The following is a 72,089-nucleotide window of genomic DNA, read 5'->3' on the forward strand; positions in this document are numbered from 1 at the left end:
AGCTACTCATTCTTGAGATAGCCCACATTCTCCCTTGGATGTATCTCTCCTAAATAAACCTTTGTGTCTCTGATGGGTTACAAGCTAAAATTCTTTTTTGTTACATATGCCAAACACCCTGCTTTCCTCAGTTGAGGTCTCTGGGAAATCCTTGGACCTCCTGTGACAATAGTAAAATGTGAGAAGATAAAAAGTTAAAGATGGAATTTATGATTAAAAGAGAAGCCGAATTTAAAGATCTGGAAAATTCTTAGCTTGGTCGAATTGTAAAAGCCTGCTTAAGACAGAATACCAAGGGTTTGGTCCCAACAACCATTTGATAAGGAGATTAGTATGGCTAGAATGAGGCCAAATGCTATTCATCGGGACAAAGGAAGAATGACTCTGAGGCATTTCAGAGATTTCTGAGGCTGCCAGTGGCATCACAGGCAGAGTGCTAGGGCCTTGAGGGCAGAATGTGTTCAAAGGAGAGGCCTGTAGGCCAAAGGGGGCCTAGAGGCTCCGCCCCCTGCATTCCACCGCAGCACTCCTTGACCATTCGTGGTTCCAGCTGGCCCAGGTATGCTTCATGCTGCCCTTTAGAAAGCTGAGTGATAAACTTTGGCAGTGTCCTTGTTGGGCCCACTCTGTATGTATGCAGGGTCTAAGAGCTGCAGAGGTTGCTGCTTCCACCTAGACATCAAAGGCTGTCAGACAGCCTTGAGGCTTAGGCAGAGAACTGAGTCAAAGCATGGCAGCCACAGAGAGCCCCCACCAGGGCAATGCCCAGCAGAGCAGTAGGGTCAGGGCCACTGCTGAGAGCCCCTATAAAACAATGTCTAGAGGAGTCACAGGAGACTCAAAAACTAAGACTCAAAAACTATAGAACCGTATGATACAGCACCAGCCGAGAGAGGCACAGCCATCCAACTCTTACTCCTAGGATCTGCAGCATGGGCTGAACCCAGAGAAGTAGTGGAGGTTTGGCTGCCTAAGGCCTGAGGAGCCCAATCTCTGCTCCAGTGTGTCCAGAAAGTGGGACACAGAGTCAAAGAAGGTTGTTATCCAGCCTCAAGATTTAATGTTGTTTAATGTGGGTTTTGGACTTCCTTGGGACCTGTTACCCCTTCTTCTTGACTGTTACTATTTTCGGGAATGGGAATGTCTATCTTATGCCTATCTTTTGGAAGCACGTAACTTGCTTGACTTCATGCTCACAGCTGGAGAAGAATTTGCCTTAGGATTAATCATACCTTGAGTCTCATGTGATTTGGAAGATATTTGGATGAGACTTTGAACTTAGACCTTAAGTTAAGACTTTTGGGATTACTAGGATGGAATGAATATTTCATATGTGAGAAGGACATCAATTTTTGGAGGATGAGGGATGGAATGCTATGGTTTGAATGTTTGTGCCTCCTCCAAAATTCATGTTGAAACTTAATTCCCACTGCAACAGTATTCCGAGGTGGAGCCTTAAGAGGTGATTAGGCCATGATTCACTAATCATGAATGTATCGGTGCCTTATAAAAGGGCTTGAGAGGGCAAGTTTGTACCTTTGGTCCCTTCTTGTCTCCTCCAGAAGATGCAGCAATAAGGTGCTGTCTTGGAAGCAGAGAGCTGCCCTTACCAGATACCAAAACTTTTGCACCTTGATCATGGACTTCTCAATTTCCAGAACTGTGAGAAATAAATTTATATTATTTGGAAATTACCCAGGCTCAGATATTTTGTTTTAGCAGCACAAATGAATTAAAAAACTCAGTAACCATGATGACTCAGACTCTACCTGGAAACGGAACCAAACAGAACATGTAATCTCAGAGGTTGTTGACAGGGAAAAGGGTTAGAGGGAGCACAATAATTTATACTTCCTCAGCTTGAAAAATGATACATGTTACTTCCTTCACAGGTCATTAGCCAGCTGTAATCACACTAACTGCAAGAAAGGCTGGGTAAAGCAAGGAACAGTGGAATATTTGGTGAGTACTGTCTATGGTATAGTAGTCCTTGAATTACCTCCTGGAGGGCAAAAATCTGTGTTACTTATTGCGATTTCCATAAATCTAGAAAAAGTGCCTGAGGTGGTGCTTGCCAATAATTGTTGAATCAAAAATCAATGAATAGAGGCTGGGATTGTGACTCAGTGGTAGAGCACTTATCTAGCAAGTGTGAGGCAGCGAGTTCAATACTCAGCACCACATAAAAAATATAGATAAATAGGGCTGGGGTTGTGGCTCAGTGGTAGAGTGCTCGCCTAGTACAAGTGACGCACTGGGTTTGATCCTCAGCGCCACATAAAAATAAATGAAGATATTGTGTCCACCTACAACTAAAAAATGAATATTAAAAAATATACATAAATAAAAGGTATTGTACCCATCAATAGCTAAAAAAAAAAAATCAATGAATGGCATATAAAGTTGGTTTTCTAGAAGTACTCTGAATAGTTTCTAGATAGAATTAAATACTCAAGTTCAGTTAATGTTTCAACTAGAGTTAACAAAAAGAAAGTATTTTGTTAAGAATTTATTTGAGGGGCGGGGGTTGTGGCTCAGTGGTAGAGTACTTGCATCAAATGTGTGAAGCACTGGTTTTGATTCTCAGCACCAAATATAAATAAAAAAAGTTGTATCAGCAACTAAAGATTAAAAAAAAAAAAGAATTTATTTGAAGCTGGGTGTGGTGGTACATGCCTGTAATCCTAGCAATTTGGGAGGCTGAGGCAGGAGGATTGTAAATTCTAGGCCAGCCTCAGCAACTTATTTGAAGTTGTTGAATTCATTCTCAAATGTAGTTACGGATTACATGAAATCTTTTTTATGGGAGGCTAGTGGCTTTTAATTTTTACTTTATTCTTTCTTTCTTTCTTTCTCTTTTTTTTTTTTTTTTTTTTGAGATAGAATCTATGTCACTGAGGTTGGCTTTGAACTTGTGATTCTCCTGCTTCAGTCTCCCAAGCAGTTGGGATTACAAGCACACACCACTACACCTAGCCCTTGATTTTTAATAGGGAATGTAGGCATGAACAATATTGTAATAATTCATATGGCATTGGTTACACAGAAGTAAGTACCAAGTGATATGGAATGACAAACTGTGGGACTATCCTGGTTTGAGCAATAGGAAAGTAGGGTCAAAAAGATCTCTCCCTGATAGACCCAACCTGATCTTTTCTTAAAATTGGGAGCCATCTCGCCACAAAGCCATGAAAAGATAATTTCAGCTTTACTATAAATTACTGCAAATTCTGAACCTGCTTGGAATGCCTGCCCATGCCTTGAACTCACCATGCCTGGCTCTCTAACCAGATAGCAGCCTCTCTAAAACTTTAGTGAGGCCTCACAAATCTTGGCCTTCTCTGGCCAGATAACTACCCTCTCTGAGGCTCTAATGACCTTCATAAATTCTGATGTCGGGGCCAGCAAAAAGTCAGAGTTCTGTTATCTGTAACCCCCCTTTGTGTAACTTTCTGGGCTATAAAGCTGGGCTGCAGGAAAGCTGCGGGGGCTGTCTTGTTCCCGTGGTTTTGGATGGGAGAGGCAGCCCGCCCGGCCTGTCGAAATAATAAGCTTGCTTTAATTTGATTTCAAATGGAGTCAGTGGTCTTTTCTTGCGTCCTGGTCTAACACCCAAATTTAATGTTTCAATTTAAACCAAAAGAAAAAGGAGGATTTGGCAATGGAAAAGTGAAGAGAGAAGAATTCCACAATGAGGGACTAGCACGTTCTCCTAGTTCGACGATGAATACCCACAGGATTACATGCTTAGTTATATAGCAGGAGAAGTTGTAGAAAAAAACAACTTGTTCAAGGGACACTGTTTAACAAACAACTTAATTAGGACTATAGGTCATATTCTTAACCTTTCAGGACAGAGCACACAATTTTCTCTTAAGGTAGACTTTCCTGACTCAAATAGTAGCTGAGCCAGTTATTTCTGTAGCCCATCAGGAATACCAACCAACCATGAGCTAGACTGATGTAAGAGATACCAATTTACAGCCTGTTTCAGAGCAAGCAGGATGAGAACTAAAGAGCCCTAAATGGCTCTCATGAAGGAAGAGGGTGGGGCATAGTGGTAGAGGGGGAAGATTCTTCGGTGAAAGCCAAGCGCTAAAAGCAGCTGCCTGTGACATTTCCGTCAGCAGCCTTTCCTCCCTCCCTCATTGTGTATGAGACACACATCAGATGTTCTGGTTTATGATTTCAGTTTCAGAGCACATACGCTCTGAGATCCAAGCTCACATACTTCTCATTGTGGCCTGCTCATTAACTGGGTTCTACAGCCCGTCCAAGCCTGACAACAGTATTGGGACCCCTTTCTCCTACTCCTAAGGAAATGTGGAAACTTGTGGATTGGTTGAGCCTCAGATCTCAGGTGCCTAGTCTCTCTCTTTGCTAGAAAGTGATGACGTACAGCCTACCAAACAGACACTGCACAGATGTCAGAACCATTTAAGAACACAAGGTCATGTACAGCTATTGCCTTCCCCCTTTGATATCAACACTAAAGATAATCTGTTCTCTTTCCTTTAGAAGACACAGCAGAAGCTAACCCTTGGAGGTCTGAGGTAAGCACCACTGTCTCTGTTAGGTGGAGCAGACTAGGGAGGGTCAACTCTTTACTTTTTAGTGTTGTGTTTACTTCCCAAGCAAATAAAAGTAGAAAAATCTATTATTTATGGAGAAGATAATAAAAGAATGCTCTTAAAAAAGCTTTTGCTTCTTTGATTAAAAGCACAGATCCTGATTTGACTGAGATATCAGTAAGTGAAAAGACATGGTCACACACCGATGAATCTTTAAAACTTTAAAAGTTCCTAATATTCTGATCATTTAAAATATGTTAAAGATTTCTGTTAAGTGTTGGTATTTGGAAGCTTCCAAAACATATTATTTCTCAGATTACTTCCACATATTATCTCATGTGATTATAAAAACTATTGTAAAATTAACATCAACAAATTTTAAGACCAAATTACAATGATGTTAACAACAATCTGTTTGTTTTTTTTTTTAATATTTTATTTACATTTCAGTTGTTGGCAGAAACAACATCTTTGTTTGTATGTGGTACTGAGGATCGAACCCGGGCCGCACGCATGCCAGGCAAGCGCGCCACCACTTGAGCCTCATCCCCAGCCCCAACAATCTAGTTTTTAAACAATATTTATTTTTAGTTATAAGTGGGCACATTATCTTTATTTTATTATTATGTGGTGCTGAGGATCGAACCCAGTGCCTCACGCAGGCTAGGGGAGTGCTCTATCACTGAGCCATGGCCCCAGCCCAACAATCTGTTTTAATCTAATTGGTAGCAGTGCCTGAGCACAAGAGTGCTTTCTTTATAATTGAACAGCCACATTAAATGAGTTTTGTGTCAGAATTCTTTTTTTTTTTTTTTAATCCTCTATTGGTTCTTTCTTTATTCATTTTTATGTGGTAATGAGGATAGAATCCAGTGCCTTACATGTGCTAGGCAAGCGCTCTATCACTGAGCTACAACCCCCACCCTCAGAATTCTTTTCTTTTTCATTTTTTATATGTTATTTTTAGATACACCCGACAGTATTTTGCCATATTATACATATGTGGAGTATAATTTCCCATTCTTATGGCTGTATATGATGTGGAGTTATACCTGTTGTGCCTTTATATATAACCATAGGAAAGTTATATCTGATTCATTCTACTGTCTTTCCTATTCCCATCCTCCCTTCCCTTCATTCCCCTTTCTCTAATCAATGAGCTTCTATCCACCCCCCTTATTGTGTTAGCATTTGCATATCAGAGAGAACCAGAATTCTTTTTATAACCAAGTATTAGATCCAATTTTGGATGATTTGAATGATGGGTAGGCTTTGGAAGGAGCATGTTAAAAGTTCATATCATAGTTTCTTAGTCCACATTATTTCTCAAGCCACATAAGTGTATGTCTGAGGTAGTAACTACATTTTTTTTTCATGCATGCTATGCAAGTGCTCTACCACTGAGCTTCATCCTCCACCCCATAACTGTTTAGTTTTATTTTTTGCATTTTTTTGGTATTAGGTATTTGACCCACTGAGCCACATCCCAGCCAGTGTTTTATTCTTTTTGAGACAGGGTCTTGCTGAGCTGCTTAGGCCCTTGCTGAGTTGCTGAGGCTGGCTTTGAACTCATGATTCTTCTGCTTCAGCCTCCCAAGCTGCTGGGATCACAGGCATGTGTCACCATGCCTGGCTATATGTAGCTTCTTTATTTTTTAGCTTTTGGCAAATGCTAATTCAAAAACTGGAAGAAAAGCTATGTTCCTATATTATCTAAATTACTTCTTTTCAGGGTGGGGATGTAGATCAATGGCAGTGTGCTTGAGGCCCAGAGTTCAATCCCAAACACTGCAATAAAAAACAAAACAACAACAACAACAACAAAACAATCAACAAAAGAACCCCCCAAACTTCTTTTCTCTTTTAGAGTTGGAACACTGTTGCCAGCTGCTACATTATACATAAGTAGGAAGGAAGAAATATGAGCCGAGGGTCTTGGGAATTAGAAAATTCAACACTGTTGGATTTTAAACACTATCTACATGACAGTGGATATATCTGGACTTTTTCTTCTGTAAAATAAAGGAGTTGGATTAAATTATTTCTAACCCATTCTTTAGTTTGAATATTCTGATTCATCTGACAAGCAAACTCTCCTCTTTTTTTGTCCTTCTTGTATGTAGAACGCTCAATCATTTTCAGTTTAAAAAAAAAAATCACCACAGATGCTTAAAATAAAATAGCTCTCTCCCTCTCTATAGAATGTCTGCCCCTCTCCCCAGGTAGTTATGATACCACTTAAAAATTATTTTAAAACATCCAAATAAAAATACAAAGAAGAAAATAAATGCTATCCTATGGGTATAACTCCACTACTGAGGGACGGACCTCCTTAACATTTGAAGTTACAATCTTCTGTTATTACAGGGTATGTGTGTGTGTGTGTGTGTGTGTGTGTGTGTTGTGTGTGAGTTTCTGGGAATTTAATCCAGGAGTGCTCAACCACTGAGCTATATCCTTAGTCCTTTTTTTTTTTTTTTTTTTTTTTAAGAGAGAGAGAGAGAGAGAGAGAGGGAGAGAATTTTTTAATATTTATTTTTTAGTTTTTCGGCAGAGACAACATCTTTGTTTGTATGTGGTGCTGAGGATCGAACCCAGGCCGCACTCATGCCAGAGACCTTGCTGCCACTTGAGCCACATCCCCAGCCCTCCTTAGTCCGTTTTTTAGTTGGTGATAGTGTCTCACTAAATTGCTGAGGCTGGCCTTGAATTAGCGATTCTCAGGGCTCAGCCTCTCAAATTATTGGGATTACAGGCCTGTGCCACCACACCAGGCATATTAGCATTTTAAAAAAATGTTAAAAATGGTTCATTAGAATTGTATGTGGGGCTGGGGATGTGGCTCAAGCAGTAGCGCACTCGCCTGGCATGCGTCTGGCCCGGGTTCGATCCTCAGCACCACATACAAATAAAGATGTTGTGTCCGCCAATAACTAAAAAATAAATATTAAAAAATTCTCTCTCTCTCTCCCTCCCTCTCTCTCTTAAAAAAACAAAACAAAACAAAACAAAACAAAACAAAACAAAAAAAAAACAAAGATGTTGTGTCCGCCGAAAACTAAAAAATAAATATTAAAATTCTCTCTCTCTCTCTTAAAAAAAAAAAAAAAAAAGAATTGTATGTAATAGCAGAATTTGTTGTTGGATCAAACCCAGGGTCTCCCACATAGTAGGCAGGTGCTCTACCACTGAGCTACATCCTAGGCCCCTAATATTACTTTTTTTTTTTTTTTTTAATACCTGGGATTGAACCCAGGGGTGCTTAACCACTGAGCCACATTTTCAGCCCTTTCTATTTTTTATTTTGAGACAGGGTCTCACTAAATAGCTTTGGGCCTTGCTAAATTGCTCAGATTGGCTTTGAATGTATGGGACAGCCTCAATCTCCTGAGCTGCTGGGAATCCAAGTGTGCACCACCGCATCTATCTCTCATATTATATCTGTGGTCATAACTTTATGCATATTTTCTTTAAAAAACAAAATTGTTGACTGGGCATGGTGGCACATACCTATAATCCCAGCAATTTGGGAGGCTCAGGCAAGAGGATTATGAGTTTGAAGCCAGCTGGGCAATTTAGCAAGACCCTATCTCAAAACGAAAAAATATTGGGGATCTGGGGATATAGTTCAGTGGTAGAGTGCCCTGGGTTCAGGATGGTGCCACAAAAAAAAAAAAAAAAAAAAGTCATCACTTCGCATTTAGTGTTTTAAAACCTGAATTACAACACATCATAAACATTTTCTTTATACTCTTTTAAAGCATGATTACTTTTTTTTTTTTTTTTTTTTTTGGTACCAAGGAAAATTGACCTAAAGACACTTTACCGTTGAGTTACATCCCCAGGTCCTTTTTAAAAAAATATCTTTATTTTATTTATTTATTTTTATGTGGTGCTGAGGATTGAATCCAGTGCCTCATGCATGAGAGGCAAGCGCTCTACCACTGAGCTACAACCCCAGCACCCCCAGTCCTTTTTATTTTTATTTTGAAATAGGGTCTAAATTGCATAGGTCCTCCCTAAATTTAGAAGGTTGACTTTGAACTTGATATCTTTCTGATTTAGCCATTTAGTCTCCTGAGTAGCTGGGATTAAAGGTGTGTACCACCTTGCTGGGATATTTTGGTTTTCAAATCCAAAACCTATCAGTTTTAAGGCTCTATTTTGGTGTACTTTTCCCATCAATATTTAGGTAAAAACTGAATTGGGGAGCTGATTGCAATATAGATTCTCAGGAGTTTCCCAGAAAAACAAATAAAAACAACCAGATAAAAGTGGTTTTACATTGAGCAACTCTATGTAAAGTGTTACAACAGTGTCTGGCACAGAGGACATGCCTTATTAGTGCTATTTATCATCATCATTATTATCCTGACACCTACCACTTTGAAATAATCAACAAGTTATTTATTAGTCATATGCATATATCTATACAAATCAGGTTGTAAGAAATATAGTGATGCTTTAAGATGTGTGTGTGTGTGTGTGTGTGTGTGTATGTGTATTTTTTTTTTTTTTTTTTTTGTACAAGTTATTTGACCCAGCGGTACTTTATCACTGATCCATATCCCCAGCCCCTTTATTTCTTTTTTAAAAAATATTTATTTTTTAGAAGTAGTTGGACACAATACCTTTATTTTGTATATTTATTTTTATGTGGTACTGAAGATTGAACCCAGGGCCTCACATGTGCTAGACAAGAGCTCTACCACTGAGCCACAATCCCAGCCCTCCCTCCCTTTCTTTCTTTCTTTCTTTCTTTCTTTTTCTTTTCTTTTTTTCTTTTTTTTTTTGAGACAAAAATCTTTTTAAGTTGCTAAGGGTCTCACTAAATTGCTGAGGCTGGCCTCAAACTTGTGATCCTCCTGCCTCAGCCCTCTGAAGTCTCTAGGATTACAGGTGTGCACCAAGGCACAATGATACATTTTGATGAAGAAAAAATAGAAAATCAAAATTTTACAGAAAAAAAAATTCAGTTTCCTATCATAATGTCCTTTGTCAGTTCAACCAGAGCCCTGCATCAAAGGTTGAGAAAAGTGCATAGCACATTGTTTTCCAAATAAATTAAAAACAGAAACCACTAATATGTAAGATAGTAAATGAAATTAATTACACAGTAATATAATGTATTGCTTTTCAACAATTCTGGTGTCTCATTAACTGGACCAAACTCCACATTTTTGTTTTTGTTTGTTTGTTTGTGAAAAAGAAAAAAGAAGTTTCACTGCTTTGCTAGCAAAGGAGAAACACAGGACTCTTGTCCCAGGGGCTATGTCCACAGGTATTTTGAATGTAAGAATCAAGGTTCGCAGGGAAATCGGACATTTGAATGAGAACCTATCCTATGGAGGAACCAATCTCCTTTATAAATTTTTTTCCCACCAAAGAGAATAGAATGCCAACAGGGAGAGGCCAGGAGAAAGACTGAAAAACTAGCTGCTTAGAGACTAGCTTCATGGGAATGTCTTTAGCTCAGCCTTTACCTATGAGTGCTTCCATCCCTGAATGCCTTTGTTTTGGTATATCTTCTAATCTACAAAACAAAGGGAGGAGGAGTAAAAGGAATTAAACTACAATTGTACAGCATATTCAATAAGTGGAAAATAGTCTTTGGCAGAATTAAAATTGTCTTGCAATCACTTTGAAAAGGAGTGAGTAAAAATCTTGAAAAGAAAACAAACTCCTAGTAGAGATTATCTCAGAAAGGTTAGTGTCCCAAATTGGCAGGAAGTCATACCAAGCATTAACACAAAATTTAAATTTCCTGCCAAGGGACTGGGGTTGTAGCTCAGTGGTGGAGCACTTGCCTAGTATGTGTGAGGCACTGGGTTGAATCCTCAGCCCCACATAAAAATAAATAAAAATGAAGGTATTGTGTTCATATACAACTAAAAATAAATTTTAAAAAATTCCTGCCTAATATAGACAGAAAAATCCATTTTGTGGACATTAAGCCTTTTTCTTTCTTTTTTTAACAAGGGAAAAGAATACATGAAATTTATTCTGTTCCTAGGGTATGGTTGTAGTAGACTTTTATACTACCTTAAAATACATAATTTTCTCCCTCACCCCAACTTTCTCTTCAATGAAGAAAAAAGGAGAAATTTGCTTTGCTAATCTGAGGAAAAGTTTTTCATATAAAGAATGTGCAAGATCACAGAATGTTTATATGATTATCTTATACTCAATGTGTAATTTCTAAATTCTGTGGCTTTTGCTTTTTATTTTTATTTTTTGGTACTGGGGATTGAATCCAGGGGTGCTTAACCACTGAGCAAAATGAAGACCTTTCTATACTTCATTTTGAAATGGGGTCTTGCTAAGCTGCTTAGGGCCTCAGTAAATTTCTGAGATTGGCCTTGAACTTACAATCTTCCTGCCTTACCCCTAGGAATTCCTAGGATTACAGGTGTGCACCACCATGCCCAACTTGGCTTCTTTTTTTTTTTTTTTTTTTTTAAGATAGATAGAGAGAAAGAGAGAATTTTAATATTTATTTTTTAGTTTTTGGCAGACATAACATCTTTGTTGGTATGTGGTGCTGAGGATTGAACCCGGGCTGCGCACATGCCAGGCGAGTGATCCTGGTAGTCATTACAGCCTGAATCATGTACTCCTATGTTATGGTGAAAGCACATTTGGGCAGTTAAGGCCTGTGGTCTCACCTGGGCTGATCAAACAAGTGACTAGTGAAACAGAGAGGTTCTGCATGATAGAGTTAGAAGGCTCCCAGATTGACTAATCTTTTAATTGAAAATAGGAGTAAAAACCTATTATCCAGCCTGCCTGGGCCTGATGGAGCATGAGATGAAGGCCAAACCTAGTCCTCTATTTGGTTGCCCATCTGTAATTTACGGTTTTATGCCTCCCATTGGCCTCTTGAATGGCATGTAATTTCTCCAGATTCTAGTTCCTGCTGTGGCTAGTTTATATGAGACAAAAGTAATGAAATCTATGTACATGAGGGATTTAGGGGGTGATGAAAACAGTCACTCTAGGAGAATGTATTCTGAGCATGGTGACTATACTTTTGGCTTTGGGATAACTCAGTAGACCGGCTATCCTGGGGGTAAGTAGCAAAGGGTATTCCATTAGGACAAGATTTCCCAGTTTCTTTCTTGCTATTAAATTAGATGTGGTAAGACAGTGGGAGGTATGTGTACATCAATCTGTAAGACTTTAAAAATTCCTCAGCCTGAGACTATGATTTCTAATACACTGGAGAAAAAAGAACTTGCCCATTTGGCTGTGGAGTCTGGGGCTGAAGATTGTAAGTGGGCTCAGAGTGGTAGAAATGCCCGTAATCCCATTACCCTAAGGAGGCTGAAGCAGGAGGATGGCGAGTTGGGGGCCAACCTGGGCAACTTAAAGAAAATAAAAAATAAAAAGGGTAGCTCAATGGTAGAACGCTTGCCTAACGAGTGCAAGACCCTGTGTTCAATTCCTAGTACTGAAGAAAAAAGAGAAAGATAAAGTTGGCCAGTTCAGTCACTGTGGCCATGGTGACCACAATGAACTCATGGATCTAGGATCTGGAAAAATTATGAATGAAGCTGCAAGGAAATTGTCCTTAAACTTGAACCCTAATTTGTGAAAGGTGACAACGGCAGGCAAGTCTCCACATAGGAACAGGATTGCCAACTCTTATGAGTATGACCCTGGTTCTGAGATTAACTTTTCCTTAGAGACCTTTCATAAATCATCAAGGGCACCATGAGAACTTGGGGAAGCATCTGTTCTTTTTCCCCCTTCTCAGTACTGGGGACTTCCCAGCACCCAGGGCTGCTCTACCACAGAGTTACATCCCTAAATCTTTTTTTAAAATTATGAGACAGGATCTCACTAAATATCCTAGGCTGGCCTTGTACTTGCCATCCTTCTGCCTCAGGCTCTGGGGTAGCTGGTATTATAGGCATGAGCCACCATGCCTGGTTTTGCCTAGTTCATAAAGACTGGGAGTGACCTTACCAGAAGAGACTTCCCACCTACCTACCTGTTCATTCCTCATTTCTAACCCTCACACAATTTCTTATTATTGTTAGTTCTTCTTTTACATTAATTAAAAACAGTGTTAGTTTTATGGATTTTAGTTTCTTTTCAATCCCTGAATAATGCATTATATAGAAATGTCAAGCAAACTTGAACTATAGATTGTGCTGTATGGGGAAGTGTTTCATGCAGAACTTCTCAGCCTTTGAATGTGGATGTCTATAAGGGTATGGATTCTCCTTCTCACACTGCTTACCATTCCTTATTATATTATACTGGGCTCATTAATTTTTTCCTAGTCCTTGAAGGTTTTTCAGTTTGAATCTTGGTTTAGATTAAGTTCAGGAATAAGTAGATACTCAGATGAAAAGACTTATAAAACATGAATGTTTACCTTCATTCTTAGTTCTCCAGGAATAGATTACTAATTGTGGCAGGGGCCATTTCCCTGTATGGGTGAGGAGGGTCCTCAACAGTACTTAACTTCTCTAAATACACACCTTTTTTAGGGTGAGCCACCTTTCAACTGTTCCACATTCCAAGTTTTTCTGTGTGAGCATTCTCTTCTTTGAGCAATAATGAGAACATCTACCTTATTTAGGGAAAATGTTATAACATATCCACAGTGGTATGTCTTTATTAAATGACCACCCCCCGCAAGCACACACACAAAAAACCCATGTTAGAGTACAACATGCATAACATCTGAATTCAACACTTGTTCAAAAGGTAGGGTAGGGAAGTCTTTATTTATATATAGCTCAGAAGTAGGTTTGATAACCCCTAGACTTGTAATGTGTAGTGCAGGCCTCCCGGCAGATTTGGGACTCTTAGAAGTAATCTCAAATTGAGTTCTATACTTTATGCTGAGTGACCTGAAATAAAGGTGTTGAAAAAAACATGTCCTAATATCCTTACCCACAGCTTAGTTTCCTAGACACATAACTGCTCCAAATTCAGATATGTATTGGTTAATTTCCCATAGTGCACCTTCTGATTTCAAAGGCAGCTTTCATAATCATTGTTTAGTTCATTTTCTTTATTTCTTCTTCTTTTTTTTTTTTGTCCTAGGGGTTGAACCCAGGGGCACTTTACCATTGGGTTGTATCCCCAGCCCTTTTTATTTCCAATGTTGAGACAGGGTGGCCTATAGGTAACAATCCTGGTTGTTTGTTGAGTGCTACCTGCACTGAGCACATTCAGGTTTTCAATATTTTGAGTTTACAATAACAGTAGATACATCTCTGCTGCCGCATTATAAAGTTGCTTTATAACTGATGGGAAGGAAAGATAAGAACCCTAGCACCTGTGAGGCTCTGGATTCCATCCCCCCCATTTTCCACATCCAAAGTGAGGAGAAATGCAATTTGGCTATTTTGGCCTTTTGTGTTTGGGAGCTTGTGGTTTCAGAGATCTCAGCACACAGCCAGCCAGCTCCATTCCTTGGGGCTCAAGGTGAGGAACCCGGCCCTTTTAAAAATATTTTTTATTTAGAAACAGGACTCACTAAGTTGCTTCAGGCCTCAATAAATTGCTGATTCTGGCTTTGAACTCATGAGATTCTCCTGCCTCTGCCTCTTGAGCCGCTGGGATTACAGACATGCATCACCATGATGATTCTTTTTTTGTAGGAGGTGTGTCATAGATTGAACTCAGGAGCACTCAACCACTGAGACATACCCCAGCCCTATTTTGTATTTTATTTAGAGACAGGGTCTCACTGAGTTGCTTAGCACCTCGCTTTTGCTGAGGCTGGCTTTGAACTTGCAATCCTCCTGCTTCAGCCCCCTGAGCTGCTGGGATTTCAGGTTTGCACCACCATGCCCGGCTATGATGACTATTTCTTAATGATTCCAGATAATACTGACAATACTATATGATCTTGGGAAGATACTTAATTTCTCTGTATCTGTTTATAAAATGGGATTATAGCAGTCTAGTTTACAGCATCTTTGTAAGGAGTTAATGAGTCAATACATACCAAGTACTTAGAATGAAGCCTGGTATGCAGGCATATGTGTATATGTATGTATGTATGTATGGGTAGATTAGATAGAGATATACATATTTGAACCAGGGGTACCTTGCCTTTGAGTACATCCCCATTCCTTTTTTTTTTTTTTTTTTTTTAGATATACATAACAGTAGAGTATGTTTTGATGTATTATACATACATGGCCCATTTCCTTTTTATTTTTTGAGACAGGATCTTGCTAACCTGCTGAGGCTCTAAGTTATTGAGGCTGACCTTGAACTTGCAATCCTTCTGCCTCAGATTCCTGAGTCATGGGGATTACAGGTGTGTGCCACTGCATTGAACTAATGCTGGCAAATATTAAGTATTCCATAAATCTTAGCTGTCATCAAATTATTATTTTTATTAATCTGCACTCATTACATCTGCCTAAAAATACTTTACTATAGGCAGGAAGGAAGAGAAGGAGGAAGGGAGGAAGGAAAAAAGATGCTCAGGGTTAGGACTTCATTAGTCAGAGTAAAGGAAGGAAAAGGTTTAGTAAAGAGGTAGGAACACATATAGAAGGAATGCTTGCAAGGGAAGATCCTAAACAGTGGCGTAGGTAACCAAAAGCATAGGCCAACTCTGCCTTGTGCTGCCTGAGACAAGGAGTGGGAGAAAAGCCATAGGAAATCATAGAACAGAGTGAAGTGATGGGAACTGAAACGCAATAAAGAGGGGATTGGGTGATCTGGGTGAAAAAAAAACTGAATTAGAGGATAAATAGGTCAAAAAGGAATATTCTCTTGGGCTGGGGTTGTGGCTCGGCCCTGGGTTTGATCTGTAGCACCACAGAAAAAGAAATAAAATGTATTGTGTTTAACCACAACCAAAAAATATTAAAAACAAAATTTAAAAAAGAAATATTCCCAAGTACTTGTTTTCTATATAGAATGTCTTGCTGTCCTTAAAGTCTTAATCATTCATTACACTTTATTATAATTTTTTAAAATTTTGTTCTTAAATCTAAATTAATTTTAGAAAATTATAAGGAAACAATGTAAATGTCCCATACTATCAATATTTTAAAATATAGGCTATAGTTCAGAGGTATAGTATTTGTCTAGCATGTATGAGGCCCTGAGCACCATACACACACACACACAAACACACACACACATACACTAGAAAATAGTATTATAAATCCCTGAAAAACTTGCTTATATGTATGTGTATAAAAAAAATCCTCAAAGATCTAAAGAAGCAGGAAAACAAATCCTTGGCCACCAAAATTACCAAACATACAAAAAAACAGTGGTCAGAAATAATAATTTTGGATTAATTTGTCAGGGTGAAAAAATTTTTCTTGTAAGCAATTTGTTTTCTATCAAACTGTTTTAACCAAGTTATCTCATGCTAGCAGGAAGCCAGAGAAGTAACTGATTAGGATGCCGGACTGGTGGAGGCTAGAGATAAGTGAAATGTCAAAAAAGGAGTAAGAAGAGCTGAGGAGAAATGGGGAGAAGTCAGAGAGGCTTGGAGCACATCTTACCAACTGAGTTATTCTTCAAAAAATGGCAAATTCTTCACAGATCCAGACTTAGTCCTTGGTAAATAGCAGGACTACACTTGACATCTAACAGAAAATTAAATGAAGATGCTCTGAACGAATGGGTTCACACTTTAAAGAATGTTTTTAGGACTGGCATTATCTCATTTTTTCTAGGTGTCTTGCAACAGCATACACTTTTCCATACATGGTTCAAAACCAAATTAGATGTTGCCTATTAAATTGTTACAAATTATGATGTGGTATTCTTTTATTATTTATTTGTTTGTTTATAGTTGTAAATGGACACAATGCCTTTATTTTATTTGTTTATTTTTATGTGGTGCTGAGGATCAAACTCAGTGCCTCACTCACACTAGGCAAGTGCTCTGCCACTGACCTACAAACCTAGCCCTGATGGGGTATTCTTTTTTTTTTTTTTTATTGGTTGTTCAAAACATTACAAAGCTCTTGACATATCATATTTCATACATTAGATTCAAGTGGGTTATGAACTCCCATTTTTACCCCAAATACAGATCTGATGGGGTATTCTTAATTGATTAAATATTGTATCAAAAAGAATCCTTTCCTGTACTGTTTTTCTTTTTCTTTTTGTTTTGGACTGGGGATTGAACCCAGGGGTACTTAACCACTGAGCCACATCCCAACCCTTTATTACATTATTTATTTATTAAAAAAAATTTTTTTTAGTTGTAGATGGACACTATACCTTTATTTTTTTTATTCATTTTTAACATGGTGCTGAGGATCAAAACCAGAGGCTCACACGTTAGACAATCGCTCTACCATTGAGCTACAACCCCAGTCTCTGTATTTTTTATTTTGAGACAAATATAAAATGTAAAAATATTTATAAAAATGTAAAATATAACAATATATTTTATTTGCTGAGTTACTTAGGGCCTTGCTAAACTGCTGAGGCTGGCTTTGCACTTAATATCCTCCTGCCTCAACCTCCTAAGCCTCTGGGACTACAGGCATGCGCCACCACGTGGGCCTTGCTCCTGTATTATTTTTTTTATTAGTGAAATGGGACTAGCAATCTTCTCCTTCCTACATCACAAGGGATAGAATCGAGGGTATGCAAATTAAGTAGTTCCAGATTTCCAGAGAAAACACAATGTAGTTTTATTTTTCCTTTCCAGATGAAGCAACTAAGCAACTTACTTAGCTTGAAGAACACCTATATTGATAGTTTTCACGTCTTGCCATTTGCATTTCTCACACAGGCAATAATTTTTTAAGTTATATAACTCCTATTTTGAAATCTTTTCTTTTTTGTAAACTCACCCAGTCTATCACCTTAACACAGACTGTCCTGGGAATTTTGCTATAAACCTAGAAGCCACTAGAAAGCACCATGCCTTCTGTTTTTTATGGGCATTTTTCTTCAATTGTTTACTTTAACATCTTCTCTGGATTCAATGCAATTATTTATACGGTGTAATGTGTTGGTCTTTTGGGTGGTTTTAAAAATTGAGAATTTAACCCAGGGGCCACTACTGAGCTACATACCAGGTTCTTTGTATTTTTGAGACAGGGTCTCACTAAGTTGCTCAGGAGTGGCCTTGAATTTGCGATCCTCCTGTCTCAACCTCCAAAACTGCTGGGATTACAGGTGTGCAACACTAGGCCCTGCTCACATAATGCTTTTATCTTAAATACTGTACTTGGTACACTAAGAAAAACCTGGAACTTGGCAATCTATTTGGTTCTTCTGATCATGCCATTCATTAGATGGCAAGCTTTGGAAAGGTCTTTTAGACCTTTATTAGACGTTAATTTCCATTTCTGTAAAATGGCAGTAGGGATGGGAGATGATCTTTTTAAAAAAAAAAAAAATATTTATTTTTTGGTTAGACACAATACCTTTATTTTGTTTATGTAATTTTATGTGGTGTTGAGGATCGAACCCAGGGCCTCACACATGCTAGTTGAGCGCTCTACCGCTGAGCCACAACCTCAGCCTGGGAGATGATCTTTATCGTCTTCTCAGACTTAAATTTCTGATGCTATACTTCCTAGTTTATTTCTTCAATGTCTCATGGCTTAACTCAGGAAGAAAATCTTCCTGAAGAGCAAGGATTTACCTACATTATTTTATCATTTTTGCTAACTTGTGCCACCCATTTACTATTTTTCAGTTCCCTTTTATGCACTTTATAATATTAATACATAAATATAATATTAATTCATAAACTATAATAATGTTAATTCATAAATACTTGTAGAACACTTTCCAAGGATTACCAATCACTTTTGCAAATACTATCTCATTATCATAACAGTTCAGACTCATAGGTATTACCTTCAGTTTACTTTGGGGAATGAAGCCTAGAAGAGCCCAGTGAATTAATTGTATAGATAGTAGTTATGGAATCAGGTCTTCTGGTTCCAAAGTCTACACTCTTTTCACACACCAAGTCTTGAAGATCCAGATTTGATAGGGTGTGAGGTGTCAACAATTTTTGTGGTTATTTCTTTTTTAGAGAGAGAGAGAGAGAGAATTTTTTAATATTTATTTATTTATTTTTTAGTTCTTGGAGGACACAACATCTTTGTTTGTATGTGGTGCTGAGGATTGAACCCGGGCCGCACGCATGCCAGGCGAGCTTACTACCACTTGAGCCACAGCCCCAGCCCTTTTGTGGTTATTTCAAAAGCAGGAATATAAATTTATAGTATAAAGCAGTATGATTCTGTGAGCACATTGTTAGGGCCCTTCTCAGAGCCTTGGAAAGAGTTCATTCAAGTGAGGGCCTTTAGGGTTAATCTCTAGGATTAAGTTAAATGGAAATCTGCTTTTTTTTTTTTTTTTTGCAATGCAGGGGATGGGAACTCAGGGCCTCACTTGCTAGGCAAGCATCTCACCAGATTTTCAAGATGAAAAGAAAAAACAAGGGCTGGAGATGTGGCTGAGTGGTAGGGTACTTGTCTAGCATGCTCGCACTTGATTCCCAGCACCACTGAAAATAAATTAAAAAGGTTGAAATAAATATTAACTTTATTATCATAAAACCTTTTGAGGTAGGAATTATTCTTGTTGTATGGAGTGGAAAATGAGTGGCAGGAAGATAAAATGACTTGCCTAAGGGTACAGAGCTGGGATCCGGCAAGTATCAAAGCTGGAATTCAAAAGGAGATGTGGCTCCCAGGTCCTTGCTGTGCATCTATCACACTATGCTGTGATACATTTCCTGGGAATAATTTTATCACTTCTCATTATATTCCATAGTGGGAATAAATTCACAGTTGAATCAATCTCCTGTTGTGTCTACCTAACCATCTGAATGCTTGCTGCCACCCTAACAATCTTAAAAACACTGCTGTTCTAGCCAGGTTTCCCAATGACCTGAAGTGCCTTATCTTCTCTGCATTTATCAAATGTAAAAAGCAAAATAGCTCACAATCAGTACTCGGCATGGATTCCATACTGTCTTCGAGTAACATGTTGAAGTCTTAGTGAAAACTTTTCTGCTGTAGAAAGAGGCAAGAGTGGGTGAAAAAAAAAAAACAAAGGGGACCTCGTGAACCAATCTCCACTTCTCTTCAGTCTCAGGTTCTTCATTTACAAAACAAAAACTGCAATACCTACCTCAAAGGGTCTTGAAAATTGAGTGGGGGTGGGGAGAAGAGGGAAGAAAACATGAGATGGGCAGGGTTCTGCTCTGAAGCAAGTGCCAAACAAAAGTTGGTTGATTTGTGTCCCAAACCTTGAAAACTTTCTCCTGGCAGAGGCCTCTTCTCATACTTTTTTTTGGTGTTTTCCAAGGGTCCTAGAAATCTAGGCACTTATTACTTTACTTGATCACTTCAATGGACACTTTGGTTTCTGGACTTGGTCAAGAATCTAAAATGGCACTTATAACAAAACTAAGGTCTGTCGTCTGACTCCACATTCTGGATACTTCCTAGCTCTGTGACTTCCGGAAAGTTACTTAACCTCTCTGAGTTTCAGGTCCCTTATTTATAAAATGTTCGTAGCTGCACCCACCCCATAGGGTTGCGAGGATTACTCAAATAATTCAGGTAAATTGCTTAACAGATAATCTGCCCCTCAATACGGTGAGCTGTAATTCTATCCAGTCCCAAACATCATGTTCATAAAAATGTGCTCCTCTCCGCTTCCGAGGGACACGCCCTAGCCCACTGGCCAGTCTCCCCACCCTCTGACCGCCCTCTTAACCGACTGGTAACGCCCACCGTTCGCCAAATGCCACAGCCCGGGCAACGTGGTCAGGGAGATTCCTAAATTCTCTCACCCAAACTTCCTACGAGCCTAGGAAGTCGGTTCTCTGTTGCCATTAGAGAGAGGAAACAGGCCCAGGGAGGCTGACTTCCCCGAGGTCACCGCACTCAAGTGCCAGGCCCGCAGGGAGCCCGGCGCACGCGGTCCACAGCCCCGGCGTCTTCCCGGGTCCGAGCTGCAGCGCGTCCATTCAAACGCTGCCCAGTCCTCCTCTTCCCGTCCCCATCACGCGCCCATCGCCCCTCACGCTCAGGGTCGGGCCCCCAGGAGGCTTTTCCCCTCTTCTCAGGCAGAAATCGACAGAGAGGCCGGGCTGGGGTCCCGGACCTGCGGAGGTGCGCGCCAGCCCCTCGAGTCGCGGAAGGAGCGCCGCGCCGCAGAGCGGGGGCGCAGCGCGCGGGTCTTGCCGGGCCGCGAGTCACGTGGCGGGGAGGGGGCGCCGGCGCGCGGGCGGGCGAGCGGGCACGCGCGGCCGTGAGCGTTGGAGGCGCGAGTTACAGTTCGGAGTATGTATGGCGGGGAGGGGGCGGCGGCCGCGCAGGCCGACTCCGCCCCCTGTGCGCATGCTCCGGCCCCCGCGGGTTATAAGGCAGCAGCGCCAACCCGGCCAGACAAAGTGGCGAGCTGCGACGTGACTATCGTGCCGCGTGGGTGCTAGGGCGAGAGAACCGGGCGGCGGGAGAGCGACGCGAGCTGGACCTGGGGCCCGGAGGAACTCCAGCTCGAGCCGCCGCGTCACGCACAGCTCGGCGCCGCGAGCCCGGCACATAACGGTTAGTTAGGTCACAGCGAGCGGCGCTTGGCGCGTCCCCCGCGGTGCCCTGGCTGTGGGGTTGGGGTCGGGGTGCCCTCCGGCGTCGGAAACCTTCCTCGGGGCGGGGGGAGGAAGGTGGCGTGACGGAGGGCATCGTACCTGCGTGGTCTTGGTGAAGGGGACCTTGAGGCGCTGGGGACTGCGTCTTCCAGCCGATCATCGGGCCCCGTGGTCAGGTGTCGGCCACTGACCTGACCGAAGAGTCGAGTCATGGTGCCCGGTGACCTTGGGGAGTCGCTTCCCCTCTGGCCCTCTGTAGGCTCCCGGAGAGATGCTTTGATTTAGAAAAGGGGCGACCTGGGGCCGATTCACGTGGTCCCTCCGGACTCTCCCGCCGCCTTCTGGTCCCAGGGAAGGGACTCGGGGCGGGAGTTATTTTGGACTCGTGGCATGCCCGCCCCAACCTTCTCAGCCTGCCAGCCCTTGTCCCACCTGATGACTTGAGATTGGTGTGAGGAGCTGCATTGCCCACAGCCAAGGCTGGACTGCAGGGTTCGAATGGAGCGCAGAGGGCTGGCCAGCCCGCCACCTTCGGGACTGCTGCTGGCTGGGGCTCTTTGTCGTTCAACCTGTGGCTTCCGAGAGGCGCCCTCTATAGTACCCTCCGCCCTGGGGACTTTTGGCGGCCCAGTGGAGATGACTCTCAAGGTTAGCGTTATCTTTGGGACGGATGCACACTTTTTGTTTCTTCAACTACATCCTTTTTTTTTTTTTTCCGCATTCATTTTAACATTGCATTTCTTTGTCGTGACATATTTGGTGGAACAAGAAGCAGTTGCAAAAACTACTTTGTAATCACGGTAAAGCAGGAAACACGTGTTATTACTCCAGTTTTTTTCCCCCGGGTTTCCAGTGGCTGATTGCATACTGGTTGTCGCTTAATAGTAAAACCTTTACAAGCCTCTTTATTTGCCAAAACTAGTTTCGAAATCTTTTTTTGAAAATTCTGCTTTCGAAATAAAACGTGTACAGTTCAGCTCCCTGATAAGAGCGTGGGACTGGTAACTACTGGCATTTCGCGATAGCATGAACTCTGAATTGTGTGAATGTAAATAGGAATTAAGCCATTTGTAATTTCTATCTCAGTTGCCAGCCCCGCGAGGTTGAAACAGACTGTGTCTTCAGTTTTAGTTGTTAAATAAACCCATAAATCCAAATCTTATACCCTGGGGTACAGCTTTGCCTTCAGGATACCATAGAAAATGATGAAGAATTCAAGGCATCTAACAGGTAATGAAAGATTTTTTTTTATTTAAGCCAAAAATTGAATAGTAATTCATTCTCTGTTTAAATAGAGGCTGTTGCATCAGATTGCTGTAACCCTTACTAAATCTGCCCATTAATAGTCTGAGGAGCATTCTGTGACTAAAGATTTGGCTGTAAGCTTAACATAATAGGCTGTAACGTCACTAAACAGTTATTAATAAGGTAAAAAAGATCACACCACCTTAGGATGAAACCAACTGATCAGTGTTTGATAGTTTACATGTCTTTTCACCTTTTAAATATTAGAGCATATAATATTAGCTCCAAAAAGGGTCCGATTTCCTTTATTTTATACATACGGAAACTAAAGCTGGAGAGGTTAAGAGACCTAACATTTTGTGTCTGAAAACTTGTCAATGGATGGGAGAAAACTGTCTTTGACTCTTGTTTTGTCAGTTTAGCACTCCTGAATTTTCTCTAAAATTGTAAATATGGATACTTACTATCTTAAGCTAAAACTATTTTTAGAGTAATAACTTATCTACTTCTTTTTTGAAAAAGTTTCAAGTTGTAGATGGACACAATACCTTTATTTTAATGCAATGCTGAGGACTGAACCTAGTGCTTCACCTAGTCTTAGGCAAGCGCTCTAATCACTGAGCCACAACCCCCCAGCTCCATAATTTATCTCCTTTTTTAGGTTCTGCATACCCATTCTGTTTCCAGTTTTCTGCATAATATAGGTTCCTGTGCAGATTCAGATCCCTGTGTAAATGCATAAATGGATGACTGTTTTTGTTGCAGATGAGGATTAGGAAGATGGAACTTGGAAAATAGAAACTTGTGAATTTTATAATTCAGCAATTTGTTATTGTCTCTCAGGCATAAGGAGAGACTTATAAATCTCAGCACTTGCCCTCCTGGAGTTTATAATCTAGCTGGGAAAACAGATAAATATATAAATTACCACATCTAGTATTCTGAACACATATTGTTATGATAGGGGAAGTGCAGGTTTCTATGGGAGCTAGTACTGTGTTGTGTAGCTGTGAGAAAGCATCCAACTTAGTAGAGAAGCAATCTGAAACTTGAAATATGAATAGGAGCAAGGCAGGAAAGGGAGTTGAGGATAAGCAAAAAGAGCATTTCAGATATGAGTGGTGCAGCTATAGAATACAAGTGTAGTGCAAGAGCTCACCAAAGCTAAAGCATAAAGAGGGGTCAGAGAACATGAGAAGATAATGGAGAGCCTTAAATTATTTAAAGGAATTGGTTAAAATTCCTTTAAATGATTTAAAGGAATCATTTAAAGAAATTTTAAATTATTAAAAAAAAGTTTGAGGGGCTGGGATTGTGGCTCAGCGGGGGAGTGCTCGCCTAGCACGGGCAGGACCTGGGTTCGATCCTCAGTACCAAATAAAAATAAAAGGCATTGTGTTGTCCATCTACACCTAAAAAATTAAAAAAAAAAAAAAAAAGTTTGAAGGAGCACTCTGTGTGAAGATGATGGAAAGCAGTTTTTAAGGATTTTAGGGGATGTGGGGATAGCCTGATCATATTTTGCATTATAGGGGCATTTTTCTGGATCCAGTGTGGAAAGCAGGTTAAAGGAGGCCCTTGGAATGGTGGGAGACCACGGTGATGAAGTAGATGGACAGTAGTGGGAGGATGGAAGAAAAAGGTAAACAGGATTTGGTGGTGGACCAGTTGTAGAGACTGGGGAAACCAAAGGAGTTAAGTCACCCAGGTTTCTAACTTGAGCAAATAAATGAGTTCATTGTCTTCGTCTAACCTTTGGGGCGCTAAGTGGTTGTATGACCCCGAAGGCTGCTCAGTTTTATAAAACTTGGGGACAAAATTTAAAGCCATTCCTATCCTCTGCATTTGTTGATGACACTGAGAGTGGAGTTTTTCTTTTGTATCTTCAAAACACAAACAATTGAGCCATTAATGTTTCATCTCCACTACATCTACTTTCCTCATCCCCTTCATATTGTGAAGCAAATCTATGTAAGTATTTCATCTAAATGTTTCAGAGTATCTCTCTGAAAGAGGATTTATTTTTTGGTAGAACTGGGTATTGAACTGGGGTGCTTTACCATTGAGCTACATCCTTAGCCTTTTTTGCTCTTTATTTTGAGAAAGGGCCTCATTAAATTGCCCAGGCAAGTCTTAAACTCTGTCTTCCTGCCTCAGCCTCCCAAGTTGCTATGATTAAAGGTGTGTACCACTGCTCCCATCAAAAGATAATTCTTGTTTTTTGGTTTTTGTTTTGTTTTGGTTCTGGGAATTGAACCCAGTGTGCTGACTACTGAGCTACATCCTTCGCCTTTTTTCTCTTGTGTTTTGAGACAGGGTCTTGCAAAGTTGCTTAGGGCTTCACTAAATTACTGGGGCTGGCCTCAGATTTGTGATCTTTCTGCCTCAGCCTCTTGAGTACCTGGAATTACAGGTGTAAACCACTGTGCCTGGCTCCCCATCCCTTTTTTAATTCTGAGATAGTGTCTTACTAAATTGTTGAAGCAGACCTAAAACTTGTGATCCTCCTGCCTCAGCCTCCTGAGTCACTGAGGTTTCAGACATGTGTCAGTGTGCCTGGCTGTTTTTTTCCCCCCTCCCTATTCTTAAGTTGTTTAAGTTGTTTTCAGATAATTTGCTGGCTTAATTTGGGATCCAAACAAGGTCTCACATTACCCTGGTTTGGCATGTCTCTTTAAGACTTAACCTGTAGATTCTTCCTCATTTACCTTATAATTTATTTGTTGAAGGAAATAGGTCATTTTTCCTCTAGTTTCCCTCGTTCTGGATTTTGATGATCATGTCCCTCTGGTACAGTTTTAACCTGTCCTAGTTTAGCATGTCCCTTTATTTTATCCCTTGTATTTTCTACAAATTGGTAGCTAGATTGAAAACTTGGAGCAAATTTAGATTGCTTCAGGTTTGATTTCTGGTTGAGGGTCTGGGAAGGAGAGGGTAAATACAATTCATAGGTAGTGGTGGATACTTCAGGGAGGCATAGGATATTTGATTGTTCCTCTTTCTGCTTTATTAAACCTATTTCATAACTTTGCTAGTGGTTTGCAAATGTAAGTAATTTGACCATTTTTTTAATATTTATTTTTTAGTTGTAGCTAGACACAATATCTTTATTTGTTTATCTTTATGTGGTACTGAGGATCAAACCCAGGGCCTTGCACATGCTAGGCAAGCACTCTACCACTGAGCCACAACCCTAGCCTGCATTTCTTAATTTATTAATCAGAATACTCACATAAAAGAGAAACTACAGTTTAAATAGGAAGGGCAAGTTTTTGTGTTTTAATACTATGTGGTTAAAAAAAATACTATATGGTATATGATTGAAACACTATCTTTGGGGACAATGTATTTAATTTCTTTCTTTTTGTAGATAGACAGTATACTTTTATGTATTTATTTTTATGTGGTGCTGAAGTTCAAACCCAGTACCTCACACATGCTAGGCAAGCGCTCTGCAACTGAGCTACAGCCCAGCCCCCGGACAATGTATTTAAATGTAATAAGGTACATCTTTAAAAAGCTACTGCTTTAAGTTGGTAAAATGTTTTTAGTGCATTTGAAACAGAGTTTCAAATGACCTTCTTTGGAATTTTTGCGGGGAGGTACCAGGAATTTACAACTCAGGGGTACTGGGCCACTGAGCCACATCCCCAGCCCTATTTTGTATTTTATTTAGAGACAGGGTCTTACTAAGTTGCTTAGCGCCTCACTGTTGCTGAGACTGTCTTTGAACTTTCCATCCTCCTGTCTCAGCCTCCTGAGCTGCTAGGATTACAGGCATGTGCCACTGCATCCAACTGGAATGTTTTAAAATTATGCTCTTGCTAGGTCTGGTGGTACATGCCTGTAATCCCAGCAATCTGGAGGCTGAGTCAGGAGGGTTTACATGTTTGAGGCCAGCTTCAGCAGTTTAGTGAGGCTCTAAGCAGTTTAGTGAGACCTTGTCTCAAAATAAAAAAATAAATAAATAAAAGGACTGAGGATGTAGCTCAGTGGTAAAGGGCCCTGAGTTCAATCCCTAGGAACAAAAAGAAAAAATCAGCTCGTAAATTGATAGTGTTTCTATTGTTCATCTCTGCCCTTTCTTGGAGTTTATCTGTTTCCCAAGCTTTAGGGCTTTTGTTGGGAAATACCTGGTGGAAGTATTACCAAATCTAAGTCATAGGCTTTAACCAGATTCCAGATTTTAAGTTCCCTGAGAACAGAGGTTAGCGACTCTTTTGATCTGCTTTTTAAGTTAACCTGGGCATTTCAAACTCAGTGTGTCACTTAAAAGCCCATCATCTTTGTTCTCAATTTCCCTTTATTCCCCAAAGCTAGTTTTCTGGTAACCAGAATTAAAACCTTTGAATCTTCTTATTATTTCCCCCAGTGGGCCCTCTGCACTATTGTATGCAGGCAGGTGCCAGTCATTTCCTCTCTAGCTTAGCTCTTGCTTCCATTCCTCTCCCCTTTATTCATATCACCACTACATAGTTTGGGCTGTTGCTATGACTTTTTAGCTTCTATCATTGTCATCCTCCTTCGCTACTATGTCTTACTTGCTGCCAGTTCTTGTTCATGCCATTTCTCTAATTTCTCATGGCTTTCAGTGCCTACCCAAGTAGTATTTGCTTGGATAGTCTTCTTTAGTATATTTCTATAGGTATCATTCGTGTTCTACAGAACACACGTTACTATTTATTTCTGATACTAGAGATTGAACCCAAGGGTCCTTAACTACTTAGCCACATTCCCAGCCCTTTTTAAATTTTTTATGCTGAGACAGGGTCTTGCTAGGTTGCTTCCAGCCTTGCTAAGTTGTTGAGGCTGGCTTTGAACCTACGTTACTGCTGCCTCAGCCTCCTTAGTTGGGATTACAGGCATGGTCACCACACCCAGTATTCTTTCTTTAATTTGCCCAGACACTCTGGTATTTTCCTTTGTACTTTCTTCCCTGTGATTTTTTTTCTTTGTTTGGAAATTTTACAGTGGATCCATATAGTAGAAAAATTGAGTATGGGTAACATGTTTGAGCTCTAGTGCCAGCCACAGCAGTCATCTTATGGAAATGGTGTTTAGAGTACATGCAATGATGGGATAAATTCACATGTACCACATCAGTGAAAATGGTGGCAAGGCCTGAGCCATTGACCATTTATGCTGCAACAGGATTCAGCTCTTTTGTTTGTCCACACTACCCTGTTGCTAATCACAACTCATAATATTGTTGAATTTGATTTTGTTATAGTGATTTAGCTTTTGTGTAAAGAAGAAATTTCTCAAAATGTACTGGTATTATAAATTGCTTATTTGATCATGGGTTGAAAATGTGTTCCCTGTGATTTTGCTCTTCCTGTGTAAATCCTCAAGTACTTTTTTTTTTGTATCAGGGATTGAATCCCAGGGCACTTTACCACTGAGCTACATCCCCAGTCCTTTTTGTTTTTATTTTATTTTATTTTTTGTGGTGCATGTGGATTGAACCCAGGGGCTTGTGCATGCAAAGCAAGCACTCTACCAACTGAGCTATATCCCCAGCCCCCCCCCCCCAGTCCTTTTTATTTTGAGATAGGGTTCTGCTAAGTCCCTGAAGCTAGCCTCAAATTTGCGATCCTCCTGTTTCAGCCTCCTACCACATGTGGCTCAAAGTACTTTTCTGTTTAGTTTCTTCCCTCCATTCCCTGCCCCTCGCCCTCATCTTGTTGGGGATTGAACCGAGGGCCTTGTGTAGCCCACATCTTCTGAAGATTATTGAATAAATAAAAGCCTAATGAGCTGGACACTGGTGCACACCTGTAATCCCAGCAGCGCAGGAGGCTGAGGCAAGTTCATACAATTATAGCTGTCTTGAAATTGTTTAAGCTTCTCCCTACTTCAGAAATACTGTGGAGCTGGGCACAGTATAAATAAAATAAATAAAATAAAATATAAATAAATAAATATAAATAAATAAATAAAAATAATAAGGGCTTGAGAGTGTGGCTCAGTGGTGGAGAGTCACTGGAGTGTATTGGATTCAATCCTAGTGCTGAAGAAACAACAACAAACCAACCATCAACTAAACACTGGTTATAACCATTACTGCTAGGTCTTAGTTGTTATTTTATTTTTTGGTACTGAGGATTGAACTCAGGGACACTTGACCACTGAGATAGGTTCCCCAGCCCTATTTTGCATTTTATTTAGAGACAGGGTCTCACTGAGTTGCTTAGTGCCTTGCTAAATTGCTGAGTCTGGCTTTGTACTCAATCCTCCTGCCTTCGCCTCCTGAGCCACTGGGATTACAGGCGTGCACCACCGTGCCCAGCTTACTTGTTATTTTTTTACAAGCGCCTTATTACATCCAATTAAATATTTTTACAGTTCTACCTTACATTTTATTTTATGCATTTAGAACATTATTCTGACAAGAATTCCATGGGCTTTTGAAAACCACCAAAGGAATCTGGCACTAAAGATGCTAAGGACCTCTGCTCCTAACTCCTTTATTTTTTTTCCCATGTGAGTGAAATTAACCAACTACAACATAGACTATAGATCATAATGTTGCAGGGTTGTAGAATGATGATGTTATAGGTTAGGTAAATTCTTGGGCCATTGACTTACTCTCCTTTATTATAAATACTGGCTTCACAAATTAGGAAACAAAATGCTTATGTATATGTTAAGGTAGAGCAAAAGATGTGTTTTTTGGGGGGAGGCGGGGGGAGTACTGAGCCACATCCCCAGCTTTTTTATTTTTTATTTTGAGTCAGTGTCTCGCTAAGTTGATGAGACTGGCTTTGAACTTGTCAATTCTCAGCCTCCCCAGTCAGTGAGATTAACAGACATGCACCACTGTGCTGGACTAGACTAAAATAATTTTCCTTCACAAATTCAGGCAGAATAATTTTGCTTTGAATTCAGGAAGTTTGTGTTTTCAAAGGAGTTTTATTTTAAGGGCTATGTTAAATGGAACAGTGGATGCCTTCATTTATTTGGCATTTTCTTACCTTTGTTTTGAGTACCTTGAAATCAGCAAATGTACTTGAAACTTTGTCTTTAACAACAGCTTAGTATATGACTGTATGCATTTACTTTGCTCAATTGGAAGAACCCTGAAAAGGTTGATAAACCTCAGATTTGAAATACCTGCCTCTGCAGATTACAATTGTACATCCTTACTTCAACGTATGCAATTATATAACAGTATTATTAATTACCCACAGAAATCTGTTGGATGGAATAGAGGAAAGGAGAGTGGTTTACCAATTACTATAGTTTCCAGGAAAATAAAATGCTTATTTGGAAATTGTATATTTCTGATTACTGATATTATCTTAATGACAACGTAGCCTGGCCTTATATTGTCAGCAATTAAAAGGGCTTTTTTAAGTTTAGTATATTTTGAGTTAATAACACTAATTTCCTTTTGATTATATCTGTAATGACTATATAAATAGACATTTTTTTTGCTCTAAAAATGCTATGCAAATAAAAATTTTTAAATGATGAATGTTTTAATTGCCCAATAGTACTCGGTTTTAATACTCTGGTGGTTTGTCTGGCACTAGTGAAACAAACAAGAAAAAACAACTTAGTTCTGTATGGTCAAAGGTACTATCATAGTGAAATCTGTACTCGTTCAAAAGGTTTTTATTATGTGATTACTGAATGTACAAGAAATTATTAGAAAGGTATGGAGGCTTTATTTTTTTCTTTTCTGATATTTGGGACTGAACCCAAGGGCTTTCGTCCACTGAGCTACATCCTCAGCCCATTTTTTAATTTTATTTTGAGACGGGGTCTCACTCAGTTGACCAGGATGGCCTTAAACATGTGGTCCTTTTGCCTCAGCCTCTTGTGCAGCTGGAATTACATGTGTGCGCCAGTGTACCTTGCTGAAAAAAATATCTTGGAATATGGTTTGAAGGCTTTTAGAATGAGAATAAAGCTTTTAAATGAACTGTTATTACTCTATTTCTAGTCCTTAAAGATAGATTTTATTTTAAATTAAGTGTAATGTTAATTCTATAATTCAGCTCAGTTTTTTGCAAGAAAATGCCTTCTGTTTATCTTTCAGTGAATTTTAATCCACTTATGCTCCTTATTAGCCTTCAGAATTCTTCAAGTGAAGTAGATTCTAGCAGAAATATTAGAATCTACTAAATAAAATATTTTTTAAAAATGTTCATTTACATTCAGAGTAATAAATGATGTAACTCTGACAATATGCTGCTTTTAATTTTAATCTAGCCATAATATTTATTTTTCAGATTCTGGAACAAGGTAGCTCATATATTAGTAAGTTGAATTGGCCCACTTAGATCTTGATAGGTATTTATTCCAGAATATAATCTGGAATTCTGCCAAGCAAAATCCAGCATTGATGGACACAACATATGTCTACCCTTTCTTCGGTATTATTTCATTTTTATGGTTTATAAAACATGAAATGTGTCCATTTTGGGGAAGAAGTAAACACATGAAAGGGACATAAGACTCAGAACATAAACAGTAGTTACTTTCTAGTCTGTGAAAAGGCAAAAATGAATCACTAAAGAAGGTAAGTTTTTGTTGGGTATGGCTAAGTGGTAGAGCAGCCCAGCGTGGCAAGAGAAAAGGAGTGGGAGGGAACCTGCACAGGAACAGAAACTTCCCTGCCTCTCTGTAGAGGGCACTATATCCAGAGAGCATAGGACAACTAAAGAGTTTTTTTTTCTTGTTTCAGTTTTTTCTATTTCTCAAAAACTGGTAAAAACAAATTTCCTTGAAGCTTACCGTTTGGTCATATGTATGTGTTGAATTTTTAAAACTAGAAAAATAGCCTCTGTCCTTCATGATCTAAAAAGCACACAACAGTTCAATTAGGGGAATATTGCTTACAAAGGAAGAAATAGACATACAACTTGTCATGTAGAGTTTTTAAAGTACCCAAGAAACATTGATAAGGTGTCATACAGGAAACTAACTCCATGGGGTGAGATGTATTCAGAAAAGCAAGTAATTATACCTTAGTGTTAGGTAAAATTAGGTAAACTATTAATTCATGAAAAGTCTTTTTACTTTTGCAAATTACTGAGTATTTCTTGTATCTCGTTAATTTGTGAATATGGAACAAAATTACACTTTTTGCCTTTATTTGACTTGGTCTTTAGGACAAAGGTGTCCTAAAGTAGTGGTGTCCCTTAATGGTCATTATGTGCCTTTCTCCCAAGGGAGGCATAAGGTTGTCTAAAGTCCCTTACTTATCTTCCTCTTCTTCTGCCTCTTTTACAGTGATGCTTATCAGAATATCTTTTTCCCCCTTTCCTTCTTTCCATTGGTTTTATGAGACAAAAAGCGTCAATCTTTACTAGTAAGTATGAGAAGCACTAATGACACAGCAGTGTCAAAGAGAAAGAAACTTGAAAATATACTTTTTAATTGTGACTGATATAATGAAGAATTGGTTCTACTAACTTAAAACTTTGAAATATCTTTTAGAAGTTATTTTCTAATCTCTGGACATCCTTATTTACTATCTTATGCCTATGTGCACTAATCCATTAACTCCAATCCTAAAGAGAAATGAGCTAACTTGATTCTGTAGCTTTTGTTTTAGTTAATTGTGCTTATATTTTCTACAATATATTAATAGATATACAGGCTTCTCTGTGTGCCTTTTGAGAAGTAGCCTAGATTTCTGAAATGGTAAAATGCTCTGGAAGTCAGGTGTTTGCACTGTAAAGTAAAAATGAATTCACTACTTTTGACCAGGTGTCCAGCTTTTACTCAAGAATCTTAGTGCTTAGGTCTAAATAACCTATGGTTCTATTATATTGCATGGTTTTGCCAGTTTTTTGTTCATCTGATATAAAATACTCAGCAAACTTTTAATGTAGAAAAGATGTAGGTGTTTCTTTTTTCTTTTTTTCTTTTTTCTTCTTTTTTTTTTTTTTTTTTGTGGGGGGAGAGGGTCCTGGGGATAGAGCCCAGGGCCTTGTGCTTGGTAGGCACACACTCGACCACTGAGCCATATTTCCATCTCTACCCTTAGATTTCTTAACATTGGTGTATTTTTTAATTGAAAATAGGCTGTTTCATTACACAGTGGTGAAGAGTACAAATTGATGTAATTTTAAGAGTAAGTTGGTAGTATATACCTTAGAATTTTTATAGGAATTCTAAAAATTTATCCCAAATCTCTAATTTACCACAGTAGTGTTTTATGGGATGTTTATAGAAGGAGGAAAATAAAAGAGATACCTAAGCATGCAACAGTGTTACAGTATTGTTTTTTCTCTAATGCTGGGGCTTCCACACACTGGGCAAGTGCCCTACCACTGAGCTACATCTTCCGTCTTTTTTATTTATGTATTTATTTTTGAGATATGGTTTCTGAGGTCATGTGTGGTTGCACACAGCTATAGTCCCAGCAACTCAGAAGGCTGAGGTGAGGATTGCATGTTTGGTCCCAGCCTCAGGAACTTAGCTGAACTCTGTATCAGAGTTGAAAATGAAAAGGGCTGAGGATGAATCTCAGTGGAAGAACAGTCTTGGGTTCAGTCTCCACTACCAAAAAACCAAACAGAAGTTTATGATAATAAGTAGAAAAAGTAGACTCTGAAGCAGAATGTAATATGAGCCCCTATTTGATGTTTATGCTTCTCCATGACTATCCTAAAAGGAAGTCAAGAGAATTGACATAAAAATGTTAATAACAGGTAAGTTTTTCTATTCACACATGTATATCTTCCAATTTTTCTATAATGAATATGTGTGTGTATGTGTGTGTGTGTGTGTGTGTGTGTGTGTGTGTGTGTTATGGGGAATTGAACTCAGTGGCACTCTAATTTTATCTCCCTTTCAGCCTCCAGCAATGTAACATTTTATGTATGCTTACCCCAGAATAGTTATATAGTTTCCTCCTTCCTTCCTTCCTTCCTTCCTTCTTTCCTTCCATTCATCACTGAGCTACATCCCCAGTTCTTTTACATATTTTATTTAGAGACAGAGTCTCATTGAGTTGATCAGGCCCTCACTTTTTGCTGAGGCTGGCTTTGAACTGAAGATCCTCCTGCCTCAGCCTCCTAAGCTGCTGGGATTGCAGGCATGCATCACCACATCCAGCTCAAGCCCCATTCTTTATTGCATTAAAAAAACCTAACCCTTGATCTGTGGAGTTGTAAGGCTCATAAAGAAACTTAGTATGTACTTAAATAGTAGAAAGGCACAGAAAAATGGCCAAGGAATCCAGGCTGCCACTTTAGGAGGTTGTTATTGAGATTAGAGAATTAATATGCTATTGTAAAACTTACTTTCACCTTGGATGATGTATTTTAAGTGCTAGTAGCTTTTATTGTTTTTGAAGTAGCAATGTGTTTTTGAAGTAGCACTGGTAGCAATGTGAAATTGTATTTCATGCCATGTTCCCTTAAATTTACTTGTTCCTAGAATAGGGGCCATACTCCTGGTAATAAAAAATGTCAATTTAAAAAAAGTCATTAAAAAATAAAACATTACTGTATTTTGTTCTCATTTATTTCTAATTGTCAATTGAAGTAAAAATAGTTACTAGTTTCATGAACCCTTTTAATAATATTAAAAAAATTTAAGTTGTAGATGGACACAAAATCTTTCTTTATTTTTACATGGTGCTGAGGATCAAACCTAGTGCCTCACATTTGCCAGGCATGCACTCAGTTACCACTGACTGGTAGCCCCAGCCCCTTAACTATAAACCTTTTAACAGCTGTTTCACAATTTTTCATGCAGGCTTGAGCTTCAAGTTGAATTGTTACAGGGACAAATATTTTTTATTGGAATTTATACTCAAAGTTTACTAATCAGACTCTAAGTAGAAGTTTCTCTGCCTTATTTTGAAAATTGTTCTCAATCCAAAATGCCATTATTCTTATATACTTAGCAAGTCTACAAATGGATCACTTATGAAAGAAATTGTATTAATGTAGGGAGGGTAAATAAAATATTAAAACTAATTCAACAGAGGAATCAACTCACAATTGAGAATTTCTTTTTTTTTTTTTTTGGCAGTGCTGGGGATAGAACCCAGGGCCTTGTGCATGCAAGGCAAGCACTCTACCAACTGAGCTATATCCCCAGCCCCCCACAATTGAGAATTTCTATGTCACTGCACTACCTTTAAATTTTCCTGTTCACTCACCTGTAAGTATGGTCAACTTCGTTGGTTCTCTGTATTACTTTACTCTTCCTCATTGCTAAAAAACTACCAGAAAATTATAGTTGACATAATAATAGCATCATGAGACTACTATTGAGTATTAAAGTTAAGGTAAATTAATTAGAATTGTACATCAACATAGACCCAGTAGAATGGAAATATAAGTGAAAATTGAATCTTATTTGGGCATATTTTCTTAATGAAATTTAGAAAGTTGAGAATAGAAAGGCACTATTTTTTTATTTATCATTCATTGAAGTAGGTTGCGTAGCTTTGTTCATGAAACAGCACAAGGAACTCTTTAACTGCTGGTAAAGTAAAATATTGATTATCAGAAAGCTCTGTGAAAAAAACTTATGTTAAATCACTTCATCAAACAAGCCAGGAATACGTATTTTGCATGTCATTTGGCGATGGCACTAAATTCCATTTCCTGGGATTTATTCTTGAGGCTGGGTCTTTATATCTGCAGGCCTCCATGATAAGTGCAACTTTGTTTCTGCCCTTTTTAAGAATTTCAGTCTTGAGCCTTTGCTCAACTAAGAAAATCCAACTGAACTCATTCAGCAAAGATTCGTCACAAAAAATCATCCACAAGAGGAAGTGTCATACTTGAACAATTTACATAAAACTACACTTAAGAGAGATGCCAGAAAGGTTGGTAATTAAGGGGTATTAACGGCCTTATGCTGGAGAAACCCTATTCTCAACCTCCAGCACCACCTTCTGTCTTATTTTAGGTAGTGAAAGGGCTAAGCAATCTGATAAACACTCTACTACTCCATCACATGATACATTCAGTCAAAAGACAGCAGGCCTTTTCCAGATCACAGTATAAATTAGGATAGTTACAAATGTTAGGTTTTATCTGTTTTATGGTGCTCTTACTTCTAACAAGCATTTATTATAAGCTTTCCAGTTGGGGAAAACTTTGAACAAATTCCTGATTTGGGGTAGAGAATACTGTTCAAGCTGGGCATGGTGACACACACCCTAATCCTAACTACTTGGGAGGCCAAGGCAGGAGGATTGCAAGTTCAAAGCCAGCCTCACAATTTAGTGAGGCCCTATTTCTAAATAAAATACAAAAAAGGACTGGGGATGTGGTTCAATGGTTATGTGCCCCTGAGTTCAATCCCCACTACCAAAACAAAAAAACACTACAGGGCTGGACAGTGGAGTGAATATGACATATCTTTCTTATATACATGTATAAATATACCACAGTGTATCTTACCATTGTGTACATCCATAATTCTAGGGTCCTAATTAGAATAAGATATATTCTGTGCTTGTATAGAATGGTTCAACTATCATTTCACATATAACTAAAAAGAACCACTTTTTAAAAAAAGGTAAACAACAACAACAAAAACTATAGGGCTGGAGATATAGCTATGTTGTAGTGTTTGCCCTCATGCTTGAGGCCCTGGATTCAATTCCCAGCATTACAGGGGTCCAGATTATAGAGCCATGTGTGCTGTTTGCCTATAATTAGAGGCTGAGGCAAGTCCTGCCTGGGCAACTTTCTCAAAATAAAATTTAAAAAGGACTGGGGTTATAGCTCTATGGTAGGGACTCTTGCCCAAATGTGTGAAGCCCTGGGTTCAATCCCCAGTACCACAAAAACACAACATAAGGCTATATCGTTTGCCAAACTTTAGTGTGGTTATCAAAGAACATTCACAATTATCTGAAAAAGCTATTTACTCCCCTTTTCAACTATATATCTGCTTAAGGTTGCTTTAGTTTGTTTGTTCAGGGGGCAGGTGTTGGGTATGAGAGTGAAGAATTTCTGTTGTTGGTGTGGCTGTTTTTTTGTGTGTGGTGCTGAATATGGAATCCAAAGCCTCAAGTATACTGGACAACTCAGCCCTGAAAGTGAATTTTTACTTAGAACAATAAACCCAGGAAAATAAGATAGCTTTATGAATTTCATGACACATCTTTAATATCTTGCTCCCTGGATCTGCCCTCCCTTCCCTTTCTAATGCTTTAATGATGTATGATGACATACAGAAAGCTGTAGCTATTTAATGTGTACAACTTGAGCTGTTCAGAGATAAGTCTACACTTTTGTAACCATCATCACTGTCTATGCCTTGTGCTTATCACCTCCAAGTTTCCTCCCAATTTGTTTTTTTCCTTTTGTGTTAAAAAAAAAAAAGTTATATAGATATACACTCTTAGCAAATTAAGTATTTAGTATAATGTTGCCTGATAGTAGGCTGTGTGTTGTACAGTGTGTGCCCTTTGACTGTTACCTTCCTATTTCCCCCTCCATCCAGCTCCTGGCAATTACCATTTTACTCTCTGCTTCTTTGACTAATTTAGATTCACATATAAGTAAGATCATGCAGTATTTGTCTTTCTTGGTCTGGTTTATTTTACTTAGCAAGTGTCCTTTGGATTTATCCATGTTGTCACAAATGGCAGGGTTTCCTTTCTTAAGGCTCAATAATATTCCACTGTATGTATATGCCACTTTTTCTTTATCCATTTCTCCATTGATGGACATTTAAGTTGCTTTCATTCTTGCCTTTTACTGACTAATGCTGCAAAGAACATGGAAGTGCAGATCTTTGAGATCCAGATTTCAGTTCTTTGGTGTATATATATCTGGAAGGTATGGTTTACTGACAATTTTTTTTTTTTTTTTTTTCAGGAATCTCCATGTTTTCCATAGTGGCCACATGTCTTTTTTACTGTTTTTTGTTTTTACTTTTTTCCTGTTTTTGTTACCAGGAATTGAACCCAGTGGCGCTTAACTATTGAGTCACATCTCCAGCCCTCTTAATTTTTTCTTTTGAAACAGGTTCTCACTAAGTTGCCTAGGGCCTGAGGCTTGGGATCTTTCTGCCTCCTGAATTGCTGAAATTACAGGTGCGCACCACTGTACCTGGCTGAGATCTGCTGTCTTAAAAAAAATTTTTTTTTCCTAGTTTATTAGTACAAAGGTCGGATCACATAAAAAACTGAGATTATTAATTAAAATATTGATTTTTTTTTTAGAGAGATAAAAATGGGTTAAAAGCAAGAATTTATTTACACATATTCTGGAAGATAGACTTGAAATGCTTCTTAAAGCATTCTAGTTAGCAATTTGTTGATTTCTCTTGGAATGAGGAGAGTGTATTTTACTTGTAATATAGGTAGGTTTTCCCCAAATGACACAGATAGTTGGAGGTTTGCGGAGACAGGTTTATACTTTTTAAATGTTCTTCATATGCAGTTTGATCAAAACAATGCATTGCTTGGGTGTTAGGCTTAGTGGTTGTATTTTTACTGTGATGGGTGCTTTTTGTTTGATTTGAGGGAATAAACTTGGGGACCTGTGCTTGCTAAGCACACATTTACCATTGAGCTATACACCCCAGCCTATTTATTTATTTTTCCTTCCTTTTTCACTGTAATCAGTTTAATAGTGGAAAATAAGGCAAAAGAAGGTGAGATTTACTAGTTCTTGAATCTTGGAGATTAATTTGGGGCAGGTGGTTCTGTAAGCTATGAAGCTGGATTAGGGCCAGTTGTAAAGAGCAGAAGGTTAGCTTCTTTAGCAGTAATAGCTTCAGTAAATCAGCCTTCTGGATTTGAATGTTTCCATGTGTAGCTGAAACTTAAAACTAGTTTAAACTTAGTAATAAATTCTTTTAGGATTATTGATTTTTAGATACGTTCTGCCTCTTTTTCGATCACAAACTGCCATTGTCATTTTAGGAAATGACAATGGCTCCGTTTTATGTGTTGATGGGAAAAGTATGGGTAGTATAATATAAATAATATAAACATAATGATTACTGTTTTTAAGGGCTTTTGTAGCTCTTCTAGAGTGGACCCAAGACTTGGCGGGTGTGGAGCATAACTTTGGCTTTTCATATTGGTTTACTAAGCATAATTCCAAAGACACATGAGAAAAAGGAGAGACTTTTGAAACTCCGAAAGGGGGTTCTTGCTACCGTTATCTTTGCTAAGAAAAATTAGGGTTATTATTTCATATCATCCTGTCTGAGGCAATTTGAGCTTTTCTCATCACCCTATCATTTTTTTCTTAACCCCCCACCCCCATCACTTATAGGCAACAATAGCTAAGCTGATAGGGAGGCTACTGTGTACATTGTAAGGATTAAAGTCTTAAAGTCCCCTTTAGCCTCTGAACATCTATATATAAAAAACGTATGTGCTCCCTTTCCTTAATAGAGCTCCACATACTGGGCCAGGAGTCCTGCTTGTACCTTATTTCTTTAATGAGCCTTTTTCTTTATAGCTGAGTTTTTTGCCAGTTTAAAAGGAATAATATGCTTAAATGATATTTCTGACTTCTTTTTTCCTATTATGTACAATAAGAATTTTTAAGTTAACAGGAGAAGCCTTTTGTTAGATGGTAGTAGAACTATATTGAATCAGTTTGGGGGTTTTATAAATGTTCTTTTTTTTCCCAAAATTATTTTGCATACCCTTTATTTCTTACACTTCATGTTTATTTTTGAATCATCTTAAAGCTTTATCCTGAAGTGCTAAATCTAATTTTGACATTATAGAATGAGGTATTATTAACATGATGAGGCGAGTCTTAGTGACTAAAAATTAGAACTGCTTAATTGGGACAAATCATAGCTGGCAGCTAAGCCCAAAGTTTAATCACGTCCAGCACGTATTAGCTGTTCCAGTCAGGACTTGATGTGTTAAACAGCTCTACTGTCTCTGTGTGGGTGTTATTCTATGTAAATATTCTGAGAGGAATTAATCTTTTTAGTAGTTCTTTGAAAAATTTCAAGTGTTCTCTTTTTTTCATGTTTATATGTATAAGAAAAAACTCATAAAATTGCTGCCCAGAGGAATTCTGTTTAACATAATCTTAGAATCTAGGCTGCCTCTGTTAGTGGAATTGAAATGTTAAATAATATTTTTTATATTCAGTAGAAATTTTAGGAAACCTTGTAAATACTAGCTAAGTGAAATGCTTTTTTTTTTTAATTTTTATTTTTTTTAGTTGTAGATGGACACAATGCCATTATTTTATTTATTTATTTTTATATGGTGGTGAGGATTGAACCCAGTGCCTCACACATGCAAAGTAAGCACTCCACCACTGAGCTACATACAACCCCAGCCCTAGAATAAGCATCTTTAATCTTTAAACTAGGTGATATTTTTAAGGGAATTCTTTCCCAGATAATTAGATTTAGATGGAATCTTAGCTGAAAATCATTTTTTTCTAAAAATGGATGCCTGAGGTCTTCTGCTTTTCTGCCTTGCCTTATCCGAAGGTCCTTCCCCGAATATAAAATAAAAATATATATCTCTTACTCATCCCATATCTTACTGTGTTTCACTGCCCCATGCAATAAAAATCTCTAGGGCCCTAAAGGAAGGAAAAATTATAGAAGGCATTGTTTTAGAGAGTCCTATGACAGAAATCCAAAAAGATTAGGTCAGAAATATTGAAGGGAGCATGAACTTATTTTGCATGGGCAAAAAATTCCTGCCCTCCCTGTTCTAAGTTCAAATTAGTTCTAGAAAAATGAGATGGTTATCACAGTGATGTGTAATTTAACACATTTATTTTAATTAAAATGAAATGTGATTTTTTTTTGGGGGGGTACTAGTGAATTCAGGGACACTCAACCACTGAGCCACATACCCAGCCCAATTTTATATTTTATCAAGAGACAGTCTCACTGAATTGCTTGGCACCACCCCGTGGCTGAGGCTGGTTTTGAACTTGCGATCCTACTGCCTTTGCTTCCTGAGCTGCTGGGATTACAGGCGTGCGCCATTGTACCCAGCAAACATGATTTTGTTTGACAGAAATCTGTTCTACTTGGTTCAAGTTTGTCGTTGTTGTTATTACTGGGATTGAACCAGGTGCACTTTACCACTGAGCCACATCCTTAGTCTTCTGAGATAAGGTCTCACTAAGTTGTTGAGGCTTGCCTCAAACTTACAGTATTCCTGTTTTGCCTCCTGAGTTACGCAGATTACAGGTGTGTGCTACCACACACAGGGCTCTATTCCAGGTACCAGGAGTGAAACACATATTATTGCTGCACAGAAGGGTTTTTTTTTTTTTTTTAGGATACTTTATTATTGACATACTATTTTAATTTTATATTCTTCAGATATTTGGATTTGAGCTGCATTTTGGAATTCATCTATACCTAAAATGCCACCAGCAGTTGGAGGACCAGTTGGATATACCCCCCCAGATGGAGGCTGGGGGTGGGCAGTGGTAATTGGAGCTTTCATTTCTATCGGCTTCTCTTATGCATTTCCAAAATCCATTACAGTCTTCTTTAAAGAAATTGAAAATATATTCAATGCCACCACTAGTGAAGTATCGTGGATATCTTCCATCATGTTGGCCGTCATGTATGCCGGAGGTAAGTATGCATAAAAACTTGTTTTTTATAATTTTCATTAAGCAACCAGTTTCTAAAGTGTCTCAAGATGTTTTGAAATCTTATTTCTTGAAGTTTTGTGTTTAGAGTCATGTTTTTCATTTCTGATAACATGTCAAATCTTACTCCATTTGTTTCACTATGGTTTTCTGAAATAGAAATAAGAAATTGTGAAAAAAAAAAAAAAAAGAAATTGTGTGGGCTGGGGATGTGGCTCAAGTGGTAGCGCGCGCGCGCCTGGCATGCGTGCGGCCCGGGTTCGATTCTCAGCACCACGTACAAACAAATATGTTGTGTCCGCCGATAACTAAAAAAAAATAAATATTAAAAAAAATTCTCTCTCTCTCTCTCACTCTCTCTCTAAAAAAAAAAGAAAAAAGAAAAGAAATTGTGAACAGCTGTGATCTGCCCCAATTCAAGTATCATTGAGCTTAAAAGGTTTCATAAAAATGATATGTACACAGCTGTTTTTTTTAGACTATTGAAATGTAAGCATATTTTTTAAAGGTGATATTGGAAGAATTAAACTAAAATAACCTGGTTAGAATAATTCAGTCTCGGTTAAAATCTCTTTTAATGATGTTAAAAAATCAAAAAACTAATAGAACTTTCCCTTGTTCCTTGTGATTTGCATCCCAAAAGCATTTTATTTGTACTTTAAACTTGAGTTTTTATCATTTCTTTCCCTTCTGTTTTCTTTGGCATATTATGAAAGCTATGTAGAGAGTAAATTGCTTACTTAATATTTAAAATACTGTTTGCTTGACTATGAGACATCAAATCACAGTTAAACATGTAAAAAAGTTAAACCTACCATAATAAAATATGTAGTTGCTTAGTTAGCAAGAATTCTAGAGCCAAGTGCTTTTGTTTATTGGGATTGACAGTGTGTCGTTTCTTTGTTTAGACAAAATTCTGTTATATCTTGTCATTGTTAGCAATTTATTGCCTCCAATTAAACTCACATCTAAATCTTTAATAGCCATTATAAAGATTCTAGGAGCTGGGAATGTGTCTCAGTGGTAGAGTGCTTGCCTAGCATGTGAAAAGATTCTATACTTAACCTGCAAATAATTTAGCCTTTGGCTGCTAAACTGGTAGCAGATTGGACTAGTACTTACTGGACTCCATGAGTATACTCAGCACTGAGCTATTTGTTATAATAAAGAACACTGGTCCTGATTGGAGATAATAATATAAGCTTATGAAGCAAGAATATGTAGTAGAAATCATAATTAAATTACGCATTATTAAATTTTCACAGAAGAAATAGATAAAATGGTTGCCTTGGAAGAAGATAACCTGGGTGTCTAGGAACAAGAGTGGGAATACCTATTTTTTTCACCATGTAGCTTTTTCTGCTTTTTACAATTTTAAGATAGGCCTGTTAAGTCTTTCGCATACATTTTAAAAGAAATTAAGGGCTAAATTGTAGTACTTTTTTTTTTTTTTTTTTTTAAGTTCAGAAACTTTGGAATTTGGACATTTGTAGTTTCTGAGCGCCTATAATTTACAGGCTTTGAACTCCAATCTGCCAGAGTTTCTAACCAGATTTTGAGTATGATGACTTGAAGAAATTGGCATAAGTATTATCCAGAGGCATTCCAGGTATTCATTGTATCTTTAAGCTGATTACAAATCAGAGGTTCACATGTTGCAATTCTAAACTACCAAAGAGCTTGGGAGCCACTTGTATTTTGCATCAAAAGTAAGTGATGTCACTTGTGCTAATTGCATGTGACACTTTCCTTTAGGGGAAACAGTTCCTTCTTTGTCCTCACCCAGTTAGTGAGATAACTAGCACATTTCTTCTCTGAGTTTGTCTTATAGGCCTATAAACCACCGGTTTCTATTTTTAATTATAGCTAATTAGGGCCATCATTCCTTAAATAACTCTGAAGGACAAATTGCCTATCATGTGGCAGAAGTTTTATTAAATGGTTTGTTGTTGTTTCTCTAAGTGATATGTCCCCTAAGAATTTTCATCTCACAGCTGTCATAATCCCTTTTTTTTTTTTTTTTAGTTGTTGATGGACCTTTTTTAAATTTATTTATTTATATGTGGTGCTGAGAATTGAACCCAGTGCCTCTCACATGAGAGGCAAGTGCTTTACCACTGAGCTACAACCCCAGCCCTGTCATAATCCTTTATCTTGTGCACTAAGACTACACTCTAAATGGTAGTATGATTTCAGCTGTGAGTGATACTCTTGTTTTTAGTGCTTTGGGTAAGAGATAGGTACCGATAGTTATTAAGAATATAAGTGTATTATTAGGAGATTATCTTGGTTGCCTACTTTTTGTTCTTCCTTTTTTTAATATGAAAGCTTCAATTTACATATTTTCAGTACCACAATAAATTTCTTTTTGTGGGGGAATTGAACTCAGGAACACTCGACCATTGAGCCACATTTTCAGCTGTATTTTATTTTATTTAGAGACAGGGTTTCACTGAGTTGCTTAGCACCTCGCTTTTGCTGAGGCTGGTTTTGAACTTAATCCTCCTGTCTCAACCTCCCAAGCTGCTGGAATTACAGGCACCACCTCACCTGTCTCACAATGAATATCTTAATACTCTGGTTTGGAATTTTGAATGCAAAATTTACAGTATTAACTTATACCTCATAGACTCAACAGTATAGCAATATTAATCTTTGTAATTCTGACTATACAAAGATCTCATTACTGATTTATATGGAACCATTTTGCAAATATTCTTTCAGTGTTCAGTTTTTCAGTCTCACGCAAACTATAACTTCAGATTATTTTCAAATTACCTGGGACCTGATATTTTCATTAAGTGACTGTTAGTCTTTTCAGGTATCTGTTAAGAGTCTGTTCCTCATGGATGGTTACCTCTAACTGCATGTTCCCATGACAAAAGGGAAGACAAGCACCCTCAGGCCTCTTTTACAAGGACACTGGTTCCATTCATAAGGCTCTGCCCTCATGACCTAATTATTTCTTAAAGGCCCTATATCTTAATATAGGAGTTAGGTTTCCTTAGGTTTGAGGGGACACCAACATTCAGACTATAGCAGTGACTTAGAAGGTATCAGTGGAAACTGTTTTGTGCACACTCTGGGTGGAGCCTTTTGGGCAGCTAGTCCTTGACTCAGCCACTTACTTAGACTTGGTCCTCTGAGACACAAGGATAATCAAAAGTTTTGATTCCCTCTCATATTATTATGCATACATATGTCTGTATCAGATGATTAGAGAGTACGTGCAAACAAGTGCACAAAAGCATAAGCATGTGCGCTAATGCTATCATTATTACTACCAATGTTTGTTGAAGAAGACCTACTAAACACTTCATGTGAATTCGTTTTTATTCTTTTCAACAACCCTAAAAGGTAAATTCATAATAACCTCAAGTTGTGAGGCCCGGGGTTCAATCTCCAGTACTGCAAATAATTAATAATAAAAACAACTACCACCACTACCTCTGGGGAACAAAGAGAAGAAAGTGATGGAGCCATAATTTGAATTAGGATTCCCTTGGATCAGAGCCTGTCCTTTTAATGTTAGTATACCATGTGGCAACTCTGAATAATAATACTAGCATATATTATCAGTGTATATTCTGAATATGTAGAGTCAGTTTATGATTTTTAAAATAAACATATTGTCCTCTAGGGGAGCTAAGTATAGAAAGAAACACAGTAAGGTCAGAATGTGCTGTGCTAATAGAAATGTGGTTTGTGTCTTCTGCAGTATAACTTTGTTCCAGAACTACAGAGTACTGTAGTAGGATAGTGGGGATAGGTTAGATGTGAAACTCAGCTCTCACTAGCTTTGTGACTTTGCAAGTTCTAGTATCTGTTCTTTTCTTGTTTCTTCTTTCCTACTGAGGCATTGCATTGAGCCTTTTCCATTTGCAGTCATCTACCTTAACCAGATAGACTGATGTGTCCTGTAAACCTAGTTATCATTTCCATAATCCATATGCATGTCATATGACACAAGTAGTTTTATAAGTATGAATAAATGAAATTCAATGTATGTTACTCCATTTTGTAAAAAAAAAAAATCTGCTAATGTTGTTAGTTTTTTCCTCCCCTTTTTTGTTTTCCCTCTACATCAGACAAGTACTGTGCCAACATCATGACCGATGAAAGAGGCATATCTCACACAATGGTGTGAAAATCCAATCATCATGATAATGAATCTCAAAAGGATAAAACTATATTTATTTAGTAAAACTAAAGGCTGAGGCAAAGAGGATTTTGAGTTCAAAGCCAGCCTCAGCAACTTTAGTGAGTCCCTAAGCAACCTATCTCTAAATAAAATGCAAAAAAGGGTCAGTGATATGGCTCAGTGGTTGAGTGCCTCTGAGTTCGATCCCCAGAACCACCAAAGAAAGGAAAAAGTTGGGGGGCAAATTGTACTTGCTCATAGCAAGTGAGAGGCCATGTTTTCTGTATTTGAAAATTTATACATAAAATTCTTTTTCTGATTATTTTTCATATGGTTCTTTCCCAATCAAGTAAAACTAACCGTCTTCATACGTTTAGCTAAGAATTTAATCTGGTTACCCAAATAACCTTTCATTTCATACCCTGCCTTTTTTTGGTACTGAGGAGTGAATCCAGGGGTGGGTGCTTTCTTACTGAACTGCTTAGGGCCTCCATAAGTTGCTGAGGTTGGCTTTGAAGTCGACATTCTCCTGCCTTAGCCTTCTGAGCTGCAGTATTATAGGTGCATAACACCACACCTGGCCCTTTTTTGTTTTGGAGTCTCGTTACAACTACTTTTATAAAATTGATTATTATCTAACTTGATCTTCTGCAAGCTTTTTTTCACAGTATTGAAACATAGTAATTGAAAAATAAAAGATGTATTCAGTTCAATACCTGAGACATCTAGATGTAACTGAGAATTTTTTTTTTTTAATGACCTACTTGGAAAACTTAAACTTAAAAAAAATTATTATGTATTATTGTCTGTTTTTTTTCTTTGTGTCACAAGCCACATTGGTTGTAATGTATATATAATGCACTAAAATTAGAAACCTACTCAGATGTGTTCTTACATCTCATCATATCAGAATGCCTGTCCAAAAATTGAAACTAGAGCAAACTTACTATGCATAGGTTGATCATCCTGCATGCATCAAGTTCCCTGTGAACATTCGTTAACAAGGTATTCCCAATGCCTTAAAAGAAAAAAAATTAATGATGGACTGGGATCTTTTGTATTTTAGTAAATCTTGAAATGTCTTTATTTTCTAGCACACATATATATGACTCGCAGATAATAATAGAAAGATTCTTATCATTGCCATTTTAGAGGACTTGTTCTTTATTGTTATTCATGCCTTATGTAGATATGAGGGAATATGGTTCCTATATATTAAATTTTTTGTTCTTTCCCAGGTCCCATCAGCAGTATCCTGGTGAATAAATACGGCAGTCGTCCAGTCATGATTATTGGTGGCTGCTTGTCTGGCTGTGGCTTGATTGCAGCTTCTTTCTGTAACACTGTATCGGAACTTTACTTGTGTATTGGTGTCATTGGAGGTGAAGTATTATTCATTTTTTTGAGTGTTAATTTTTTGCTGGTTGTTTAGTACTCATTTGCATTCAACTTTCAGATCTCTTGAATGACAGTTTCTTTCCTTAGAGAAATGATTCATGTTGTACTAGAAAAGCAAACATTTTAAATAAATTGCTTGCATATAATAGGCGTTTATTCTTTGTCCATTGACTTGAGTGGTGATTCCATCCCTTCTTAAAATTACACAGTGGTTAGGGTTAGGGTTATGTGCCCTTGCATATTCTGTTGAAGGGTGGTCATTGGTTAATCTCTCTCCTTACCTCTTCTTCCCAAGGAGAATAGACCCTTATTGGAATAGAACAGTATTTTAGACAAAAAGCAGGAATTATAACAATGTTCACGTAATACTTCGGAAGAGTAAGAGAAACAATAATTCCCCCCTCCTTTTTATTAGTCACCAAAGTAAGTTTATGAACCACTGAGTATAGTGAATAAAGATTGCACATTATGTCTCAATCCAAAAAATATTACTATTAGCATTTTGTTTGTGCTTCCATACTTTTATGTGTACAAACCCAACCTCTTTTTAATACCAAAAAATTAAATTTTGTAGGTTTCATCACCAGTTTGGATTTCTTTTTTTGTTTGTTTTGTTTTTTGTTTTTAGTTGAAGTAGGACACAATACCTTTCTTTTCTTTTTTTACGTGGTGCTAAGGGTCGAACCCAGCGTCTCACGAGTGCTAGGCGAGCGCTCTACCACTGAGCCACAACCCCATCCCCATACCCAGTTCTTTTTCACTTAGCAATGTATCATGAATATTTTGTCCTGTCAATAAGTATTCTGATACGTAACAAATTTAATGTATTATTCCATTGAATAGACATAATTTTATTTAACTAATCTCTTCGTTGTTGATTATTAAAGGATTGGTTTTTTGTTTGTTTGTTACTGGGGATTGAACCCCCAGAAGTGCTTAACCACTGAGCCACATCCCCAGGCGCGCGTGTGCGCGCGCACACACACACACACACACACACCCCGTCCCCACTTTTTTAAAAATTTTGAAGCAGTGTCTCACTAAATTGCTTAGGGCCCCATTAAGTTGCTGAAACTGGCCTTGAACTTCATGAGCCTCCTGCCTCAAGCCTTCCAGAATGCTGGGATCACAGGCGTGTGTCACCATGCCTTCCTATTAAGGATTTTTAAGGGAAACTGCAGTGTGTCTTTTACTTTCTCTTTTATTTTGTCTTTTTGTTTTCTTTTGCTGGGTATCTTGTGCATGCTGGGCAAACATTTTACCACTGAGCTACATTCCCTTCCTTCTTTGTGTGTTATTTAAATACATATTTAAATAAATATGCTAAATTGTCCTCCAGAAAAGGGTGAATAAGAGTCCTGCCACAATATGAGAAAGGATGTACTTGCCAACAATGGGGTATCCTTTTTTGTTGTTGTTTGTTTGTTTCATCATTTCTAATTCAATAGGTAATGAGTACCTTCAGATTGTAATTTGTCTGTGCATATTAGGAAAGTAAGGGGTAATCTGGAAAATGTTTTTTCATTTTGTGTCTAGGTCTTTTGAGTATAATTTTTTAACATGTTTTTTGACAACTGTTATAAATTCATTTTCTTACTGATATAAGAATAATGGGACTGGGAATGTAGCTCAGTAGTTGAGTGCTTTCCTGAAGTACTGGGTATTGAGCTACATTCCTAGCCATTTTTATTTTTTGTACTGGATATTGAACTCGGGGCACTCAACCACTGAGTCACATCCCCATCCCTAATTTGTATTTTATTTAGAGGCAGGATCTCCCTTAGTTGCTTAGCACCTTGCTTTTGCTGAGCCTGGCTTTGAAATCACAATTCTCCTGCCTCAGCCTCCCAGCCACTAGGATTACAGGTGTGCACCACCATGCCCCGCTTATTTTTTATTTTGAAATAGTATTACTCGTTGTTCGGGCTGTTGCACAGCCAGTAAGTAGTGATGCTGAGATTTGAATTCTGTAGTTTACTTTTGAATTCACACTTTAAACCACTATAGAGTGTAGCCAATAATGAGACTCTTTTGTCCCTTTCTATTATACCTCCTATTTTAGTTTCTTTGTCTGGTTAAGTAATATTGGAGATATTTCTGATATTTATAAAAGTTAATTTTGCCCCTTTCCCTTAGGTCTTGGGCTTGCTTTCAACTTGAATCCTGCTTTGACCATGATTGGCAAGTATTTCTACAAGAAGAGACCATTGGCAAATGGACTGGCTATGGCCGGCAGCCCTGTGTTCCTCTCTACTCTGGCCCCCCTCAATCAGGCTTTCTTTGGTATCTTTGGCTGGAGAGGAAGCTTCCTAATTCTTGGGGGCCTCCTATTAAATTGCTGTGTAGCTGGATCCTTGATGCGACCCATAGGGCCAAAGCCAACAAAGAAAGAAAATGTTAGATCCAAAGAATCCCTTCAAGAAGCTGGAAAATCTGATGCAAAGAATGTAGGCGATGCAAATACAGATCTTATTGGAGGAAACCGCAAAAAGGAAAAACGTTCACATATTCAAAAAATTAACCAATTCCTGGACTTGTCCCTATTCACACACAGAGGCTTTTTGCTGTATCTCTCTGGAAATGTGATCATGTTTTTTGGACTCTTTACACCTTTGGTTTTTCTTAGTAATTATGGCAAGAGTAAGCACTATTCTAGTGAGAAGTCAGCCTTCCTTCTTTCCATTCTGGCTTTTGTTGACATGGTAGCCAGACCTTCCATGGGACTGGTAGCCAACACAAAGTGGATAAGACCGCGAGTCCAATATTTCTTTGCTGCTTCTGTTATTGCAAATGGAGCATGTCATTTGTTAGCACCTTTATCCGCCAGCACCTACGTTGGGTTCTGTATCTATGCGGGATTCTTTGGATTTGCCTTTGGGTGGCTCAGCTCTGTATTGTTTGAAACACTGATGGACCTCGTTGGACCGCAGAGGTTCTCCAGCGCTGTGGGATTGGTGACCATTGTGGAATGCTGTCCTGTCCTCCTGGGGCCACCAATGTTAGGTATAGTATGTTTTCCTACCTCTATGATTCTGCTATCCAAAAACAACAACATGTGAGGCACTGGGTTAAATCCTCAGCACCACATAAAAATAAATAAAGTTATCATGTCCATTTACAACTGAAAAAGAAATTCAAAATATAGGTGTACAGTATTGGGACAGTGATAGAAAACATTAGTGAGCTGTTTGACAAAGAGCAGGTGTTTCTTATTTCTGTGCTCTCAGTGCTGGCACACAACTTGACAAAGCATGATTGCTGATATACAGAGTCAAATAAAATGGAACCATCAGCTGTACAAGAAGATCAGGGTTTTTTTTTGTTGTTGTTGTTTTACAGTTTTTATCCACATTGACTAGATTTTTGAACAAGGTAATAGGGACGTGGGTTACCAGAGTATCGAGCTTGTTTGGTGAATCTTCGTCCTCATTATGTTTTCTGGATGATTGCACTTGAATGTGATATGGGACATTCCTTGTTCCTCTAGCCCAGGCAGCTTTGAGCCTAGTATCAGTGCGCGTATCTGGAGTTCCCATTTCCTTCATCATGGCAGATTTCCAGATGTTGTGAATGTGGGTGGTGTATTCCCAGGTCACGACCTCATTGATAGCAGAACAGCCCCTCCTCTTGCTACCCTTCTTTGTGGGAGCCATTCTGCCAGGCCCAAGATGGAAAGGAAGGGCATGAAGGATTGTGGGAGCAGGATCAGATATCTTAAAAGACAATATTTTAAAAATTTTCTATCACTAAAACTAACAACACATTCTTTGTAGGAGAACGATTCCACCTTTAAAAGTACTTTGGAGATTTTTGTTGTTGTTTTGTGTTTTGTACTTGGGATTGAACCCAGGGGTGCTCAGTTACATCTCTACCCCTTTTTATTTGAGACAGGATCTAAGTTGCCAAGGGTGGGCTTGAATTTGTAATCCTCCTGCTTTAGCTGGAGTTATAGGCATGCACCACCATTCTCGGCTCCAGGAATTTTACTTATTTACTTACTTACTTATTTATTTGTGGTGCTGAGGATTGAACCCAGGGCCTTGTACATGGGAGGCAAGCACTCTACCAACTGAGCTATATCCCCAGCCCTCAGGGAATTTTATTTTAATGCTGGAATTTATTCCAGTAGAAATAATGTAATAATAGCTGTTGTGTAAGTTTACAGTGGTACCAACACTAAAGTTGTATGTATCTGTTGCATCTCACAAGGCTGTGAGGTAGGACTATTTTAATCCCCATTTCATAAGTGAAGAAATAGAAGCTTGAAAATGTAAAATAATTTGGCCAAGATTATATAGCTTGTAAGTCAGTGTGTAATTTGGGAACTATTCCCTGAGGTTACTAAATACTTCATCTTATAAATTAATAGCTCCATAGATAACACAAAGTAAGAAAGTAATTTGAACCTCTTTTGGATATGATACATACTTTTGGAGTTTCGTTTTGGGGAGTGAACAAAAGTCGACAGCTATCATTTTGGGTTTTTTCTTTGATAATGGGGATTGAATCAAGGATGCTTTACCACTAAATCACATCCCCGGTCATCTTTATTTATTTATTTTTGAGACAAGGACTTGCTAAGTTGCTGAGGCTAGTATTGAACTTGCAATCCTATCTCTGTTCCCACTTGGCTGGGATTATGCCGCCATGCCTGGCTACAATTGTCTTTTCATAAGGCTCTCTTCCTCCAATCTCTTCCCAAACTCCTGTTTCCTATTCCTCCTGATCCTAATGGTAAAATCCTAACTGGTCCTCCTGTAGAAACACCAAGTTAAATGGATTTCTTTACTATCAGACTTCACAAAGCCTTGAAGATAAAAGGAAGGGATATGCCACCCCAAATTCTTTTGACCTTTGAAACATTTGACTCACTTTTGCACAATAGACCCAGGAGTCAGAATTCCCAGATTAAAGCCAAATGATTGCATTTATTAGTTTTATGACCTTGGATAAGTTACTTATGTCTCTGTACTTCAGTTTTTGTATCTACACAATGAGGATGACCATGGAATGTGCCTGTCAAAATGAAGTGCTTAGAATGGTGGCTAAGTATTGCTGTTAGTTTAGTTACCAGCACAGGGCAAGTGTTCACAGGACGCTCTTTGGGAAATTCAGCTAGAGAAAGAGCATTGGCCTCTTGTAACTGGAATAGCTTTGTGTCCTCAGACAAGAGTCCCAGACCTCTTCTGAGCAACACTTTTTCCATTATGTATTGAGGGGTTTGATTGCAGATTGATCTCCAGGTCTTTGCTAACTCAAATTTGCCCGAGAATTAATGATTTTTCAAGTTGCCCAAAATAACAATATACAAGGCGACTCTAAATAGATAATTTTTAGAAATTCCTTTTTATACTGATTTGTCATTTGTGGGCTTGTAGAAGATTGGATCAACATCTTTTTTTTTCTGACAGGATCCTTAATACTTTGTTTGGGAAAGGGTATCCCTGTTCATTTTTACCCATATTGCTTTCTTTCTTTTTTATCTCTCTAGGTCGTCTCAATGACTTGTATGGAGACTACAAATACACATACTGGTCATGTGGTGTGATCCTAATTTTTGCTGGTATCTATCTCTTCATTGGCATGGGAATCAATTATCGACTTTTGGCAAAAGAACAGAAATCAGATGAGAAGCAGAAAAAGGAAGGTAAAGAGGAGGAGACCAGAATGGATGTTGGTGATAATCCAAAAGAAGTTACTAAAGCAGCAGAATCTCCAAAGCCAAAACGCACAGGAGACCCCAAAGAGGAAGAGAGTCCAGTCTGAACCAAAGAGGCTGGAGTGTAAATGGAGCAGTTGGTGACCCAAGACTTCTGAAAATACTCTACTGGCCTGTAGTCTATCAGTGGTGCTCAATACAGACAGTGAACATTTGTGTGGAAAACATACCAGTGTTCATGATGGAGTTTTTGTTTCACTCCTTACCAATAGCCTGAATTGAAAATATCATATGCTTTGGGGAGGGAGTGGTTGGCAAAGTATGTGGAAAGAAGTAGTGTTTTTTCGTCTTGTTTTATTTTAATCTTAGCTTTTAATAGTGTCAAAAAGATTATAACATGTGCCTTAAGTTTTAGTCTTTAGAACTCTTTAGAGAGCCTTAACTTTTTAAACCATTCTGCTGAATTCATCTATTTTAAGTGTCACATTAAAAGGAAATAACAACTAACTTGTTTGAGGCAACTCTGAAACTTAATTTTGCTTCATTGTTATTTGTAATGTATTGTCAGACATTGTTATTGGAACACTTATGAACAGAAATGTTGGTTCGAAGTTGGAGGTTTTATAAAATGCTGACTAAAATATTTTTCTAGCATCAGTAGTTGCCTGGCATATGTATGTGCCTGTTAGCTATATGTTTAGAAAATTTAAAGCATAAAACTTGAGAAACATCTTGACAGTCCTAGCCACATAGTATTTGTCAACATCTCTTGGGTACCTTTTCCAGGATTCTTATTAGAAACTAAGTGGGTTTTTTTTTTTGTTGTTGTTGTTCCTTTTGTTTGTTGGTGTTTTTCACTAAATTACTGTTCTCCCCTATTCAAAAACATTTTGAGTGGTTATAGATCATTGTCTTTTTTGAAGTCACTGGGTATTATTTTTCTCACTTTAAAAGTATTAAAGTCTAGAAAACTTTATAGTCATGGCTCCTAAATAAATGCAACACATGTAATTAAATATAGACAGATAGTTTAAGCATCAGCTATATTCACCTTTGGTTTTTCTAAAACCTCAGTTATACTATGAGACTATTGGAATCTTTGTGTCTGTTGGCTTTGTTGTGTTGTTGGTTGCTGCTTTCTTGTTTTTGTCTAGGTGGTCCTGGGGATTAAACCCAGGGCTTTCAAGAATGCTAAGCATATGCCCCACCACTGAGCTGTCCCCCTACAGTCACCTGGAATTTTTCCCCTTTGATTTTTGGTGATTCAGTTTATATTTGCTTCTAGTTAGGGCTGTGTTATTCAGTATAGATAAATGTTTGTATGTCATGTTTTGTTTTACATTTTTTTCAGTGTTTGCGAATTCAAGGGGGCCAGAAAAATTTGGAACCAGGCAAACCTATAAAGATGGGGAGGGAAGTTGTAAAGTATGCTTAGTTTCAGTAAATCCTCTTTTTCTGAGTGGGCTTAAGAAGAAAATTATGACATGCTTAGAATTATTGGGCACATTCTTATATCCACATGAAACTCAAGTTTTGTGACCCTTTTTACTTACCTGAAATGTGGAGAATGGTTCTGGTATAAGGGTAGGAGGGGAGGTGGACAGATTGGAACTAAATATTTTTTATTTTTTAACCTAGTATCTTCTAAATTAAGGCAGAAAGACAAATATATTCAGTGAATTATTCAATGCATTTAAAATACCACTGTAATTGATAAGTGAAAGTATAGATTCAAAACCTTGTATAAGAGACTGGCTTTTGCAAATAAAACATTTATTTTATTTTTAGAAAATATTTCTTCCTCCAAATGTTTATTTTGTTGAAGAAAATATTGCTGTGTCTTCATTTTCATTATCAAGTTTCAGTTTGGCCTTTGCTAATATTAAACCACCCAGTTTATGTGCCTTAATTTTGTGTATATAGCTTATTTTGTGTTGATTTTTCACCTTTCCTCTTTGCTTTAAGACAAGCAGGAGGGGAATTTGAAACCTCCTCTCCTAAATTGAGCATCCAGAGCAGTTAGCATTAAGGACGCAATGAGAAACTCCCTTTGTATGAGTGTTATGGCAGAGAGGAAGGAATTTGAGGGAAGAAGCCTGCTGAGAGTATTGGCAGACTGAGCCTGTTTGGACACTAAACCCATGTTTAACCTCCGTGTACCTCTTTTCCCTTCTATAAAAATGAAGACAACTATTGAGGAATTGTAAGTAATAGAAGTGGAAAAAAATAATAAAGCAAGCCTTAGAGGATTATCCCTGCTCCCCATCCCAGATTTAAGTTGTTCATGTTCAGTAGTTAAATCCTGTTACAGGAGTGAGAATATTTTGTAGATTTATCCCTATTCTAGAACGAAGGGTTCTGAATTTGTTGTAATCAAAAGCAAAAGTTACTGTCTCAAAGCTGGAACTGTACTTGTTATCACCTGTCCAGCCCTTATTTATTTTTTTGCACTAAAGAGGTAGGTTTTAAGGATTTGTTTTCTGGTGCTGGGAATTGAACCTAGGGCCTTGCATCTGCTAAGCATATGCTCTACCACTGAGCTAAAACCCTGACCCAGGGGTTTTATACAAGATCAGTTTTGGTGACAGCCAAGTTGAAAACTCAACACAGGTCTGCTCCATGTCTTCTCTTCCTAGTTAAGGATTAAGGGTCCTGGTTAGCAACTGGCTGATCATCTCTCTGTTGTAAGTCAATCTTGGAAACATCCAGCTTTCTGATCTTTTCTGTTGTCCCTTACTTTATTTGAAGATCGACTTCATATGAATTTTTATTTCAGTTCAGTGGTTTTAGTGGCTGCTGTGGGTAAAGAGATATGTGCGTAGGACTCCTCCTACCTTTTCCTTTTCACTGCCCCCCACCCTCCTAGGTAGATGCAGTATCTAAAAGGCCTGAGACACGGACCAAGAGTACACTCTGAAATAAGGAGCAGGAAAGTTACTTAGAAATTTGACAATTAGGGCTGGGGATGTGGCTCAAGCAGTAGCGCACTCGCCCGGCAGACGTGCGGCCCGGGTTCGATCCTCAGCACCACGTACAAAACAAAGATGTTGTGTCCGCCAATAACTGAAAAATAAATGTTAAAGTTCTTTCTCTCTCCCTCTCCCTCTCTGCCTCTCTCTCTCTTTAAAAAAAAAAATGAAAAAAGAAAAGAAAAAGAAATTTGATAATTATAGGAGATCATGCTAACATAAACCAGACCATTTATCATGGTTACATGCAAGTCTCTTAATAAAGTTTAGATCACCTTAGCACAGTTTTATACAAAAAGTACTTGGGAAAGGATGATGGTAAAACAAACTGGAAAACTTGGGCTCTTTTTATCCCTGAGTTAGTCACAATGAATAATCCTCTGGGTTTATTAAGTTGTCTGAATTTAGTAGTTTATGTCTATCATAGTTGTACATGTCAATATTAAAGTTATATTTTAAAAAGGAAAAATTGTTAACCATTTGGTATTTTTATATGAGCTCACATTTTATTGTATTGAATTTTAATTGATAAATTGGGAATTGGTTACATGTTTGTGTGAAAAACCTGTGTCTGGGTTTTACCTTCCCTAGCAGATGGTTCTCAGCATGATAAATTCATTCATCAGTGCAGGTGTGGCCCCTCCTTCCTACCACACACTTTTGTTTGGAAAGGTAAGGAAAGATTAACAGTAAATTTCCACTTTTGCAACACGACTTGCTTTAACAAACAAGTCAGGCATTTGCCTAGAAGACATGAAGAAAGAAGTTAATGATAGTTTGTGTAACTATGAACACTCTTTCAGTACTTGATGAGAAGTGACATCCCAAACTTGCCTGGCTTGCTCCAATGTGATCAGGCCAAGTTGCTTCAGAGTTTGGAAGCATCTGGGCTGGTGTTGATGGGGGTGGGGTGAGGTTCAAGTATATCACTCCTGATCTTAGAGTCAGTCACCCTTTTCTAATTAAGTCTGAACTGTAGTGGCAAATTCATTCACATGTGAGCAGGTAGAAGTAATAGGATGGGTGAGGGTAGAATATCTTTCTCCAAAACTGAAGGGCATCATCCATTTGCTTTGTGTTGACTTTCCTGGAGGGTAGCAATAGCTAGGAAAAGGAGTCACAGCCTCCTGCTTGGGCGAAAGGTAAGCTGCTTGGGTTCGAATGGAGGCTACATCACTTCAACCAAGTAACTTGGCCTCCTTAAGCATCAGGGTATTTCCTATTTAAAATGTTAATTAGTACCCACCCCTAGGTTTGTCAAAAAGATCAATTGACAAGTGATAGCTATGTTAATAGCAAGTGCTTGATAAATGTAAACACCTATTTAAAAATTTCTATTAAAATATTTTTAAAAAAATATTTAATGAACACAATATTATATTTTTATGTCGTGCTGAGGCTCAAACCCAGTACCTCCTCACACATGTGAGGCAAACGCTCTACCACCTGAGCTATAACCCCAGCCCTATTTTTAAAAATCTTCAGTGCTTGGGAAAACATTGTACTCTTACAATTCCAAAGCTGATTCTTACTTGGAAAGAATGGTTTTGCGATGACTCTTTAGAATGTTAGCTAAGTGATCAGATTATCCTTTTTGATCACATCCCTCCTTTTAGTTTTCCTGTTTTTCTTTTGTATGTAAATGGATGGGAAATCATTTGTGGTTTGTGCTTGTATGTCTGGCTCTTTGCTGTGAGATGCATCCTAAAGTCCTTGTTCTTTCCTACTATAATAGCACACTCCCTCCACAATTGTGTTGATTGTATAAATGAGGAAATATAATCAGTAACTAATTCTGGTTAAAGTTTTTTTGTCCCTAGCAATATCCTTAAAAGCAAATTGGAAAATTGAAGAGATTTTTATTTTTCCCTAGTACATCACTGACTTGGTTTAAATGACAAATTATTGCTTGGTGGCTGAGTAAATTTGTATCACTTTTTTTTTGGAGAGGGGGTACTGGGGAGTGAACTTGGGAGCCCTCAACCACTGACCCATATCCCCAGCCCTATACTGAGTTGCTGAGCACCTTTCTGTTGCTAAGGCTAGTTTTGAACTCAATCCTTCTGCCTCAGCCTCCTGAGCCACTGGGATTACTGGCATGTGTCACTGCGCCAGGCTTGTGTGACATTTTGTGAAAGCAGTTTTGTAATATGTATCAAGTACCTGGAGTTCACATTTTTATCCTTTTCCCTAAAAATTTCAAAATTTTAAGAAAGTTCATGTTTATCTTTTAAGGGGGTGTCAGTAAGTATTTAAATGATAGTTACAATGTCCTTGTGATATAAACATGAAAATATTAAGCAAAGATGCATGACATGTTTACTAGACCAGTGCTGTACCACTGAGCGTATCCCTAGCTCTAAAAAGAAAATTTTAATGTAGCAAGGGGAAAAAAACCAAGGGATTTTATCTGGAAGACTTCTGGCAAGAGACAGTTGTCTCCTAATAAAAATGAAGCTAATGATGATTATAAGCAAGTAATTTTTTTCAGCTTTTTCAAGGGTTGTACTCTGGTGAAAGTGGGGTGAGACATGGAACTCAAGCTCTTTGGCGACTGGACCTAAGCTGTGGAGTCCCTCTGCACTGGGCCAGCTGCCAGGGTTCCTTCCTGCAGGCAGGTGTCTTGGAGACAACATTCCTGCGGTTCCTCTTCTGAGCATCAGCTGCAAGTAAATGTTGAACTCAGGAAGCCAGAGGTTCAGCTTCCGCCACCTCACAGGGTTGTGGTTGTTCTGGGGCATTCTCTTTCTGAGCTCAGCTTCAGAAACAATACACTGATGTCACAAAAAGGCTGTGAGGTTAGGGGTGGGTATAGCTCAGTGGTGACATGCTTAGCAATGAGTGAGGCCCTGGATTCAAACACCAGCACCAAAAAGAAAAACAAGGTGGAATCTGCTTGTGCATAGAGCTCTTACTCAACTACCTCCTGCCAGTTATCTTTTTTTTTTTTAATATATATATCTTCCATTCTAATGGGGAAAATAGAAAGCAACATAATAGACATAAACAATAGATGTAGGGTAAGTTTACATTAATTCATCCAAATTTTGGGAGCATCTTCAACACCTCCTGCAGAAGCTTCCCTGGATCCTAAAACCAAAAGGCATCTCTCACTTTGCATGCTGTTTTTTCTCAAGAAGCAAAAATACAAATACCGTTCCTAGACCGACTGTGGGCTGCTAGCCCATTGGGGAAGACTGGAAACTGATGTAGAGGGTTAGCAAACCTAACCCAATCTTAGGAGAGTGTAAAAGGATCAAAAAGTGTGACTTTGAGCAAGTTAATTTCTGGATCTTTGCTAAATATGACAATTACTGCAGGGATTAAGTCTGAAGGTACACAACATACTGGGCAGCACATGTGGTTTTAAAAATCAGTCTACGAATATTCTGCTACACAGTGTAGCAAGTCAGTTAAGTCATCAACCAGAACAGCTATGAATAAAGAACAGCTGATAATGCCCTAGCTCATCTATTTACAAAGGCTTTTCAAATATATCTCAAGCAAAATCCCTGGGAGGTAGGTGTAACTCAAAATACTGGCCCTTTAGGTGGGCCTTCATCCTGGCTCAGCACCTCCCCTGTGGTCAGAAAAGCAACTCTGCCAAAGCTGGAGCCTGTGCAGGGTGGAAGCTCTGGAAACAAGAATGGAAGAGGCCAAATCCTGGGTGATCCTGAAGGGTGAATAGTGGCCAAACCAAATCACAGGAGCCCTGCATCAAAATGAGTAAAATGGTTCCCAGCAAATTCACAATCTTAATTTGTGATCCTTTCCCTTGGCTTTGAAATTCATAATGTGATTCTTTTTACACTTGGGGATTTCCTTTTCTAATATGCTTTACTGATTCCAGAATTAAAACTGAATTTCCTGAGCTTAGACTGGCCACATCCCAAGAGGAAGTGGCTAGAAGCCATTAAGAGGGCCAGGAGGGGAACTGGATGGGGATGGATTAAAAGTCACCTGGTGTGCTGACAATCTGTATAGGCATAATTATTTAGAGAAGGTTTGTGATTGTTGTAGTCTTTGTGATTTATCTTTTTCCTTCTCATTTCTTTTTAATCTTAAAATCACCTTACCGTCAAAAAAAAGGGCCTGTGTGGTTTTGCTCAGGCTTTATTTGTATATGCTTTTTAGCAAAAGGAGCTACAGAGACTAGATAACCATTTTCCTTCCAAATTTCAAGTACTGTCTTGTTTTCTCAAAGGCTAAGAAATGAGGAAGCAGGCCTGCAGAGTTAAGAGCCCCCACCCCCGAGTATCTATCTCTACACCAGCCACTCCCTCCCCCCTGTGCCTTATCAGTTGCCAAGTCCTGCAGATTTACAGTTTCTCCTTCCCATCACTCCTCTTCTGTTGGCTTGATTTATAGAAGCCTCCCTGGCTTTGTTCTCACTCTCTACTTCTAATCCAGTCTCAACACTGTTGCCTAAATGAGTTTTCTAAAAGGGCCAATTCTCAGTATTGTTACTTAAAAAAAAAAAAAAAAAAAAGCAAAAGATAAACAACTTTTATTACTTTAAACAAACCAATAAAGATAAAAGTAATAAAATTCAAATGTAATCATGTCATTTCTCTTCTTAAAATCCTATAATTTGAGGATAAAGTCCAAACAAGTCTAAATTCCTTGGCCTGACCCACTGGTTCCTCCCTGATCAGCTCCTGTCTGCTGCATTCCCAGCACTTTTATTTTTAGTTTTTATTTTGAGACAGGGTCTTGCTAAACTCCTGAGACTGGCCTCCAGTTTGCAATCCTGTCTCGGCCTCCAGAGTTGCCGCCATTACAGGTATGTACCCCACTGCCCGCTGCCTCTACAGTTTTTTTTCTTGCCAGTATTCCACCCATACACTGCTCTCCATCTCAACTGGATTTCTTAGTTCTTAAGTACAAGCCCTTGTCACACACCTGCCTGCCTTCAGACCTGCTGACCCATTCCTGGAAATGCCTCCTTTCTCCTCTGCACAAACTCCTATTGTCCTTTCATAGCAGTGCGGTGCATTGTTATTGTTAACTTATTTATTTTTTAAATTTTTATTTTTGGTACCAGGGATTGAACTCCCGGGACATCCCCAGCCCTATTTTGTAGTTAATAGAGACAGGATCTCACTGTGTAGCTTAGTGCTTTGCAGTTGCTGAGGCTAGCTTTGAACTCGCATTCCTCCTGCCTCAGCCTCCCGAGACACTGGGATTACAGGTGTGTGCCACTGTGCCCAGCTTCCTTTTTTAAAAAAATTCCTACCAGATTGAGCTTCTTGAGAAGAAAGAGCATACAAAGTGAGAGATACCTTTTGATTTTAAGATCTGGGGAAGCTTATGCAGGAGGTTTTTCTCCTTGAGAAAAGTGGCCAGGGAGAGCTCAATGAGGACCACGGGAGAAGTGACTGATAATCACGTGTTAATCACGAATTATTCACCAGGCCCCAGGCTGGCCTGGCCTCTTAAGAAGCTTTTAATTTGCTGTGGGCAATAAAATAAAATGTTTGCAATACATTGTGATCAGGGCCCTAAAGTCCACAGGCCAAACCTCAGAGGCACAAGGCGCCCCCCCCCCCCCACAGGGCTGCTGTAGAGGAAAACTGGCTATTTTTCTACATATTTACACTCAACATAGAACACTTCTGTGACCAAAGATCTGCTTTTACTTCCCCACACTAAGCATCTCTTGAATTCTCTGAATTCCCTTCCCTTTTCAAAGATAATCTTTGGGAGTCCTGTCATGGAGCTCCATCCTGACATGCTCCATCCCGCAAAGCGTCAGATCCCACAAGTTAAGGACTTAGTCCCACGACACTGCCCCAGATGTTCATTGCCAGCAGTAGGCCCCTAGTTGACCCACAACTTTTGTCCAACTTGCCTAAAGGAGAAAAAAAAAAAAAAAACAGGCATATTTGAAAATAAGGGCTCCCAAATTAGACAACAGGACACCCATTTTTTCATATGAAGAAGACTTGAAACATGGCCTCTCTGAAAGACTCCTCCAAAAAGAGCAAATGAAAAGTTTAGGTGGGTAATTTATTTATTTTTTTAAAGTTGAATCTGCTTTGTCACCATCCCATCCTGAGCCTCAAAAGAAAACTATATATAGCCCGCCTGGTGGTATGTGTCTGTAATCCTAGAGCTCTGCAGGACCCTGTAAGCCTAGGAATTCAAGGCCAGCCTGCAACATAGTGAGACTTTGTCTCAAAAAAGAAAAGGGAAAAAAAAAAAAAAAATCCAGACATGATATCACATGTCTATAATCACCTACTCTGGAGGCTGAGATAGGAGGATCATAAGTCTGAGGCCAGCTTGGGCAACTTTTACCCTGTCTCAAAAATAAAAAGGGCTGGGAATGTAGCTCAGAGATAGAGACCCCTGGGTTCAATTCCCAGTATCTAAAAGAGAGGGGGGTGGGGAGAAGAAGAAAAGAAAACTAGATAAAGTGTTGATAAAGTTAAGCCCTCAGATCAACAAGGTTTTCTTTAACTAGTTTTCTGCCCTAGTCAGATTCTTGGGCTCAGAGTAATCCATTTAGAAAAATGCTTTGTCAGTCCTGTTTGTCCATGGGCTCTACCCTGAACTCCATAATCTGCTTAAAAGCAGAAGCTAAATTAGAAAGCTCCTATCTAACTAAATAAGTAAACTTAAAGTTTCAGGATCTTCATTGTCTAAAATTGAGAGCAGGGGAGTGTTTGGAAACGGATAAAAAAAAAAAAAAATCTTATTTTTTTTTCACAAGTATTGTTTTAAAAAACTATGGCCAAGTGAGCAGGTAGCTTTAACTTGTCCCATTTTTGTCAGAAATACAATTTAGATTTAAAAAAATAAGCAGAGCCGGTGTGCTGGCTCACACCTGCCATCCAAGTGATGTGGGAAGCTAAAGTAGGAGGATTGCAAATTCCAGAACAATCTCAGCAACTTGAAAAAAGGGCTAGGTGTAGCTTGGTGGTAGAGTGTTTGCCTAGCATGCATGAAGCTGTGGGTTCAATCCCTAATACAAAAATTCTTTAAAACTAGTGAATTAGGTGAACGTAAATGTAATACAATTTTTAAGTAAAACTTTCAATAATATTTATGTGCTATAAATATATGTGTGTATATATGTATACTTAAAATGGTGTCAAAATATTTTTTTTGGTAATTTGCAATCTAAAAGCTAGACTAAGATAAAAATGAATAATAGATATTCATTAAATGCCTAGAAGATTTCCAAATAAGATAAAATGCCAAAACATTAATTACTGAACATAAAATCAAACTTATCTCCTTCTGGCTTATTATTATGGAAGAACCAAGGATCTGTTAGTAAACATGTTCTGCGTCACATAAGAAAATGGTATTATGAGGAAATGCATGCATCTAGAAATTATAAAATAGGTAAATATACAGATGTTAGTATGTGGCAATTAATTCATACTAAAAATGAAAGATAAAATTACTATAAAAAGGGCTGGGGTTGTAGCTCAGTGGTGGAGAACTTGCCTAGCACGTGTGAAGCACTGGGTTTGATCCTCAGCACCATATAAAAAATAAATAAAACAAAAGTATTGTGTTCACCTACAACTAAAAAAATTTTTAAAAAGGAAACAACTCCATATGCAAAATATACCAAAAAATAAGATGCATTTCTTTGTGAATAAAGTTATGATATAGTCTTTTGTGGGGATTTTTTTGGTCCTGGGGATTGAACCCAGGGGCTCTCAACCACTAAGCCACATCCCCAGTCCCCTTTTTTTTGCATTTTATTTAGAGACAGAGTCTCACTGAGATGCTTAGGGCCTCAGTAAATTGCTTAGGCTGGCTTTGAACTCACGAATCCTCCTGCCTCAACCTCCGGAGTTGCTGGGATTGCATAGGCATGCACCCAGCTAAAGATGTAGGTTTTTGTTGACTGTTAAAAGAAAAATCAATTTTGTCTTGAAGCATAATGACATATTGTTTTAGGATGAAAAAGGATAATATAGGGCAAAAGCTGAATAGATATAAAAAGTTGGGAAGAGACCTGGGGATATAGCTAAGCAGTAGATCCCTTGTCTGGTATGCAAAAGGCCTAGGGTTCCATCCCTAGCATTGCAAAAAATGTTAAAAGTTGGAGAGAGAGTGAGCAAAAGAGAATCTGGTGTGGTCAAATCAACTAAATTTGAGTGGAAAAAAAAATGGAGGTGGGGTACCAGGGATTGAACTAGGAAGCACTTGATCGCTGAGTCACATCCCCAGCCCTATTTTATATTTTATTTAAAGACAGGGTCTCACTGAGTTGCTCAGTGCCTCGCTATTGCTGAGGCTGGCTCTGAACTCACAAATCCTCCTGCCTTGGTCTCTTGAGCCGCTGGGATTACAGGCATATGCCACCATGCCCAGCTTGAACAAAAATTTATAAACATATTTTCTATTGTTGTTGTTGTTTTGTTTGTTTGTTTTTTGTACTAGAGATTCAAAACAGGGCTTTTTATTTACTTTTTAATTTTGAGACAGGGTCTAGGGCCCAGGCTAGCCACAACTTCTCCTGCTTCAGCCTCCCGAGTGGCTGGGATTACAGGCATGTCCCATGTTCCATATTCAGCCACCATATTATTTAGGTCTTGCATTATTGCTTATGACATTTTAGATTGCTTACAAGAAATGTACTTTTATGCATTTTAACCCTGAATTTAAGAAAAATAATTATTATTTATTTCAAGTAGACATTTGGTTTTTATCAGGAGAAAGCAAATCTCCTAGAGTTTAGTTTCTGCCACTAGGAATCATTGGGTAGAGTCAGTGAATCAGATATTTGACATAATTTATGGCAACTGTTTCCCAAACCTCCTGGCAATGTCTATTCTCCTGCAGTAAGCCAGATGATGAAGCATTTCTGGGTTTACACTTTTATGTGGTTTTTCTTTTTTTTCTGGATTAGCTGTATTATGGTATTTCTTTTTCTGACCTCCTCCGGGCTTTCCATTTTAATTATTGGTAAGTCCTCTTAGAATCTCCTCAGATGGCTCCTTAAAGGGGGAGTTCCAGGTGTTGAGAAAAGAGCAGAAAGATTGGATACTGGAATGTTCTTGTCTTCACTGGTATTTGCTGCAAACTTCTGCCGGTTGAAGAGGTTGCGGCAGTTTCTGAATTGTGGCAGCAAGCTCCATAACTCTGACTTTTCAACAAAATCAGTATGTAGGGCACTGTGGTGTGTACCTGTAACCCCAGCTACTTGGGAGGCTGAGGCAGGAGGATCATTTGAGGCCAGGGGTTTGAGGCCAGTCTGGAAAACACAATGAGACCCTGTCTCTTAAAAAAAAAAAAAAAAAAAAAAAAATTAGCATCAATGTCCAGCTCCTTCTCTATTGGACCTGTTAGAAGTCTGGCCTTTCCAATTTTTAGTGGTTTATTTTCCCTCCTTAATCTTTCATTCTCAACCACAAGAAATTCTGCATGCCTCCTCAAATCCTCCATTTCAGTTGCCTGCTTCTGTATAATAATTGTTTTATCATCTTTGGGGGCTTTGCTTCCTGTTGGCTCATTCTTTTGCTAAAGTGAAAAATTATAGTGTGTCTGGATCCCGGACAGAGACCCCTGGATTTCACGGAAGAGCTTCTCTGTGGAAGGGCTGTAAGGGGAAAGACCAACCTGGCCCTCCCATCCTCAGCAGAGGGTTGGTGAGATGCCTGCAGCTGGGCAGCTGCACCCTGGTCCTCTGTGAGCTCTGAGTCTTCTTCACTCATGCTCGACCCACTCCTGCCTCTCTGCCAGGAGGACTTTCATGTGACTATCCCTCTGCAAATCTCGTGGCAGAAGGGCCTTCCGGGATTGTCAGCTTTGGATGGTCAGCTTCGTGGCTTTGGAGAGACGAGCCACAGCTAATAATGGTCAGCTCATATGCTCTCTTGATGACAGGTTGCAAGGTCCTTCCATTACTTCCCTAGACCCCAGGGAAAGTGGTGGCAGCAGCCACAGGAGCACATGGGTGAGACACAGCAGAGACAGCAACCCCTCTGCATGCCCTTGGAGCCAGTGGTGGGCACAGAGTGAGACACCACCACCTTGAGGAATGAGGTTTCTAAATGTATTCTTTTTTTTTTTTTTTTTTTTTGGTACTGGGGATTGAACTCTGAGGCATTCAACCACTGAGCCACATCCCCAGCCCTATTTTGTATTTCATTTATTTATTTTTATTATTTTTTTAATGTTTATTTTTTAGTTGTAGTTGGACACAATACCTTTATTTCACTTATTTATCTTTTTTTTAAAAAAAAAGAGAGAGAGAGAGAGAGAGAGAGAGAGAGAGAGAGAGAGAGAGAGAGAGAGAGAATTTTAATATTTACTTTTTAGTTTTCGGCGGACACAACATCTGTTTGTATGTGGTGCTGAGGATCGAACCCGGGCCGCACACATGCCAGGCGAGCGCGCTACCGCTTGAACCACATCCCCAACCCCTCACTTATTTATCTTTATGTGGTGCTGAGGATCGAACCCAGGGTCCTGCACGTGCGAGGCGAGCGCTCTACCACTGAGCCACAGCCACAGCCCTTGTATTTTATTTAGAGACAGGGTCTCACTGAGCAGCTTAGTGCCTTGCTTTTGCTGAGGCTGGCTTTGAACTCACATCCTCCTGCCTCAGCCTCCCAAGCCCAGCTTAAATTTATTCTTAATTTCAAAACTAGAACAAAACTAGAATTTGGTCTTCCCTTTTAAAGAAACGGTTTCCTCGGAGCATTGATAAAAGGCTCTGAAAGGGTTTCTTTACCTTTTAAGTTATCTGCTAAGGGATTCTGTGGGATTCTGTTGTAGTGTCTATTTGTGCACACGTCTCCCCTCCCAGTGCTGGAGACCACATCCAGGGCCACATACATGCTGGGCAAGCCCCATACCCAGATTCTGTATTTTATGAAGAACAGAATTCTTGTCTTGTATGAGGTCTTTTGATTAAAAAAACTTAGTCTTCTCAATATTAAAAGAGCTAAGTTTTTTTTTTTAAAAAAAAAACTATGTAACTTTCCTGTGTTTGCAGTGAAATCTTTCTTCACTTTGGTATCGTTTCATAACCATCATAGTGACTGTGATCCTGTTTAACCAGGTGGGTTTTTTTGGTTTGGTTTGGTTTGGTTTGGTACTAGGAATTGAACCCACAGCTGCTTAATCACTGAGTCACATCCCCAGCTCTTTTTATTTTGCGACAGGGTCTTGCTAAGCTGCTTAGGGCCTTGCAAGTTGCTGAGGCTGACCTTGAATTTGTGATCCTCCTGCCTCAGCTTCCCAAATTGCTGGGTTTATATGCACATGTACACCCACACCTGGTAAGCAACTATATTACTAAAGTGTTCCATCTTCTCTCACATCCACAACAAAGGTAACTTTAAGGAAATTCATGGAAAACCCTAACAAGTATATATTTCTTAAGACCATACCATTGAACTGAGTAAGAATTTTCAGAACTTTAATGAAAGTGAAGAGTTTATGAAACTGCTAACCCAATATCAAGCAGAACAAGCATGACATAGCTGGGCTCAGTGGCCCGCACCTGTAATCCCAGCAGCTCAGGAGGCTGAGGCAGGAGGATTGAGAGTTCAAAGCCAGCCTCAGTAAAAAAGTGAGATGCTAAGCAACTCAGTGAGACCCTGTCTCTAAATAAAATACAAAATAGGGCTCAGAATGCAGCTTGGTGATTGAGTGCCCCTGAGTTCAAGCCCCAGTACCAAAAATCAACAACAATAAACAAACACTGTTCATTCTTTAGGGTTTTTTTTTTTTTTTTTGGTTTTGTTTTGCATTTTTCAGATTTAAGGAAACTTTTTTTTCCCCTTAAGCTACTGGGGAATTTGGTAAAGTATACTATTGTGAACAAAAATTGAAACATTTTTTGGCTCCCTACTTGATAACTCTAGAACTGGGAAACTCTTAGGGAGTATTCTTTTTTTTTTTTTTAATATATTCAGTTGTAGGTGGATATAATTATTTTATTTATTTTTGTATATGGTGCTGAGGATCAAACCCAGTGCCTCCTGCATGCTAGGCAAGCGCTCTACCACTGAGGCATAATCCCAGCCCTCTTAGGGAATATTCTTATTTGTATGGCAATAGAGTTATTTGCATAAACTCAATCAAAATCTGTTCTTTTTGTAACAGGAAACAATTGAAAATGCTAGTTTGGTTAAGTTACAAAAGCTTCAAGAAAAGACCAGATAGCTTTTTTTTTTTTTTTTTTTGGTACTGGGAATTGAATCCAGGCATGCTCTAGCACTGAGCTACGTCCCCACACCTTTTTATTTCTTATTGTGGGACAGAGTCTTGCTGAGGCTGGCCTCAAACTTTATGTTTTACTTCAGTCTCTGGAGTCATGGGATCATAGGTGTGTGGTCATGGCTCCTAGCATGACCAAACAGCTCTAAGGAACTTAAATAAACTATGCAATTAATAAATAACCCCTTGGGGCGGGGGGAGTCTGAATTAAAAGGGTCCCTGAAAGCTGAAGTCAGAAGACTTGATAAAGGCTCCAGGGAAATCACCAGAACAGTTTATACATGGGCAGCTTCGTGCCTGTTGATATGTGGACTGCTCAGAAAGTTCACTGGGACACTTGCAAATTTCAAACCAGGAAAATGCTTCAGATTGACATCTAAAATCTTCTCTACTGCCCTCTGGACACAGATACCAGGTTTATGTAGTTTATTCTTGCCATTGACCTGTTTTCTTTTGTTTATTTTATTTGGTTTGGCTCATGGGGACCTTGGCTGAGAAACACACTCCAAATTGTTGGTATCATTTCCCTGATAGTTGTCCTAGTAGTCTCCGAGGCATGCTGTCTTCTCCCAAGGTCGTAAGTGCATGTTTGCCGCTATCAGTGGTACACCAGATGGTCTCACTGTGATTAAGCAACACAAATGAGATGAACTACAAAAGGAATGTTTCTTGCCTGAGCTTGATGTCCTGCCCAGTCAGCCTGGCTCTCCCGGGCAGCCTCCCGGCCCTGCTCAGCCCAGCTAGGGACAACACAGCTCCTGTCCCTTCCCCGGGAGGCAGCTGCGCTGCTCAAGAAGGGACAGGCTCCTTGGGCCCCTGCCTCAGGACAGAAGGCAGCCCAGCCCCTGCCCCCAGCTCTTTGAGCCACCTCCCTCCCCTGGCACCAGTGTCACACACTCTCAGAGGCAGTAACTAGAATGGGCACCAAACTCAGAAAGACCTGGATCCGAAGCCTGGCCCTGCCACTCACTGGCCCTGCGCCTCTGTGCCTCAGTTTCCTCATTGGCAAAATGACGACAGTCATGGTTGTGTGGCAGAGTTCCATGCAGGACACAGCAGCCACCAGAGGTGTCTTGAGTAGAAAGTGATTGGACCCAGGATTGGGGGCACAGGGGATGCCTGTGTGGCCATGGGGGGTGCTGAGTCTCTAGAGGGTCTGCCGCTGGGTCTGAGCAGGAAAGGCAGGTGGGCGCCCAAGGCTGCACCAACGGCTGCGGGCAGGGAGCGGGCGGGCCTCACTGCTTCTGCCAGCTGTCCCCTGGCGCCCAGGGTGGTGACTGGACACCAGCTGCTGGTGCAGGAAAATCGTACAACGGCATGGCCAGCTTGCCAGGGGCAGCCCAAGCAGGAAGTCGGCCTCCTTCACCTCCCCAGTCTCATGTGAGGGTCTAAATGGTGGATCCCGTCTGCACTGTCCCTCGAGAAGGACCGGATCTGGGAAAGGCAGTGCTCAGCTTTCTCTCTTCTTTTTTGGCACCAGGGATTGAGTGCAGGGGTGCTTCACCCCTGAGCCACACCCCCAGCCCTTTTTTATATTTTGTTGGAGACAGGGCCTCGCTGAGTTGCTTAGGGTCTCGCTGAGTTGCTGAGGCTGGGTTTGAATTTTCCATCCTCCTGCCTTGGCCTCCCCTGTGGCTGGGATTCCAGGCATGTGCCACCGCACCTGACTTAGCTTTCTGCCTCTGAAGGACAGGAAATAGGTGGCGGTGGATCCTGGATGCTCCTCAGCCAGCAAGGGTTCTGCCTGGAGGGCGCCCTGGACGGTTCCTGGCACAAGAGCAGGTGCTGAGTAAGTGTGGGTATGGTTCATACGCTGTCATTGTCACGTGCCTGCTGTGTGCCAGCACTGTGCTGACCCCGGGGAGATCCAACAGCAAACAAGACAGGTCCATGCCCTTTAGTATAGACTAAGCACAAAGTAAATTGTTCTACATAAAAGAAAACTGTCACAAAAGCCTGGGATCAACAGGGCTGTGAGAGTCAAATGGGGGACCTGGACAAGACTTGTCCCGAGGGGGAGATGGGGGCCATGAAGTCTTTCCAGGAGGAGGGAACTCTTAACATGAGGCTCGAAGGAGAAGTCGACATGAACCAAGTCAAGCAGAAAGAAGCAAGGGGAGTGTAATGATGTTCACATCCACCCAAGGGACCCTTACAAACCCTGGAAGATGGAGAACGTCTGTCATTTGGAAGGAGTGGACGTCTGTCTTTCTGGTGCACAGTGTGGTGGGTGAGTGGGTGAGGAATGAATGAGCTGGAGAGGAAAGAGGATGGGGAGGCGGGGTGGGGTTTGGCTCAGTGGTAGAGCACTTGCCTAGCCTGTGGGAGGCACTGGGTTCAATTCTCAGCACTGAATATAAATGAGTGAATAAAATAAAGGTCCATCAATGTCTAAAAAAAAAAATAAAAATTTAAAAATTTTTTAAAAAAAGAGGATAGGGAGACCTCATGGGGCATGCAGTGTCCTTCCTGGGCATTGTGCTTTTAGCCTATGGGCATTGGGAGGCCGCTGAAGGCATTTAATCAGGGAAAGGATCGTGGCTGTTCTGGTTTCAGCAATATCACTTTGATGTAGTTTGTGCAACAGGTTAGAAGAGGGCAGGACTGCGTGCAAGGTTTCATTTATAACTCGGCCATCTGGGCCGGAAATCATGGCAGCCTAGAGGAGGATGGGGGTGGGGGGGGCCGGTAGAGCTGAGTTCAGGAGGAGGCAGAGTGAGCCAGGGGGGTGGGGTGGGGGATGGGAGGAACCTGGGGTGGCTGCCAGGTTTCGGCAGCAGGCGCACCCGATATCGGGTGGGGCTCCCATCCACTGCCGGCAGTTGATCCTGGGATGGTGCCCACCCACAGGCTGCCTGTCCTGGACGGAGTTCACAGAAAGCCCCTTCCCTCCCATTCACTTTATGGCCTGCGTGTGCTTCAACTCCGCCAACAATTAGTAAGCACCCATTGTGTGCCTGGAATTGGGAGGCTCCTTCCAGGCTCACCTATGGGGGTTATCCTGGGTGACAGAGGTGGGAGGTTGGGGGTGGGAAGAGAAGAAGGGAAAGCTCAGGACCCTTGGCCTGCAGTCAGGCCCTGTCCCCTCCCCCAGGGCTGGAGGACCACGCCCACCCCAGCCCTCTTCTCACCCCCGTGGTAGGCAAAGTAGGAGGGTGGTCACTAGGGCCTTCCACCAAGGCTCTCCGCCCCAAATCCTCCTGGAACAGGCAGCTAGGTGGCCTCTTCCTACTCAGAACGCCAGAAAGTTCTGTGTTCCTTCTGCTTCGAGACCCAGAGGAAAGGAGGAACCTCCCAGGCCCTTGTCCCACAGGACTCACAGCCTGCTGGCCAGAAAACTCACTCCTTCAAATCAAGATGTTTCCCCAGATGTCTCCTGGCTACAGGGAGACAAGATCCCGTAACCGCTGGGTGTCACATAACTACTTTATTTTTTATTTTGGGGGGCTAGGGATTGAACTCAGGGTCTTATGCCTGCTAAGCACGTGTTCCATCATTGTGCTAAACCTCCAGTCAAATTAAGTTTCTTTTTTTGTTTTTGTTTTTTTTTTAATTGTTTCTTTCTTTTTTAGGAGAATCTAGCTCTGTTGCCCAACTTCTGGGCTCAAGTGATCTTCTTGCCTCATCCTCACAAGCAGCAAGGACCACATGTTTAAGACACCACCACACCTACCTCAGTATCAACTTCTTACTATCACACTAGTGCAGGCAAATTCTAGGACTGCTCTCTAATTGGATCTTGGATCCTAGAAGAGAGGCCGGCTTTTTAGAAAGGTGAGAGTCCCAGAGCCATCCCAGTGAGTCTGGATGTTTGGAAAATAGTAACAGTAACAGCATTTACTACTGATCGTTTACTAACTATCCTCATTTCTAAATCTGTAAACTTCTGCAGGGTAAATATTGTTTCTATTTTGCAGATGATGAGTTAGGCTTTTTTTTTTTTTTTTTTTTTTTGGACCAGGGATTGAACCCAGGGGGCATTTGACCACTAAGCCACATCCCCAGGCCTTTCTATTTTTTATTTTGAGACAGATCTCACTAATTTGCTGAGGCTGGCCTCAAACTTGTGATTCTCCTTCCTCAGCCTTCCCAGTGGCTGGGATTACAGGCGAGTACCACCATGCTTGGTGTTTTTTTGTTCATCAAGGTCACATGACCACCAGGTGACGGAACTGAAATTTTGTTTTGTTTTGTTTTTGTGCTGGGAATTGAACCTGGGGCCTTGTACATGCTGGGCAAGGGCTCTCCCACTGAGCTACTTTCCTAGTCCACTAAACTGAAATCTTGACCAACCCAGAGACTTGATACCAATGCTTTCTTGGAGTCTTGCTCCTGGGATCTCCTACTTACTATAAGTCCTGCCACTTCCTGGTGGGGACAGGTTCCTGAATGATGTTTTCCTCTCACACTTATCACATGGTCCCAGTTATTGAAGCCCTTGGGAAGGAGGGGGTGGAGAGAACCAAGGCCAAGATGCAGAGGGGAATATGTGCTGGGGAATCTGCACAGGGAGAGAGGAACCAACCAGGACCCCCAGAGAGTCCCTTCCATTCCCAGTAGGGGGTCTTCTGGGCACCGCAGACTCCTGTTCTTGCCCCGTGTTTCAGAATCCAAGGACTCCTGGGCTTGCTCCTTCCCCTCCCAATCTGGCTCCAAGAAGCCTCAGGACTTCCTCTTCCCTCTGCTCTGGGACGCTGTCCAGAGCCTCAGCCTACTGACCTGAGGTCCCCACCCGGGTTTAATTTCTACCAACTCTAATGCCTTCAAATCCCCGGCTGAGACACCAG

The 72,089-nt window shown here is 39.5% G+C and overlaps 1 protein-coding gene, 1 non-coding gene and 2 pseudogenes across 2 annotated transcripts; 1 reads left to right on the forward strand and 3 right to left on the reverse strand.

Annotated features, from left to right (window-relative positions):
- The first annotated feature begins 20,845 nt into the window (after positions 1–20,845).
- Positions 20,846–55,583, forward strand: Slc16a1 (solute carrier family 16 member 1). The gene is made up of 5 exons (XM_076862958.1): positions 20,846–21,112; positions 40,663–40,923; positions 46,320–46,463; positions 48,616–49,482; positions 51,971–55,583. Exons 2-5 carry the CDS (start codon positions 40,707–40,709, stop codon positions 52,243–52,245), a joined length of 1,503 nt encoding a protein of 500 aa, XP_076719073.1. The 5' UTR covers positions 20,846–21,112; positions 40,663–40,706; the 3' UTR covers positions 52,246–55,583.
- On the reverse strand, positions 45,023–45,123 carry LOC143405377 (small nucleolar RNA U13). Its single transcript, XR_013092078.1, has one exon. It is a non-coding gene; the product is annotated as a small nucleolar RNA U13 (small nucleolar RNA).
- LOC143403385 (large ribosomal subunit protein eL31 pseudogene) lies at positions 49,689–50,156 on the reverse strand (annotated as a pseudogene).
- Positions 55,584–64,048: 8,465 nt separating the features above from the next.
- Positions 64,049–68,621, reverse strand: LOC143403386 (nuclear receptor-binding factor 2-like; annotated as a pseudogene).
- Between the last annotated feature and the right edge of the window lie 3,468 nt (positions 68,622–72,089).

The sequence above is a fragment of the Callospermophilus lateralis genome, chromosome 7 (genome assembly GCF_048772815.1).
Source record: "Callospermophilus lateralis isolate mCalLat2 chromosome 7, mCalLat2.hap1, whole genome shotgun sequence".
NCBI lineage: Eukaryota > Metazoa > Chordata > Mammalia > Rodentia > Sciuridae > Callospermophilus > Callospermophilus lateralis.

Excerpts from the sequence above, each read along its gene's own strand:
- Slc16a1 (XM_076862958.1), top strand. The coding sequence starts at position 40,707 with ATGCCACCAGCAGTTGGAGGACCAGTTGGATATACCCCCCCAGATGGA. Across the intron at positions 40,924-46,319 it reads GGCCGTCATGTATGCCGGAG|GTCCCATCAGCAGTATCCTG; the intron begins GTAAGTATGCAT and ends GTTCTTTCCCAG. Across the intron at positions 46,464-48,615 it reads GTGTATTGGTGTCATTGGAG|GTCTTGGGCTTGCTTTCAAC; the intron begins GTGAAGTATTAT and ends CCTTTCCCTTAG.